This window comes from Liolophura sinensis, chromosome 1 (genome assembly GCF_032854445.1).
Source record: "Liolophura sinensis isolate JHLJ2023 chromosome 1, CUHK_Ljap_v2, whole genome shotgun sequence".
Lineage (NCBI taxonomy): Eukaryota > Metazoa > Mollusca > Polyplacophora > Chitonida > Chitonidae > Liolophura > Liolophura sinensis.
In genome coordinates, this window is record NC_088295.1 from 72,003,265 (window position 1) to 72,075,353 (window position 72,089).

Sequence of the window (72,089 nt, forward strand, 5' to 3'; positions counted from 1 at the left end):
CAAGTAAAAGGACAATGTTTTGCTCCAAATAGTATTTTGACAGGGGCTGACAGTGCAGTACCGGACAAAACTGTCTTGTAAATAACATTGTAATCCTGTTCCGACTTTCCAGGCCTGTCATACCAGTGGAAATTTCTTAAGCAAGGCATTAAGCATGAGTGATATAGATAACTGAACATTTTTTGTGACAGTTCCTCCGCCATTGACCTCCACGTCTAATCGAACACGACGAGACAGTGAGATTTCTAACAACTCAGAAGTGTTTGACGAGGAGAAGACTTCACACAAAGCTCCGGATACTGTCTCCCCGGACACAAGAACATCTCCACACCGGGACGACACAAAAGTTGTCCCTGCGCCACCACCTAAAGAAAATATCTGGGAGAAGAGGAAGGTGGAGAAGTCACCGACAAGTCAACAGTCTGAGGCCCCCGCCAATCATCCCCCTCCCAAACAGGCTGAAGTCAGGCGTACTCCGGTAAGATATTTCACTTCCATCACAGGTTATCTTCACAAATGTTACATTGAAAGGAGAATACTTTAAGGATGTTTTTTTCACAGAATTTCTTGTTCCTAAATATGTACACAAATTAATTGATTAATTAAAGGCCTAATATTGTTAAGGAAAGCTGATCTCTGACTTGTATGTTACTGTTCTTTTGGGGTAGTAATTAACTCTTGGGGTAGTAATTAACCAAAGTAAAGAGTGTTAGCTTACATGTAAATATTTGTTTCAATAAATAAGCATGTCCTAGAGTTTTACTTGTTTGAGTAAGTAGCAGTTTTGTTTACTCAGGTGAGAAAAGCTGAGGTGTCAATAGCTTCCCCTCCAACAGAAAACCCCTGGAGAAAGAGGCATTCGGATCACGATGGTAGGTGTGATGGTCGCGCAAACTGTTATACTCTCCTCAACACCAGTAAGGTGAATAAGGCTTTGATGTATTACAACAGGCTATTGGCACTTATCCTATTTGTTGTTACAGGATTGCTCAGGTAATAAGAAGGGAATTATAAGTCTTTCCTGCCTGTCAATTGTCAGTCTTACAAAAGTATGTCCTCAAACACGAGGACATTGTTGTTAATTATTTAGACAGCAAGACTGAAAATGAAGGTGATGGCTTAGCCAGGCCGTTTGTGATTGAGTTAGACTGATAGGTTATACTGCTTGCTCTGTGTGAACAGATGATGGAGAGCGGCGCTCAGGTCCTTGGGGGAAGCCAGCAGGGCGCGGTGAAGGATCGGAGAGAGGGGGACGCGGTAGTTTCTCCTCTCGTGGACGAGGGTCGGCCCATAAGTAAGCCACTTTCACTTTCACTTTCTCAGTATTTCTTAGGGATGATTTTTGTGTCGTCTTAATGGTTTTTTGAAGTGCTGTGCTTAAGATTCATAGGGCCATGCCAGAGCTTTTTGGCAAAAACCCCACATTTCACAATGAAATCAGTTTTTTTTATGTCTATTAAAAATAGCTAAAATTATTGCCTTTCAAAAAATAGTGGGCTCTTACCAGTATTATTTGTATCGTTAAACTTAAAATGAGTCATTGGGAAAGTTATAAAGCAGTTCACATTTTAAATTTCACGATCTTCATTATTTTGAATAGTAACACATGTACAGGTGAGGTGGATCTTTGTGCTAGATAATTATTTGGCTATTTCGGATTTGCGCTGATTTTTTGGGGCCAAAAACTGCAGTATAGTCTCTTTGGGCTCATTTGATAGAGTTTTAAAATGAGAGATATATGTTGCATAGTTACGTTGAAATACTTCAGAATAGAATATAGTAAAAGGAATACATGTCAATGTATATAATCAAAATGATATATTAAATATGTAGAATATTTGCAAAAGCGATGTTGTATGCAAGCACAGTCTTTTTGTTCTTCAGGTAGGCCATCATGTTTTCTCCATTCCAGTTAGTCATGCTTACTCTTAGTCATGCACACTAATGTATTTCTATCAATTTCCCTTTCAGACCCCAGAGAGAGAAACATGTTCCAAAATCTATAGAAGAGATGCCAAAATATGAAGAAAATGTGAAAAAGGTTAGTGTTTATTACCGTACTGTGATAATGAAAAACATTGCAGCAGAGATAGAATTGCTGTCTCAGACTGTCATAAAAGGACATCCAGCTTCCAGCTTCCCCATATAATGGGGATCGGGATGAGTAAGGTGCTCGGCTTGTAAAACAGGAGGCAAGGTTCAAACCCAACCTAGGACAGGGAGTTCATGGAGTAGGTTGGCTTGCTCAGTCATGTGTTTGTTGTCCGGTAACAATAATCATGTCCTGTGCCACTGGGCTTCCAAAACTGACAGCCAGTGGAGAAGTGAAAAATTCTTGAGTATGGCCTTAAACAACAATGAAGTAAATGTAACCTACATGTATAAAATTCTGGTTCAAATCCTGTTCCTGCTAACTTTTGTGTGACACTGGTATTTGAGTGGTGTTATACTTTTTTGTGGTGATTTTTCTGTTCCTACACAAGTACTAAACCTAAACATCAATTTTAAAGCTTGAAAAGAATTGTTACACAGCAATTGGACTTGAAAACATTTTGTTTTAAATATTTTTTCTGCACTTCTCAAAACGATTTTTGTTTATTTGTTTCAGGATTGGAGTGACAAAAATAAGTTCTCTTTTCTTGGGGAGGATGAAGTTGGTCAGGAAGAGGACGATTAAGCATTACATTTTGTGGTGTTATTTCGCGCTCTGTCTGTCCCACTACTAGAGGGGCAGATAACCCCAGCTGTGCGCCATAAGAAAAAAACCAGCAGAGGTGGTTTATCATCTTTGTAAAGTATTGTTAAAAATTCAAGAGCTGTATTTGATGGGGTTTTATGATCCCTTTAGTTTAAGGCCATGCACTGGACAGGTATTCAACATCTGGGATATTCTGGTTAAAATGGAGGATGTCCCTGTCTGTAACTAAGGATTTATTATAAGCTATTTGTGACTGTTCATTTGTTCCCTCTGTGTGCCGATTTGGCGATGTTAGGCGTGGCAGGTACAAAATCAAGGTAGTCAGTTCCTGTAATAAGAATGCGTATAATCGAGTGCTTGACTGTGTTATCAAGGCAAGGGAGGTAACTCTGTGTGTCATTCTTCTAGGCTTTCTCTGTCTGTAGTACTTGAAGGGAACTACGTGTACATGTGCAGAGTGGATGTTGCAGAGGCCTAGTCACAATCATCACAAACCTTTGCACAGTTGTAAATTATGTTAACTTAGGAAGATGATACCACAGATAGGATGGGTGGGGTCCATTGTAGTTACGGCTTGGCAGACTGGTTTAAAGCAGAATTGTTTGGTATTGTTTTGTGCCAGTGTATGAATACCTTTGTAATTTTTTTTTGCCTCCATGAAGGGTTCACATCAGGTAACGTCTACTCCTGTCCATCCTTAGCCCTGTCTATTTGGACACTGTTCAAAAACATGTAATTAATTGCCTTCATCAACCGACACCAAAAATGTGGATACCTGGTCATAGACTCATTATTGAACAGAAATTCTGAACCATATTATATTAAAGCATTTATTGAAGTGAACATATTTTCCATGTTGGAACAGATAGCAGTTGTGTCCCTTTGAGGACCTTTCCAAGTTGACACGTTCACTGTATGGATAGTTTTTTTTGTTGGAAATGCGTAATTATGAGGAGATTTATTGCTGTACAGGTGAACTCAACTTATAATGGATCATGTTTGTCCTAGTGAATGCTAATATCTAGATCATAATAGACACCTGTTCCAGTAGATGTCTACTAACTGGACATTTGTCCAGATTAGTACATATTGAGAGTACCTGGAGACGTATTGTTCTTGGTACAGATGTATATTTGGCAGTACTGACTGACAACTGTGTGTAGAAGTAGTCTCACTCTGTGTTCATAACTCTCTCTCTCTCACTCTCTCTCTCTGTCTTCACCTGTGCTGTCTATTTTTGGATACCTGATCTCTGTAAATAACTTTGTTGCTCCTCACCTGTAAGGTCATGTGTGTGGGAGTGAGGTCGTTTGGGCAGGTGTGCCACTCAACTCACCTGACACATGCATAAAGACCAGGTGTGTGAGAAAGGCGATGCCCACACCTGTCATTTTCTTGGGCAGTGGTAATACTGTAAACCTGTCTACCTTTAATAAGTTGATGGCAATTTTTGGGGTAATAGCTTAATCTTGTTGATTATTGCTTTTTGTAATAATAACTTAAATCATCAATGTCATTAAATCCATGTTAGGACAAATTCTCTGTATATAATAACTATTTTACATAAAATTCTGTGACTTTACTGCGGTGTTTGTTTTATTTTATCTCAGTTTGTTCACGTATATATGTATTATGCGGATGAGCCCATTTTCATAAAGCTTTTGTATATTTATTTGTTGATTACTTAACACAATACTAATAAATTAACTGCTTATACGGTGGCAATTTAGAATTATCTGTGGAGGAAAGTGGAGTGCCCAGCATAAACCACTGACTGTTGGCAAGTTACTGATGGACTAACAGATATGCATACCATATTGGTCGAACATAAGTGTTAGTATACGGTTAATAGGCTATTCGCGTTGTCTTCCTTATAGTTCAGAGAAGATTACTTTGCCTTCTAATAATAATATATGAATCTGTACCACATGTGGGAAAGGTCTGCCAGCAGCATATGGATTTTAGTCGGGCTCTGCCAGGTGCTCTCGCACAATAATGCTGGATGCCATAGTATAAGGGAAATGTATGACGTAAAATGCCGATCAAACAAAAGAAGTATGTGTGAAAGTATCAGTTATTCGCCGAAGGATATTGATTTAATATGTACACTCTGGGATCCTCCATCTTTGACTGCCCTTGTGAAAGTGAGAACTTTATGAGGATGCTGTGGATTTATGTACTTGGTTGGTGTTTGAAGTTTTACTCAACAGCATTTTAACTTGTATCCCAGTGGCCAGCATTATGGTGGGAGGAAAACCCACAACCATCTGCAGGTGTGATAATGATATTTATTAAACCCCTATGAAATACATAAATATTCAAAGGCATAAAACTGACTGGTACACTGGCTATGCTCGACATCTGCATGATCATGTATCAGAGGTTGCAAGGCCTCCATTGTAGTTCTTCGAGCTTACCTTGACAAAGACAAAGCTTTTCCATAAAGACTTGAAGTCTTTTCCAGTACTGAATCTTTGTGCTGGTCTTCTTGTCTTAGGCATCAAATTACTGGAATGATAGTATAAATTGTGATTTATTATTAATCGAGTATTGTAACTGTTGCTTTCTTAACAGCTGATTGGCGAAGGGTTATTCATAAACCTGACAACCATATATCCTTGAGCATTGTTGAATATATTTGACAATAGACAACAATCAAAGAGGCTTTAAATAAATGAAATAAATGTTCATCGGCCTTGTACAGTGCCAGACAATAAATTTTCAGATATTGGCGTTGACATGCTAGTTTGATTGTGGAGCATTTTCACACAACTTAAAAGCCATCTCTTTCTGTTTCCACTTGGTTTACAAATGCGTGCTGTCAGCTGCATCAGGCAAGGGCAACTACTCATACCAAGTTGTTTTGACCGGTGTTTACTTTCTGGTTGCCTCCCTTAGTTAGATCATATCAGCCAATCGCTGTGTCCGTTTTATCATACTACAAACGAAGGCGTCTTATTGGCTTGTGTCTCAGTTGCGAGCCAATTTTGAAAGTCGACCACTTCCCGTTCACCGACAACATTGAATTATCTTTGATTAAATCGTGAAAATGGCTCCTAAAAAAGGAGAAAAGGATCAACACATACAGGTTTCTGTTCGCTGCAGGTAAGTATGATCACGTTAGTCCTATTGTCTACCGTAAGATTAAATCCGGACGTGAAATGATTCGCATTCGGTGATGATTCACTCTGTGAATGAGGCCAGTGCTTGGGTGAAACAGAAATCCAGAAGTATTTCTGACAGTGACACGGATGAAATTTGAAAGGGGCAAGGAGTTAAAGTACGGTTGATTACGATATCCCATAACGTCAGAAAATGAGTTTGCCTCCGAAATTAAATAAACCTATGTCCAGGGAAATGGTCAATCGTTATTTACATGTACTTTGTCGGTTTGTGACATCCACCTTCAGCTGACGTCGCTGCATGCCATGATTGTCGTTATCTCTCCTGCTTTTCATTCATATGGAAGCCAAACACGTAGGATCCGTTATATAAGGCATTCATAAGGCATTGGTTTAGGCGCCAGTCTTTCCAAACATGTATTAATTAAGATTGCTTAAAAAAAAGTCATTTTCCATCCAAAACTGCTTCTCCTTCTAGTCAGTTCGTATTTTATTCAAATCGCTTAGCCCCAAACTCCTTACAAAGTTGACATGTGCGATACATGTTGGCTATATTGTTAGTGTAAGGTATTCATGTTTAATTTGTTCAAGTTCAGCTGTGAATCACTGTGTGTGCATCCCTTCAAGTTTCTGTTTGCAGGAACTAAATTGTAGAAGTAAAAGTCCACGTCAGCTTGCTTTCATTCATTAATCTAGACTAAATACTGTTTAATACATGTACATGTATAATTGCATTTAATGATGTATATTTTCAGACCTTTAAACAATACTGAGAAACGGCAGAGTTCTTACTCAGTGGTGGAAACAATCCCGGATAAACGAGAAGTGGTGGTGAAAGAGAAGATTGGCATTAACCCACACACCAAGACTTTCAGCTTTGACCATGTGTTTGCAGCTCATACCCCACAGATTGAGGTGTACAAAGGAATTGTCACTCCTATTATAGAGGAGGTGCTCATGGGTTATAACTGCACTATTTTTGCGTAAGTTAATTGCTTGGCATTCTATTTACTCTTGACTCATTTAGTTAGACTGACTTTATATTAAAATATTACCATATGTAAACCATTCCTGTGTTTAAAATGTTCTGGACTGGTTACCAACTTTAGCAGAGGCTGCATAACTGAATGACTCTCATGTGTGTACAGCTATGGCCAGACAGGAACTGGGAAGACATTCACAATGGAAGGGGAGAGAACTGAAGATGCCACCATCTCGTGGGAAGAGGACCCGCTCTGCGGTATCATCCCCAGGGCCATGCACAACATCTTTGAGAGGCTGCAAGCATCAGTGAGTTATTCCTATGGAATGTCTTATTGTTAGTTGTATGTTTTTGAACAGGTTTGAATCCATTTCTATGGATTTATATTTTGTAAGACAGAATCTTTTGTCTATTTTGTATTATGTGGAATATTTTTTTCTGTTGTAGTATATGAAATCTTCTGTCTGTTGTAGGATGTGAAATATTTTGTCTGTTGTAGGATGATTAAGCTTTTATCTGTTGTAGGATATGAAATCTTCTGTCTGTTGTAAGACGAAGAATCTTTTATCTGGTTTAGGATGTGGAATATTTTGCCTTTTGCAAGATGAAGAATATTTTGTCTGTTGTAGGTTGTGGAATATTTTGTCTGTTGTAGGTTGTGGAATATTTTGTCTGTTGTAGGATGTGGAGTATTTTGTCTGTTGTAAGTTATATAAAGGTGGAGAGTGTTTTTTGTGTTTGTAGGACATGGAATATTCTCAAAGTTTACAGGACATGAAATATTTTCTTTGTTTATAGGTTGTGAAATATTTTTTCAGTTTCTAGGACATGAAATATTCCCTCTGTTTATAAGATGTGAAATATTCTGTCCGTTTACAGGATATGAATTATTCTGTATGTTTATAGGATGGGGGATATTCTCTCTGTTTATGGACATGAACTATTCTCTCTGATTAAAGGAAGTGGAATATTCTGTGCGGGTATCATTCCTTGAGCTGTACAATGAGGAGCTGTTTGATCTGCTGGGTAGTGGTAATGATACGCTAAGACTCAAGATCTATGAAGATGGAACCAAAAAGGTAAGACTGAGAGAAAATAGTCAGTAAGTCGTCCTACATGTATGGACAGAAAAATCGGATCTCAAAACGTGATTTCAACACCCCAACATATATCAGATACCATTATGCTAGGATCAGTGCAATGTCGAAGCTGTTGTTAAATCCCGTGGAAATAAAACCAGCAGACAAATGTTGTCCTCTAACAGTTGTGTGATATGGTTACTTACATGTATATGTACATTTCAACATGTCTGGAACCAGCCTGAAAAAAAAAAAAACTCACATTTTAAATGTTTGCAGATATGCATGTATAAATTATTGCAATTTTGTGCATGCTTTGGGGGTTTAATTATCAGAAAACACTTATTTGTGCCATTTATTTGATTTATAGGGGAATTTGATAGACAATTTGTGTACATGTACAGGCTTTAAAGTTTATGCAGAGGGAACATTTAACATTATCAAATTACATGATGAGCAGTGTTAGTTTTATCAATCATGTTCTTCCACTGGCTGTTGTCTGTTGGGCAGGGCTCGGTGGTGATCCAGGGTCTGGAGGAAATCGTGGTCAACAACAAGAATGATGTATACCAGATTCTGGAGAGAGGCTCAGCAAAGAGACAGACAGCTGCTACTCTGATGAATGCTTCTTCCAGGTCTGTCTACCACTTATATCTCACTGGAAAACTTATGCGCATTTCATGTAGATGTTTGTTTATTTTTGTTGTTTATATATTGATGGAGTAATCATCGAAGCATCTATCATTAAATTCGGAAATGGAAGTGATAGGGTTGATACCTAGATCTGCATGTTTACATGTTGAGAAATTTAACATTATCTAACATAAGAATTTGAATCAAATTGTTTCAAGGTGACACAAGTATGATTGTATTTAATGGCCTTGATCTCATATATTTATGACTTGCATTTGAATTTACCAGTGCCCCTAGATATTTGTGTAAGCATAGATTATACACAAAATTATTAGCGTTTTGTTTGGGCCTTGGTTCATTGCAGTCGGTCCCACACTGTATTTTCTGCTATCATCCACACCAAGGAGAACTCAATAGATGGAGAAGAACTGCTGAAGACAGGCAAACTCAACCTGGTGAGTACCTGTGGGCCTGCACACATCAAATCCCCACATTTGACCCAATGGGGATTTCATGCAAAAACATTCCATATTTACATCCTTTTTTATTTGAGGGTGAATTTTGCTAAAACGTGCATTGTAGTGGTTTTTGAACAGTACAGATCAGAGCAAGGATTTAGCCAGCCATACGTCTCCCCTTCTGTGCAACGGGCAAACCAGGCGTGTGATAATGAGACGGGCAGAGTGGATTTGAGACGGGAGCCAAATTATTTTCCAGCTAAATAGTTATATGTTGAGATGGTCTACAAATCAGTAAAACATGAAATGTCAACACCTTGTTATTCTGTCGTGATTCCCTGTCAGGCAAAATTTTAAAATCACTTAGCCGAACACTACCACAGTTTAAGAAAGCCTACCGAGCCGAAATGTTTTAAAATCCACCCGATCAACGTGACCTAGTTATTCAACCAGAGCCGGTATTGGCTGGACGAGGAGTAGTCTCTCTTCGCTAAAGTACGAAGTGCGACGAAGTTGTCTTAAATCTCATTCCCTGGATAAAAGATTATTTCTGTAAACTTTTGGCGTGTTAAAATATATTTTAAATCTACCGAAAGATTTAATACTTTAGGAATTTCCCATCATTAGTACATTCAAGACCTGATCCACGCAGCCGGTACGTATAGGAAACATCGAACCACTTGGAGTCGGCCTAAGTACATAAGCGCTGAAATTGGAAGATGTCAAAATGTGGCTCTGATATATCTAGCAAGATAACTTTTTTCTTCAACAAAGCTTCAACTCGTGCTAGTGTACACTCAGACACCGAACAGGATTCTGATTTGGAGCTTGATGTTGAACTCCAGGCATACGCTGGTGCTGACACTGACAGCGATGACTTCATTGGACATGTTGGAAGTGGACCAACGAGTCAGTGTAGGTAACGGCCCAAAGTGACGAAAAAAAAGGTGTACTGAAGCAAAAACGTTTTCTGCAGGTTGAACGAAAACGTTCGCATGGCTAAGTTACTGTCAGGCTTACAACACACTGAAATTGAAAGTATGCAGTCAGAGTGGGCAAGTGGATTGAGGGCACGAGAAATTTCAGGCCTGGTTTACTTTCAGTTTTGTTGATGTTGGCCCCCTGTATAAATTCCACGTAAGTATCATTGGCAGTGGCCAGTGCGACCAAAAACCACGTCCAACTTAAAGTCACCATATTTGTTTAGTGTAATTCCTTTTTATTTAAACCATCAATCTAACTATCAGGCTCCATGATCATGCTAAAAAATACATGTACTAAGCCACTGATGCAGAGGCGAACAAGGCTTTAATGACATTCGCCTATTATGCAAAGACAACTTTCATACTACATATATCTGTAATAAAAGAACCTTAGTCACATGAACATGTAAAATTTTCAGAGGAAATAACAAAAATGATGACAGCATGAAGAACAGTGGTTTGACTAAATTTTGTCCACTATAGACCTCTGAACGCCTCTAGTTTGCATCTCCGGCCCCTCTACCCCAGCCTATTGGTCCTGGGTCACTCAAGTGAGACACCCTCACCTAATACCCTGGCTAAACCCCTGGATCAGAGTACACAATATTAGACATGGAAAACTTTCCTGGGAAACTGAATGGTTCCCAACACTAGCTTTCCAGACTCCAAGCTGAATGATCACTCAATCCAAATGATTTGAGAGTCCTCAGGCTAGCCACAATCCAGTTGAGTATTCACAGTGGAAGCATTGTCCGAACACTGGATGGTCCCCACAATGTTCCTCAGAAACTGGATGATCCCCAGGACTAGTTTAGCGCAACACCAATGGTCTTCACTATCCAGATTATATAATTTATATCCTTGTAATATATAATTTACATTATGTTGATAAAATAATGACTTGGTGTAACTTTGTTACAATGTTGTAGGTTGATTTGGCTGGCAGTGAGAATATTGGTCGTTCAGGTGCTGTTGACAAGCGGGCCAGAGAGGCAGGTAAGTCAGCTAATGCCGGTGTTCATAATGTGGTACTGACAAGGCCTAGCTCATGAGCCAAGACATGAACAAAATCTTTACTTTCATGAACAAAATCTTTGTTCATGACATGATACTGACAAGGAAATGTACATAAACCTAGAAATGTCCCAAATCTTTGTTCATGACATGATACTGACAAGGAAATGTACATAAACCTAGAAATGTCCCAAATCTTTGTTCATGACATGATACTGACAAGGAAATGTACATAAACCTAGAAATGTCCCAAATCTTTGTTCATGACACAATACTGACAAGGAAATGTACATAAACCTAGAAATGACCCAAATCTTTGTTCATGATGTGGTACTGACAAGGAAATGTACAGGAAACTAAAAATGACCAAAATCTGACTAATGCGTAAATCCTGTTTTTGTAAAGGAATTTTTATTTGTAACAAGCCTGTCTACAGGTATATTCTTACTGAATTGTTTGATACTCATAATGTGTGATATTGGCTTTCAGGTAACATTAACCAAAGTTTGCTGACACTGGGTCGTGTGATCACCGCCCTCGTTGAACACGCCCCTCACATTCCATACAGGTAAGTTGTGGATTGAGAAGTGTGGAGATTAATGTATTCTAAATGTGTCATGAGTAAACTGTGCAGAAAACTTTCACCAGGACACGTACAGTATACAGTTCTTGTGTTTATGGTCATTCTGTAACCTACAAAGGAATGTATTTTTTTTAATGTTTGGGACATCTGGTCTGCCAATATACATGTAATTGTAACAGGAATACACATTTTCTCTTGCTTCACATGGCTAGTCCATTTTTTTGTTTTACTTCTCGAAAAAACTGAAAGAGAAATGTAATTTTTTTCTTTCTGCACTAATCATATCTGGCGTATAATTAGAAGAATTTACAGTATCATTACTATTGACCTTGATTACAGTATTTACTCCTAAATGTTGTGCTCCCCTCTGCAGAGAGAGTAAGTTGACCAGACTGCTGCAAGACTCGCTGGGAGGCAAGACTAAAACTTCCATCATTGCCACAATATCCCCAGCAGCCTGTAACCTGGAGGTAGGACACAGTATCAAGGCATTCACTATCTTTTTGAGCAGAAGGCTACCCTGGAAAAGTAGATGGCTACCGGGCAGATAATTAAATGAAGTGAAATAAGAGCTTTGGTCAAAATACATGCAGGTGGCTACATGCTCAATTTCTTACAAAAGTAGCCAGCGGCAGGTAGCTAGCAACTGCCTTCTAGTAACCCCATGAGTATATGAATATGTACTGAACCATAAAACACTTAAATACTGTGTTTTCTTGTACATAAGCAGAGGAAAAGTTTTGAGAAAGTTGCGACAGGTGAATGGGCTGTACCATCTTGTGATGTTCTTGTTTACAATAATGACTTTAATCTTTCATCTCGCTACCTTGCTTTCTTCTGTTGTTTTCTGCAGGAAACTTTGAGCACTCTGGACTATGCTCACAGAGCAAAGAACATAGAAAATAAACCAGAAATCAACCAGAAACTAACCAAGAAAGCCCTACTAAAGGTATGGGAGGATTTGAAACTTCCTTAACTTATTCATCCTAAATACATTGTGTAATTGAATTGCATTGACTACAGAGATAGGTTTGTAAATAACTCAGATGTCTTTACTGTTATTCCCACCATGGGCCTGGTTATAGATCACCACATAGAACTACTGTGCTTTCCCTGAAAAGTTTGCCCCAAAAGTGCATTTTTAGTCACAAATAAAGGTCATAAAATATTAAATATGGGGCTGAAACTTTCCAAAACAAATCTCACAGCGCCTTTCTGTGTTCAACAGAAAACTCTGAAAAGCTTACTGCTGTGGCTGAGCCTGCTTGTCACAACATTGTGTATCTTCACTAATAGATTGTGGCATCGTGGTTTGGTCATTTTGAGATTATAATTATTGTATACAGATATGTCATAAATTGAGCAGGATAAAGAATGTGTTTCAGAGTGAGAATGAGTTTTATTATAATACCTGCGGTCGCCTTTGATCTAAACATATATGTATAAGTTGTACGCCTGTATAAATCCTGTATCTGCAGGAGTATACTGGAGAGATTGAGAAGTTGAAGAAAGACTTACAAGCTGCTCGGGAGAAGAATGGCATCTATATAGCCGAGGAAAACTACACGTACGTATTTCAGTTTGTCTTCATTATAAAAGGAATGATAAAAAAAAAACAAATAAGACTTGAATTGACAAGCCAACTCTGTCAAGATAACAGCCTCCAGCTCTGGGCAGAATTTCTTATGAGGTACTGTTTTAGTTTTAATGAGATTGGCTTCAAAAACATTGAACGAAAAATTTGTAGACATGACTATATGAGGAGTTTTAACACGTGGTATTCACCAATAAGCTGGACTGCACTGCTACTGTGAGGAATATGGAATGGGTTGTAACTTGATGTAGTTGAAACCTGCAATGTGAGGAGTATGGAAGTGTGTCAGTAAAAATTACAGTTGTTGGTACCTGCACTGTCAGGAGCATGGGAGTGTCCATAAAATTACAGTTGTTGGTACCTGCACTGTCAGGAGCATGGGAGTGTGTCAGTAAAATGACAGTTGTTGGTACCTGCAGTGTCAGGAGCGTGGGAGTGTGTCAGTAAAATTACATTTGTTGGTACCTGCAGTGTCAGGAGCGTGGGAGTGTGTCAGTAAAATTACAGTTGTTGGTACCTGCACTGTCAGGAGCATGGGAGTGTGTCAGTAAAATGACAGTTGTTGGTACCTGCAGTGTCAGGAGCATGGGAGTGTGTCAGTAAAATTACAGTTGTTGGTACCTGCAGTGTCAGGAGCATGGGAGTGTGTCAGTAAAATGACAGTTGTTGGTACCTGCAGTGTCAGGAGCGTGGGAGTGTGTCAGTAAAATTACAGTTGTTGGTACCTGCAGTGTCAGGAGCGTGGTAGTGTGTCAGTAAAATTACAGTTGTTGGTACCTGCAGTGCCAGGAGCATGGGAGTGTGTCAGTAAAATTACAGTTGTTGGTACCTGCAGTGTCAGGAGCATGGGAGTGTGTCAGTAAAATTACATTTGTTGGTACCTGCAGTGTCAGGAGCATGGGAGTGTGTCATTAAAATTACAGTTGTTGGTACCTGCAGTGTCAGGAGCATGGGAGTGTGTCAGTAAAATTACATTTGTTGGTACCTGCAGTGTCAGGAGCATGGGAGTGTGTCAGTAAAATTACAGTTGTTGGTACCTGCAAAGGGAGGGGTATGGGAGTGTGTCAGTAAAAAATTAGTTGTTGATACCTGGGCTGTCGTTGAAACCTACTCATTGAGAAGTCAAGTGTAGAAGTGTGTCAGAAAATAACATATGAGTGGATGGCCAAAGCTGTCCACCATGACATGCTGTTTGGTGAAAGGTATTAACAACTTTTATGATATGTAGCAATAAGATGTTTTATATTGAACTTCTAACCCCCTGATCTAACTGCATTGGTTACAGTGCCATGCAAACGACCATAGCCCAGCAGACAGACAGCATCAAAGAGCTGGAGGATAGGATTTTGGTCATGACAGAAGAAATGGTCAAGGTGAGTACCCCCTGGTTTGTACCACAACACACCCCAGTGTCTCATGTACCCTTTGTTTAAACAGCTTTCTACTTATATCAGGGTTCGCATGGGTCCTTGAAAACCTTGACAGTACTTGAATTTTATTTTGGTATTTCAAGGACTGGAAAGTGCTTGAATTTGACCATTTTTATGTGGAGGTCCTTGAAAGTACTTGATTTTGTTTGTGTCACGTGAAGAAAGTTATTCTGTGGTAAGGATCTGTGAATCAACTGGCAACGGGCATGCACCTAAAGTGGTCATAGTTTTGCACCACTATAGACTTCCTTTTCTCCGCCAGAGGGCACTAAGATCGCCATGTTTTGATTTGACGGTAAGAACTTATGCTGTAGTACTTGAGAGTGATTTGGTCTTGAAAAAAAAACATTAGAGATGCCATACAATTGTCGTTTTAGTGATGAATGGCTGCAGTTCCCAGATTTCAAGGACTGGCTTGTGCGCGATGCCAGCAGTGTCAGTCAGGCACACTGCCGATTGTGTCTCCGAAGTATAGATGTTTCCAGTATGGGCAAGTCCGCCCTGGACTAGTTGTGACTGACTGTGGTGCTGTTTACAAACACGTGCGTTGTGCGGAAATATTTTAAGCTGCGCTTTTTATTCTGACAGACAGTGGAAAATTTATAAGAATCCATTATGGGTTGTCTGATTATCATTGGTGTCTGCACCAACTGAAGGTTATGGCACCCACACAAGGCTGTGTACCGGTCGAAAACTGGCTATACCATGCTTTTGACCTAAAAAAGTATTCAAGCAGCACCTGTTGTCGCAGTTAGTAGGCGAAAGCGGAGATTGTGACTGTCGTTTGAGATACTTGAATTTATATTTTACACCCCCAAAGCCGTAATGGCTTTGATATTAATTGTCACAAAAGCTGTTTTTGTGTCAAACTTTAGCTTCAGCTAAGCAACTGTATATATCAGTTGTTAAGTTTGTTGGACAGTCAGTAAAATTGTGATATTCTATCTTTTATCTATCTATCATCAGCCATTCATGTATCGGGAGGCCTGGGGGCAAGATATTGAATCCTATGCAGGAACTGTGCCTGTTATGAGTTTTGCACTTGTTGTTTTCCTTTTTTTTTAGTTAATTTTTTTTTTTGGATGGTCTTAATTCTGTGTCCTTTACCAGATAAACGATCTGTTTACGGAGACCAAAGATGACTTGGTCAACACCAAAAACCAGCTGGACTCCACCACGAAAACCCTGGAGGAAACAATAACCGTACTAGATGAGACAAAGACAGACCTTCAGTTAACAACGCAAGACAGAGATGAACAGCGCCATCTGGTGGAGCATCATGTGGAGACAGAAGGTTCACTGTATACTGAAGCCAGTCAGGTGAGATTGTATGTCGATATAGCAGTCATTGTAAATTGATTGCTTTCTCTTTACACTCTGGCTTTCAATCCATGATCAATTTGTTTTATCCATGTGTTAAAGTTCTCTTTTGTGGCAGGATAATAAAATCAATAATTCGTCATTTTATACATATATATATATATATATATATATATATTTAATCCATAGAAATAGACAACTTTGCATATTCTACTGTAATTTTCCCATTGTTTTTTTTATTTTATTAAACTTTAGAACTCAAGGTGAAATCAGAAATTTGAATATGTATGTTCTTACTTAGTCCCTCAAATGTTGTGTATGTTAAATGGCAAATTTTGAAGATGATCCATGTAGGTAAACATGCAGAAAGGTTGAGGAATTACAGTAGGACAAAAGGTAATTGGCTATCGCCACATGAAACATGGCAGTCAGACATATCATAACTTTGCCACAGTGTACAAATTGTGCTCTTTTTTATCATCTGTATATCCTTGTGTGTCGCACCAGCTATTACAAACAGCAGACCTGTCCACCGCGGACGTGTTTGGACTTCACGACAAGCTGGACAGGAAGAGGAAGGTCGAGTCGCAGAACGAGGAGTGTAAGGAGACGTTCCAGGAGCAGTTCTCACGAGAAATGACCAGGATAAAGGACAGTGTCCAGAAGTTTGAGGAGACAAGGCATCTGTCCATCACTCAGACGCGACAACAGCTTAGTAAGATTGCAAACAAAACCATCTTTTTTTCCTAGCATCATTGAAATGTTTAACGTGGAAGGCAATGCCTCTGTTTGTAACTGGTATTCCACATGGAGAAAACACTGCAAGGCTAACTTACATGCATGCACATAACAGTGTAATAGAACATGTGGTTGATAACGAACAAAAACGGGCACTTTGCTGTTTGCACTGTATAGCCAATTTTAAAATTTGAAATACTTCAAAAACTGTAGATGAATTTGGCGAAGACATGTGAGGGAATGATTGTTGTTTGCTCGTCAAGGCCGGTGGATTACTGAGGGCATTCTTGTTTTCTCCTTCAAGCAAACTGACTGCCATCAAGTGAAAAATCTTCAAGAAAAACACAAAACCCCAATGAAATAAGTATTTATAATGGTTAGGTCAGGCGGTTCAAGTCAGTCTGCATCAGTTAAATTCTATAACAGCTCACATTACAGTTCTAATTTATTGTACACACCTTGTGTTATTTTCCATATCAGGTGGCATGTTGGAAAAGAAAAGAGGAGAAGTTGGTAAATTGAAAGAAGAGTTATCATCGCTGAATTCTGTTGTGGAAGAAAAACTATCAGATCTTGACTGTCACCTGAAGACTAGTCAACAGGAGAGTACCAGCGATGTACAAGATATTGTCAAAAATGTCTCATCAATCAAGGTAAGCCTATGACATGATTTTGAAATGAATGAGAGTGAAATGTTGAGAATCTTCATAAATCTGTGAACAACTTGTAAACAGCAGCCCTGTCATTTGGTAGAGAGTTCATCTCCAGTTTCTGCTGAAGTTTTTGACTGATCCTGCTAAAGGTAAATAAAACCTAAATTTATAATTCCATGTCTGGATGCAATTGGTTTCTGTTTCCAGGAGAAAGAGCAGGAGTCCTTAACCCAGTTTGAGAGGACTGTTTTCAGAAGGATGATGTCTGCTGTTGAAGATATACTTCAGTCCACACAGACCTCACTACAGCAATTCAGTGAGCAGATTAACACACAGGTAAGATTTGAGTCCGCACAGACCTCACTACAGCACTTCAGTGAGCAGATTAACATACAGGTAAGATTTGAGTCCGCACAGACCTCACTACAGCAGTTCAGTGAGCAAATTAGCACACAGGTAAGATTTGAGTCTGCACAGGCCTCACTACAACAGTGCAGTGAGCAGATTAACACATGGGTAAGGTTTGAGTCCACACAGACCTCATTACAATAATTTAGTGAGCAGATTAACATACAGGTGAGATTTGAGTCAACACAAACCTCACTACAACAGTTCAGTGAGCAAATTAACTCACAGTTAAGGTTTGAGTCCACTCAGACCTCATTACAACAGTTCAGAGAGGGGATGAACACACAGGTAAGGTTTGAGTTCACAAACCTCACTACAGCAGTTCAGTGATCAGATTAATACACAGGTAAAGGTTGACGCCACACAGACCTCATTACAACAGTTCAGAGAGGAGATGAACACACAGGTAAGGTCTGAGTTCACAAACCTCACTACAGCAGTTTAGTGAGCAGATTAACACACAGGTAAGATTTGGGTCAACACAAACCTCACTACAACAGTTCAGTGGGCAGATTAACACACAGGTAAGATTTGAGTTCGAACAGACCTCACTACAACAGTACAGTGAGCAGATTAACACACAGGTAAGGTTTGAGTCCACACACACCTCGCTACAATAGTTCAGTGAGCAAATTAACTCACAGTTAAGGTTTGAGTCCACTCAGACCTCATTACAACAGTTCAGAGAGGAGATGAACACACAGGTAAGGTTTTAGTTCACAAACCTCACTACAGCAGTTCAGTGATCAGATTAATACACAGGTAAAGGTTGACGCCACACAGACCTCACTACAACAGCACAGTGAGCAGATTAACACACAGGTAAGGTTTGAATCCACACAGACCTCATTACAATAATTCAGTGAGCAGATTAACACACAGGTAAGATTTGAGTCCACACACACCTCACTACAGCAGTTCAGTGATCAGATTAATACACAGGTAAAGGTTGACTCCACACAGACCTCACTACAACAGTTCAGTAAGCAGATTAACACACAGGTAAATCTATAGTCCAAGACTGACAACAAGCCTCTGAAGGTTTTGAGTTAGAATGCCCACCTGGACATGTCTGCGTAGGTAGGTAATGTAAGACGTTTACTGAAATGCAACTTTTAGGGGTTAGAATTTATGCAAGTGTAAATTTGTGTAGAATTACCAGTTGAGTAAACACATAGGCATTCACATATTTCTGTCAAGTTCCAGTAGGAAAGTGCTGTGGATTTTCTTTATCAGTTATGATAGCTGCCTATCACAGTTATGTTCTATCTGTAGTTTTATTACTGTATTCAGTGGTACTATTATGCTCCTGAGGAAAGTGTGAGCCACAGCATATTTGTCTGAAAATACAACTGCCTCTTTCATGGCTCACGTTTAGCAAGTTTTACTTTTCTGTTTTACAGCTGTCAAGCCTCGATGCCCAGGAGCATGCCCACTCTAATGAGTTATGGGGGGACCTGGATGGCATAGTGTCCTCATTAGAGCGTTACATTAGTGCCACTGACAATCAGGTGTCAGAGATGAGTGCTCAGCGGGTTAAGGCTCGGGAGGAGGGATGTCGTCTAGACCAGGTACGTTAGTCCCTCACCTTAATGGAAGGGCAGGAAATGTCTCCTCACATGTAGTTAAAGATGTAATCTTACGATCTTTGGTCTTTGTTTTTTAAATGTACGGCTACAGTGCCAAGAGTAATCAAATTAAAACAGTAAAAATGATTTAAAATGTGTGTATCAGAACAAACTGTTTCTCTCATAAGTGAAATGCTGTTTCTAAAAAATGGGTAAAAAATTTTGTCCTGATGAATGTCTGAGACAAACTCGCTAATCTTAAGTTTGAAAGCGTAATCTCTTTAACAGCTTGTCAGTGAAAAGTTATCAGAGTTGCAAGGCTTGATACAACAGAAACAGGAGCATTTTACAAGCTACAGCAAACAGGTGGGTAGATAATTCACAGATATATGTAATACCTCTGACTGAAACTCTACTACAGCTGTGTAGAACCCTAATCATTTGTTCATATTCCTAAGGGACACACAAGGAGGAAGGATTTCTAATCAAGTCTTGGGTTTTTAGACAGAATGAAGCAAATTGAGTAACTTACATAGGGATGAATTTCAAGTCATTTAAATACACTCATTTCAGCAGATTCTGTATATGCTTAATCCATTTATATAATTTTGTATTCGTTAATAATATTTTGTATATGACTTTTGTGCATTGCTGTTCAAATACAAAAACCCAGTTGACTGTCCAGTTGTTGAAATAATCTCTGAGAGGACTAAGATAATAATGTCCATAAAATGAGTTGTCAAAATGTTCATCTGGTTGTTACATTGCAGGAAGAGGAACTTACCTCTAGAATCAGAGGAGATTTGTCTACTGTCCGATCAGTAAGAGAGTAAGTATAAGATCTGGTGCCAGGCACATGGACAATGTATGTGGTACTGGCGGACTTACTGTACTGTGATCACCCATGCTAACATGCACCATAACTCGTTTGATTATGTGGGCCCTTACCAGAGCAGATTCCAGCTCGTTTGGTTTACCTCGCAAAGAGTGACCTATTTCACCAGATAGGGCAACACTGTAAACTTCTGTATTTCAGTGATGGTGTCAGGAGCACGATTACACACTGAAGCTACGTAATTATACACCGCTCACCAAAGGGATATAATCACCCTGTATGTCTGTCTGTAGACCTGATTTTGTCCATGCAACTCTTCCTAACCATTTCCAGGAAAATCCCGCATACGTCTTCCCTGTCATATAAAAATGTGCATGCTTAAGTTTAATGGCGCTCGGGTAATTATTTTCATTATTACTGTCGTTTGTGTACGTAGTGCAGTAATGGATTTTCTTGTACACAGATTTTGTCCATGCAACTCCTGCTAAAGTATTGCACCAATTTCTCTGAAATTTTGTGTATATTTTTTATATCAAACGAACATTTTCATGCTTAATAATAATGAAAGTCTGATTATTATTTTAATTTTCATTTTGTTTCCTTTATTCTTGGAAATGTTGGGGGATGGAAGGGGGTATTCAGACATCTGGATTCTGTTTTTTCTTTTGTGGAGTTAAATCCTACATTTTGCAATAAGCTTGAAAAAATATATTCTTGTAAAATTAAAGTAAAAAAGATAAAGATAATAAGTCTAATTCAGTTCTGACAGTCAGTGACAGGAATGTGTCAGATTTAAGTACATGGACAATTTGACCTTGGTTGTACTTATATTCTGGTGCTTTGCAGTCTATTCCTCCTTCACATGTATGTACTTGAATGATCATGAGCAGAACAAACCCTGAAGAACAAATAGTATTATTCATAACAAATTTGTAGATTCCACTTGTACATCCATGCATTCACTGTATTAGAATTTATGTGATTTTGTTGATGTCGCGTCCTGCAGTGAAGTACAGAGTTGCCACAGCAAGTTAGTGTCTCATGAGGAGTCATTTACGTCCTGTACAGCGGCACAGCGAGAGTCCTCACAGGGATGGGTGACCAAGGTATGTCCTAGATTTTGGTGTGCATTTATTATTTGCACAAATTCTGCAATAGTTGATTTTGATTTTTCACTGGCTAGAAAATTAATAAAACAAAAATTCAGAGATGTATTATTTTTCCCGACATAACTGTCATTCTAAGTATCTCTACATTTTTTGAACAGCTACCGACCAGCAACTTGATTGCATTTGTAATGGTGGCATATGCAAACATAACTGAACTGTGAATAGTAGGCTATTATTGAGAGCCATTCTTCTTTGAACTTTCCAAAATTTCTTTCTGAATGTTTGTTCCATCGTTATGCAAGTCAGAATATCACAAAGTGTTCTCTTATGCCTTATGTCTTACAGTTAAACGAGAATTTGAGTAGCTGCAGCCAATCAGGGAAGGATGTTGTGGGAGAGTGTACAGCATTCACAGAGAAATGTAGACAGGTGAGTACAGAGTAACCAGGGGCAACTGTCAGTCACCTGTGAAGGGAAGCGGCCTAGCTATTGCGGAATCCAGCAGTGTTTCACAGCAACAAACACTTAAAACGTGCCATTGTCACAGTCTACTTACATCTGTGTATGTTTCACTTTACCTGTATGTGGGCAAAATGGTAAAAGTGGAAAAAATTTCATCCATGTAGAAAATAGTGTTAGAAATGTTAAAAACATCAACATCAAACAGTGGTATTACAGTTGGAAACTAAGAACAACTTGCTTTTGTTTTCTAATATTGACAGCCAAATTAATACACTGTTCATCTAAGCTGGCACAATTTCCATGCACATCTGTGTTGATAATTTTCTTATTGTCAAGATTATGTTCATATTAAGGCTTTTGTGGGAAAATTGAGCTGTTTATAGTGTATAAGGAGCTGACTAAAAGGCAATCTGATCACAAAGAGTTGTGTGTTGTTTGCAGGCATGGTCTGACCATTGTACAGAGGTGTGTGAGAAGCTAACAGCACACAGTACCTCCCTCATCACACATCTCAATATCAGTAACCAGAAGACACAGGTAATTCGTGGAGTTATTCAAGTATCACTTGGTAGTGCCCCATGTACATGTAATACTTCGGTTCTTTGCACAAGTTATCTTACAATTTATCTCAAAATATGTTGCAATTCTTTTGAGACGTCGTGCTATACAACCTTTATGAAATGACCATAAATTTCGTCCATGACTAGATTTCCCATTTTTCCTGCTTCTCAGCGTTCTGCTGATTTTAGACAGGTGTTTTCGGGTTTGTTTGGAACATGGGATGATATTTTACTGGAAAATTGTAAGTTTCAGCACTGAAAATAATATTTTGTGAAATTTATTTAACTCTGAAAATGCTTTTTGTTGGAAATTTTAGGTGATTTAGGGTACTTCTTACATTCACGAACTTGGCCACCATGGCCAGAGTGAAATAGTCCAAGTCAAAAATCAGTTAGTGGGCGATTGGCTTTTGCAAGACAAAGGTTCAACTAAGAAGAAAATCAAAGTCATATAGCAGTGTTCCTATTGTAGTATATACATTAGTGTGTGCCTTCTAACACAGGTTCTTCAGCACCAGGTGTCTGACCACCTTGATCGCTTGACCACAGATGCTGTAGAGATGTCTGAACAGTTTACTGCTGACATTGGTCAGTTGGATGGTCAGTGTTCAGCTACAGCCACAGAGGTGACCAGCTTCTGTGAGATGACCAGGAGAGACCTGTCCAAACAGGAGACTGGACTCACAGACTTCTTGACAAGTCAGCTACAGAAGGATATACCTACAGGTGGGTTAGGTGACGTCAAAGCAATGTCAAAGTAACAAGGTTGGGAAGAATTTTTGATAAATCACTTTTCTGAATCATTTTTTTAAGTACAGTATTTCACCGACAGTTTGGTATTTAACAATGAATTTTCAGAAACACGTAAAAGTGTTTCAATGATATTTTTGGTGAAAATAATGAAGTTTGGCTTAAATTAAAAAAGAAATTAATCAAACTTCACAAAAAGGTCTTATAGGGTTGATGTATCAGAGTCAAGCAAAATATGTCACTTTGTTGAAAAATGGTATGCATTTAACAGTGTTAAGTGTTAGAAATTTAAAAATATTTTTATTTTACATGCATGTTTATGGTCTTGTCATAAAAATTTGTCCATGACTTCAGTTACTCCACATGATGTAGCAGTTTGAATTTAATGTTGGTACATCCTGCCACATCCTATACTGTATCTGATTTTAGGGTTATGTCCACCGAGTTAAAGGAAGTTCTTCTCTTGCCCATGACATGCCAGTCGGTATATTAAGATGCGAGTTTCAAGGTTTCATACCATCCAGACCTGCAGATGGTCATGGGTTTCCCCCGGGCCCTGCCCAGTTTCCTCCCACCAAAATGGTGGCCGCTGTAGCATAAGTAAAATATTCTTGAGTATGATGTAAAATACCCATCAAATAAATGAATAAATCATACCATCCAAAATTATTAGTAATCACTCACGGATTAAAAACTAACTCACCCTAATTTCTCAACCTTTTAGCATGACAGAGCAGCTTTGAATCTCAGTGCAATTAATTTGATTTTGGACACAAAACTACATTGGTTGGATTGGCTAATTTCAGGGCATCATAAAAAGTATAATTTTAACAGTCCACACAGAATAATGCCTTCAGAATATACTTGAATATACACCTTGCAGATATGCGAAAAGATTGAATTACAGATATAGAGGCCTGTGGGTGAGACATGGGCATTTCTAGTGTGTGTAATTTTCAGCTGGTCACACATGTAGTTTGGGTTCAATCCTGGCCTTGGGTAGTGACTTTATAATTCACTGCTTCCATTGTTTATGTTGGTGTGATTAAGTGCTTGACAGCACATAAGGGCCATGAAACAATCTTTGACCTTATTTTATTCTTTTCCACCAATATGGTGTTTGTTTGTTTACCAAAGGTAGGAAAGTTTATCACTAATTTGCCAAGTGTAGGTGCTTCACTCAGCTTTGAAGATTTCCTCCACTCATAATACGGACTGCTGTCGTGTGTGTTAAAAAGTCTTGTGTATTGCCTTAAACACCAGTGAAATTAATAAATAAGCCTGTGTTGTTACATTTAGCTAACCCTGTGTTGGCACATTTAGCTAAGCCTGTGTTGTCACATTTAGCTAAGCCTGTGTTGTCGCATTAACTAAGCCAGTGTTGTCGCATTTAGCTAAGCCTGTGTTGTCACATTTAGCTAAGACTGTGTTGTCACATTTAGCTAAGCCTGTGTTGTCACATTTAGCTAAGCCTGTGTTGTCGCATTAACTAAGCCAGTGTTGTCGCATTTAGCTAAGCCTGTGTTGTTGCATTTAGCTAAGCCTGCGTTGTCACATTTAGCTAAGCCTGTGTTGTCACATTTAGCTAAGACTGTGTTGTCACATTTAGCTAAGAATGTGGTAAGAGCTTGTGTTTTTCTCTCGTACTTCAGGTTTGACCCCCCAGCGACGAGAGTTTGCTTATCCACAGAACCTTAGCAAGACGGAGCCTCACGAGATTTTAATACAGAGATACCGAAAACAGAGAGAACAAGAGATGGACCTGATTGCTGTGACCTTGTTTGAGGATGCAGAAAACAGTGGCCAATCAGAGGTCTGTATTCAAAATACATGTATACTTGAGATGTGGTCTCACCCGCCGACAGCTTTGGCTGAAGGCTTGTTATAGTCATACATGTGTATGGTACCCGAATATCTTGGAAGGAAATTCATGTATCTTTGTTGATGGCACAGTGACTCAGGAACCTCTCGCCCATGTGACTGGCTTTCGAGTCAAGTCCATGCTTGTTTCCTCTCCAGTCATACATGGGATGGCCAGGCAGTAACCTGCAGATGGTTGTGGGTTTCCTCCCAACAGAATGCAGGCCGCTGTCGTATAAGTGAAATATTCTTGAGTATGGCATGAAATGCCAATCAAATAAGTAAATCTTTGTAAAAATTTGGTATTCACTTCATTAATAGGAAGCCTAAAATTAATGTTGTCAGTCAATATTTTACTGCTTCTTGTCTTTGTATGGGGTCAGAATTCATGTTTGATTTGCTAGGGTTATATCTTCAAATCTACTTAACCGGCCCGGATAGCACAGTTGGTAGAGCGTCCGCTTCGGGACCGGTAGATCCAGGATCAATTCTTGATCGAGTCACACCTAAGACTTTAAAAGAGGAAGTTGTAACTTCCTCGCTTGGCGTTCGGCATGAAGGGGATAGTGCTGGTTGACCCGTATCAGTATAATGGCTCGGGCGGGGCGGCTTACTTGCCTTCGGTAAGTCGTCTCAGTGAAGCAGCACTAAATAAAAGAGCGGCGGAAATCCGTCCTGCAACAAGGAGGCACATTACACGTACATGCACCCTAATGATTCCTTCGTCGTCATATGACTGAAAAATTGTTGAGTACGACGTTAAACCCCAAGCACTCACTCAGTCACTCAAATCTACTTGAATATAAAATTAAACACCAATCAAATCAATCAATGGTTTACCTACACCTGAAATATACTAAATAACCATTGTTTTATGTGTACAGACAGAGTCACATGTAGAAGAAAAGGCGACACCAGAGGACCTCCCCAGTGTGGAGCTAATGCTGCCTCCTAGAGTATCACCAGACAATAGTGACAGTGTGAGTGAGGCAGGAAGCGAGTCCTCTGTCAAATCGGGGAGATCCTACAAGGAAAACAAGGTCAGCCTTTGTCAAAACCCTCTGTACTTGCTTTAGTGTACAAAATTAAGCTTTCCCTTCAAATCTGGGGGGCCTCTGAGGCCGAGGGGGTTAGCACGGTTCGAAGTCCTGCTCATGCTGGCTTTACGTGGGAAGGTCTACTACCAACGTGCAGATGGCCGTGGATTCCCCCTGTGCTCTGCCAGCTTTCCTCCCACCATAATGCTGGCTGCCCTTGAATAAGTGAAATATTCTTGAGTAAGTTGTAAAACCCCAGTCAAATAAATAAATAAATCAATTTAAATCTGAGCCAGAAGTATGATACAGTGTGTTGTAAGTTCAGAGAAAGCTTTGTGTTTCCAGATCCTGATGATTGCTATATGCAAGCAGAAGTAAACAGTGGCATTTTATTAGATATGGTATTAAAATGACAGTAAGACACAAATGTATTTGAATACAGGAGCTGCATCCAATTCCACAAAGCCATTTCTGGCTTAATGAATCAAAATCAGAACTATGGTTTTGCTAACTTATTTTTGGGCCATTTACACTAATGACCTCTGCTTAAATATTATCTTTATGTATCAAAATTTCATGTTCCAGCACCATAAACTCAGTAATACTATTGTGCTACCGTTTTAAATTTTGGCATAAGTAGAATTGTCTATTCTGAGTTTGTTGTGGGTTGAATTTCTCATGCCATGAAGAATAGACAGGCAGTTTTGTCCACGAACTTCAGGCTGCTTACCTGTCTGCAACAAAAACTTTATAGATTATTTTGTTTTTTTCCATTCATTTTAAATTTAATTCATTTTAGAGTTCTAATTAATGTAACCTTTAACAGTAGTGTTTCATCTTGATTTCTAACATGATATGGCTTTAATCATTCATTCAAATACTGATGTATCTTGTCAGATTATTATCAGTTAACCTTGGAACATCAGTATAATAAGCACATGCTGCTTTATATTTACAGATCTCTTCACGGAGTTCTCGTTCAAAGAAAATCCCAAAACCAGCCCAGAAAACTCCAGTTAACAACAATGGCAAGACAAGACTTCCTCTTCGTACAGCAAACACACCACAAAACTCGTAGCAAGGGGAGTCTACATCAAGATACTGTACTTCTCACACCACAGAGGTTTTAGCAGTTTGAGTCAGCATCAAGATACTTCCCACATCAAAGAACTCGCAGCAGTCAAGTTGACATCAAGATATTATGCATCACAGAACTTGTAGGAAGAGGAGTTGACATCAATATACCATACATCATTCATTTCATATTTTTCACACCTAAAATTTTAATATGTATTCCCAAACTCTTCTTTATATATATATGAGGACTGTACATGGGAAAATCAAGCCTTTGTAAATTGCAATGGTTATTTTATTCCTGTAAATCTTTATGGAAGTAGTTATTTTGCAGTTTTAGGCCTTCTAAGTAAAACCCATTTTAATACAGAATTGATATTGTGTTTGAGCATGCAGATGATGTATTTGTAATGTAATCTATATGGAGATAATAAATTTCTCCTATCTACATGTGGTGTATGTTGTGATCTCTATAACTTGTAATGATGTTGCAAGTTCGATTCCAGCTACATCTACTTTGGCAGGAGCTGAAGATGAAGTGCAACGCTTTAAATTTTTGCTTTTTCATCAGACATCTCCCATTACGTAATAAGACTGTGGACGTTTTCTTTGCTAAAATAGATCATTAACTATCTTTCTACTTGTCTGGTGTAACATTGTGTGGAAAATATTCATCCCTGGCTTATATCTTTGTCTATAGAATGTTGCAACGTCATTCATGTTTTAAACAAATGCTGTTCTTTATTTGTGGTGATTGGTCATCAACGGCTGATGAATGAACCGGGGTCACATTGACATCATGACATTACACAATACAAGGGAAACAAGCCATGGTGTTTTCAGCAAAGAAGTAGAATAGACTATCCCATTTTGTCCTGTTCAGTACAAACTAGAAAAAAATGTTTCTAGTTTCAGATCAAAAACCTTTAGTTGAGGCGTCGCCACGTTTACTCTAGCTCTCTAATGTCGAAGGTGGTTTCCGTCAAAGCAGTAGCCCATGGCAGATGAAGTTGTGGACTTCGGTGATGAATGCCCAGGTGATAAATAACTTTCTCGGAAATATGGCAGGATATTCCTTCCATAGTTTGAACTGTTGATACAGGAAGTCATCTTTATCATTTTAACCTGTAGATACACGGCCGGGGTATTCCTACTTCAGGTCCTTGCCTCCGGAGAGGTTGTGCTGGTGATTTTGACCCCTGTTAAAATGTTTACAAAATTACGATATGATTGTTGTACAGTTAGATTCATGCTCTTTTCTGAAACAAATGGAAATAAATGTAAGCACCACTCTAGGCTATCGCTGAACTTTATGCTTCAGTTCTGTGGTGGTAGCTTCCAAGATGAGAGCAGTGCTGACCTAATCATTGCAGGTGTCAGAGAAAGCACCTTCGAAAACACCTAACTAAATCGTTGGAAACCATCTCAAAATAATGTCTTATGCAGTAATTGTGTGTTACATGTCACTTCATGGAGTGAATGGGTCATGGCTACATCACAGCCGCGCAATCTGATAGTAATGCGTTTGATTGGAGTGAGTGCTTGGGGTTTAACGTCGTACTTGACAACTTTTCAGTTCTATAATGACAAAGGAATCCTTAGAGTGCATGTAATGTGCCTCCTTGTTGCAGGAATGATTTCCATCGCTCTTTGATCTGGTGCTGCTTCACTGAAACGCCTTATCCAAGGCAAGTAAGCCTTTCCGCCCGAGCCATCATACTGATATGGGTCAACTTCCTCTTTTAAGGTCTTAGTTGTGATTTGACCCAGGATTGACCCTGGATCTACCACTCCCAATGCAGATGCTCCACCAGCTGTGCTATCGGGGCCGGTTCGTTAGATTGGATGAATTCCTCAAGATGTTTGCCTTGATTCACACCAGTCATTTGTGGAGGAGTCATTTGGTTCCAGATGCTATTTAGGGAAATCTCATTAAAATAATAAAGTATGATACTTTTTAGGCAGCTTGAGAATCCTGTTTTCCAGTGAAATATGTTTTGACCTGTAAATGCTGGTTCACAGTACATCTGCATTACCCTAATTCAGCCTTGTCAATCACCTATGCAACCAATATTATGAAATTTTCAGAGAACTGATGCGTAGAGTAAAAAATTCGCAGTTTTGTGACCCTTGTATCTCAGAATGACACCAACAAATCGTTTTTAGCATGATTTTCGTAACTGTATACATAAATTCCACTGACAAAAGTGCCTTAGTGGTTGAAGATTCCATTGAGAGAAATGTCATGCAGTTTTCAACACAACAGCCTTTTTCGTATACACATGTAGTATAATTTTCCGTTTGAGTGGTAAAGCAAATTTTTGCATGTTAATAGGCACATTTAAATGAAATTTATTCAACTTTGATCTTCTGATTATGACAATTATTTATGTTAGGTGGTTTTTCCAACATCAAATGTTATTTGTTCAGGCAAATGTCCCTTAAATATGAATAAAAAATCCAGGTGAACATGTGAAGAGGTTGAAAAAATACGGTACCGGCTTGTCAGTTACTTATCAGGTTATGTGGAGCGTGAATGAATTTACAAACGGGATCTCTTCCATACCAATGGCTAACATTAGTATACAAGTGTATGTTAGAAGAAAGCAAGAATATAAAAGATAAATATTTTAAACTTTGATGTATGCTTTGCTTTTCCTTGTATACTGAGTGAGCTTACGAGGCTTTGCTTTGTACAACCTGATAGAGTACGATCCTAAAACATTTACATGCTGAATTTCATGGATGAGTTCTTATTTGTTGTACAATGTCATACTCATACAGTTTAATATGAGGAGGAAACTGGAGTGCCGGGGATGAACTTATTGTCAAAGACACTGATTAACTTTCCCATGTGACGTGCAAATATAAACACCATATTGTAGAACAAGTAGTCTCCCAAATTTGCCGACACAAACATTGTCAATTGCTTACTGTCACCAGGAGATGAGGAGTGAGTGAGTGCTTGGGGTTTAACGTCGTACTCAACAATTTTTCAGTCATATGACGAAGGAATCCTTAGGGTGCATGTATGTGTAATGTGCCTCCTTGATGCAGGACGGATTTCCACCGCTCTTTTATTTAGTGTTGCTTCACTGAGACGACTTACCGAAGGCAAGTAATCCACCCCGCCCTAGCCATTATACTGATATGGGTCAACCAGTCGTTGCAATGTTTTAGGAAGTTACAACTTCCTCTTTTCAAGTCTTAGGTGTGACTCGATCCTGGATCTACCGGTCCCGAAGCGGACGCTCTACCAACTGTGCTATCCGGGCAGGTCCCAAGAGACGAGGATATAGTTCATGTAATATGAAATAATTCAAAATGATAGGAATGACGTCAACACGTGTCTATCCAATAACCTGCACATCTCGCTCCAAAACAACTATCATGACTGATACACTGCACCTCCCGTCTTTGTGACTCAAATATCAACCAAAAAGGTTTCCAGTGCCATGTTCACGAAATGGAATGTTCTCAAAGAATCTAAAAAACAACAATGTTACAATGTATATTGTAATTTTTTTTATTGACAAAAGCGCCAGTATAACTTGTAATTTTGTAATTAGTTTCATAGCACTTAATTACGGTCTTTGACCACTTATGGCACAGTTCAGTGCAGTACACATGTACACAGGGTCGAGCCCTCTTGCTGAAGTACAGGTAGCCCACAGCTCAAACACAGGAGAGTCCTCACACTAATACCCACACCTGGTCCTAACACACCTGTCCCAGAGAAGTTGTAATGGCTCAAGCTGGACATGGTCATTCTGATCAATTTCATTCAGCACTGGTTATCCCAAGAAATAAATACTGTCCAGAAATCCCTGTGTACACCAGTCTTTCTGGTAGTCCTCTGGATTCCAATCAAAACTGCAACACAATCACCCAAAGTCAACTTTATACTTAAAACAGTGGACAAGTCAATCACAACACAATCACTCACCTCATATTTAGGCAGAAAATCTGTCACTATCTCTACAGTTCTATAAGACTTAGCAATTAAACAATTTAGTACAATTAGTTGAACTGTCTGCGTCTTACGTATTTATTTTATTCAGCTTTAATAAACGCACAGCCCTTTGCCAGTTACATCGTAACTGATAAACCTTCTGGCGTAAGGTCACAGCTAAACCACTACTCCTGTGGAATGTCTCTTGACTGTATCCAATAATAAACAGGCTATAACCAACTGATCAATTCCACTGTCTACACCTGTGATTTTCATCAGGCTGGACACTTAGCACCCTAGTGGGTGGAATCTACTACTGCTTCTTTCACAATACAGCTGAAGCATTGTCGATTTGGCCTTAAGCCAGAATGGGAGACTCAAGGAGCAGCTACACAGAAGGTCTAAATGACAGTACAACGCCTCGTCTTCTGTGACTTTGGAGTGCGTGTGCTTCATATATGTTTTATGAGCACATATACATTGATAATTGAGACCTACTAAAAGAAAGGACAAATGAGTTAACAGCTCTGGACTGTCTTGATACAGATGGGAAGGAGTTGTACCACTTGCCCATTGTTCACATTACACATCTATACATGTACTTACCATGTCCGCTCCTCCTCTGATGTCATCTATCTTGAGAATCATGCGAGTGAGCTGTACGGCTAACATGATCTGAGCCCTCTTTGATGACAAGGTTTCCAGTACATTCTGACTCTTCATGTCTGCAACAGGCAAAACAAACCTTCAATAGCCTGGCACACTAGACAGGGCTACCATAGAAGGATTCCTTTACTTTCTTGTTATAAATTGACTAGGATGTGAAACAGTCTGATTTTATCACAGAACAACAATGGACACGTTTTACCTAAAGTGCTGTAGTGTATGAAGCCAATTTAACGGAAGATCTTGACATCTTGGCAAACTGAAGATCTTGGCATCTTGGCAAACTGAAGATTTCTATCTTGTTCACATCTTTGACCTATTTCACAATTAAAAGTGCCTAACAATACTCTTTTTAATCTGCTAAATGCAAAGCATTAATCCATTTAAGCAATACACAATGGATTTGTCAACAAACTATCAACCTTGGTCTGAGCCTTTTTCTTTTCTTTGATCAGATTAACAAGTCACAAAACAACCCTCAAACTTGTGTTGACATGACATTAGTCCCATCTGATAACATGCATCTCCTTCTAATGCGACAATTTCACACTGCATGAATTTCACTCTGAGCTGTATATTTAGAGATCACTCACCAGCACTTCCTTTGTTCAGGCAGTCAATTCCTAGTTTGGGGTTGTTTTCTTTGACCTGACGAGACTTGATGTCAGCCAGCGTGTGGATAGGAGGTAAGCCACTGTTCTCAGCTAGTGCCAGAGGGATGGCCTCCAGGGCTTCAGAGAATGACCTCATGGCATACTGCTCCAAGGTGGAGATCTGCAGGAGAGAATTTAAAACTATCGTGTAAGTAATCTTATTTGCACTGATGAAAGAAGGAAATTTTAAAAAGTCATATACAGTATCTTGGAGAGCACAAGTACCAGAAAACTGAAAATACGGTCTTTCGAGTGGCACTTAGAAACTTGCGGCCAAATTGTGTTACAAAACAAGCCAGCTCTCTGGTGAATAGAGACATCTGTATTTCTTGATGGTTCGGTTTCTTACACCAATAAGGTAGTAAGCTTTAATGGACAAAAAGAAATAGTACATGTACATATCTGGGATTCACATGCGAATCCTGCAGAGCAAAGTAAAACAAAACATCTGCTATGTCAAGGCAATATATGCAGAGAAAAAGCAAAGTATAATCAACCACCAACATGCAGCCCATAGTAATTTTATCAAGATTTTAAGACGTATTTAACATTTGTAACAGTAACTAGGAATTTGGGTGGCAAAAAATATGATGAACAGCCAGCCAGCACTTGCTAACTAATAGCATTTACCTATGCATCTGCAAGTACTTTCAAGTGCCCAACCTCCAATATGATAGCCTTGTTCGCTTTAAGTGTCTAGATATGCTACAGAGCTACACTGTGAAAGCACTTGGGACTTAGTAACCAATTGATTTGATGTATTTTCTTCCATGTAACTAACGTACTTCTGAAACATCCTTACATTCACTAAACTTGTAGCTATTCTTTCAGTGCCAAAGTCTGGTAATATCAGACTTAACAATGATTAGAAAGCCTAATTTTCTCTTGCACAAAATCCTGGCCCATAAAATGAATGAAATCACATATGGGAATCCTGAAGTGCTTACGTGTACCCTTGTACCCAGACTTTTACATTGTCTTCCAACACTTGACTGTTTCTGGGTAGAGCGGGGTATTCAGAATTGTCACAACATTTTGACATTTGTATCAGGCTGGTATGGCTTAACTCAGAACTTCCTCCTTCGGAGGCAAGACATTTCAACTTGGCTAAGGTAGTATGGTTATGGAAACTGATTTTATATGAGTTTCTTATTTATGCCATGCCATACTCGAATGTTGTTTATTTATACACTGACAAGCAGTGCTGTGGGTGAAGGAAACTGGAGTGCTCAGAGTAAACCAGCAAGCTTGGCTAGTTACAAACTTGCCCATCGGTCACCTATACTATACTGGTGGAAAGCAAATAGTCCACAGCAAACTTTAAACAACTTATGGATGGATCCAACACATCTGATGTCCCACCACCCCTTCTCGTGACATTACTTTTCATTCCATTCCTGGTGAGGGCACTTGTCACAGGACGTCCATGCGTGGAACATCGGGTTGATCTATACGATACATTACTGTTTATGATTGGTCAATTGCGTGCTCTTAGTTGATAATTCAGAAAAACTGATTGCCACCAAGACGTCTAGAACATCAGACAGAGGGATATCTAATTTCCCTGTCCACGAATGGGATATATCCAACTTCACTTCACACCCGACGATTGGAAGACCAGCACTTTACCTACTGTCACGACCCACTCCCATTATGGAGAGTTTATTTAATTTGATTAATGCCATATTCAAGAATTTTTCACATACACGATCGACATTGTGGAAGAAAGCGGTGTGTCTGAGGTAAACAAGACAACCACCAAAATCATGCTCACTTATGTATCTATTCAAATGCAATTTCACAACCTATTACCCTTTTTTTCTTGTCACATCTTTGGGGTACTAGTCCATGTATAAATGTTGCAGACCCTTCTAGAGTTCTCTTTATGCGACATTTTCCTTTCACTTAACTAAAAATACTTCTGATACACACCTAATTTAACACCTACACCTGTAGCTTTCCTTTCAGTGCCAGAGTCTGGAAAAAAACTGACCCGACAATGATTAGGAAGCTATTTTCTATAGCACAAAATCCTGGCCCACAAAATGAATTGAAATCACTTGTGGGAATCCTGTAGTGCTTTTGTGTAAACTTTCAATAGTCTCATCATTTATTACCAGTAGTCAGCCAGTGAACAGGTAAGCTCAGCTGCCACGCCCTCATAGACCACCCTGTTGTCCCTCACATTGTTTCTGATGACATCCCCCCCATTCACCTGGTATGCAGCCTTACTGACAGCCAGTGAGCAGGTAAGCTCAGCTGCCTTGCCCCCACAGACCACCCTGTTGTCTCTCACAATGTTTCTGATGACATCCCCCCCATTCACCTTGACTGCAGCCTTACTGACAGCCAGTGATCAGGTAAGCTCAGCTGGCCCACAACCACTATGTTTTTGATGATATCCCCCCACTCACCTTGTCTGCAGCCTTACTGACAGCCAGTGAGCAGGTAAGCTCAGCTGCCCCACCCTCACAGACCACCCTGTTGTCCCTCACTATGTTCCTGATGACATCCCCCCCATTCACCTGGTATGCAGCCTTACTCACAGCCAGTGAGCAGGTAAGCTCAGCTGCCCCACCCCCATAGACCACCCTGTTGTCCCTCACTATGTTCCTGATGATATCCCCCACTCACCTTGTCTGCAGCCTTACTGACAGCCAGTGAGCAGGTAAGCTCAGCTGCCCCGCCCCCATAGACCACCCTGTTGTCCCTCACTATGTTCCTGATGATATCCCCCACTCACCTTGTCTGCAGCCTTACTCACAGCCAGTGAGCAGGTAAGCTCAGCTGCCCCACCCCCATAGACCACCCTGTTGTCCCTCACTATGTTCCTGATGATATCCCCCACTCACCTTGTCTGCAGCCTTACTGACAGCCAGTGAGCAGGTAAGCTCAGCTGCCCCGCCCCCATAGACCACCCTGTTGTCCCTCACTATGTTCCTGATAACACAGATCGCATCATGTATACTTCGCTTAGCCTCCTCCACAATCTGAAAATCAGAAATGAAAGACCATTTTAAAAGGCGTATATAAATTAATTGTTTAGATATTCTGTAAATCATTGCCAAAAAGAGTATCTGGTTGCCGAGTATTCACTTGGCTTTAGGTTTTTCCAGGATTGGCCTACTGAATGTCTGATTGGTGTTGCACTAGTGTACTTGAACATTTTTCACATACACCAGCAATCGGAGTCATGGGTGGAGAAAACCAGTTTGCCCCGAGTAAACCACCAGATGTTGACACTAAAAGGGTAAAGACCAGATTGCCTTCACATCAGCTCAATGTGTTATATCCCATATAGGCAAAAGGAAAGTAGTCTCCACAGAACCTCATGCTCCTTCACCTCGGCTCAATGTATTATATCCCATATAGGCAAGAGGAAATTGGTCTCCACAGAACCTCATGCTCCTTCACCTCGGCTCAATGTGTTATATCCCATATAGGCAAAAGGAAAGTAGTCTCCACAGAACCTCATGCTCCTTCACCTCGGCTCAATGTGTTATATCCCATATAGGCAAAAGGAAAGTAGTCTCCACAGAACCTCATGCTCCTTCACCTCGGCTCAATGTGTTATATCCCATATAGGCAAGAGGAAATTGGTCTCCACAGAACCTCATGCTCCTTCACCTCGGCTCAATGTGTTATATCCCATATAGGCAAGAGGAAATTGGTCTCCACGGAACCTCATGCTCCTTCACCTCGGCTCAATGTATCATATCCCATATAGGCAAGAGGAAAGTGGTCTCCACAGACCCTCATGCTCCTTCACCTCTGCTCAATGTATTATATCCCATATAGGCAAGAGGAAAGTGGTCTCCACAGAACCTCATGCGAGACCATCTGAAATGTCCTACTGGATTCTTTATTGTCATCAAAGCCATGAGGATCTAGGCAGGGATAGTATCAATACATCCTAGGAGACAACAATCTTACAACATCCCACCCAATAATGAATGCACATTCACACGACTCACCATTTTGTTTCCTCCCCGGATGAACACAGTGACAGCCCTGGAATTCTTGCACTCCTCGATGACCAGCATTTTGTCCTTCGTCGTACCAAAGGTTAGTTCTCTCACAATACCAGCTTTTCCTAATTTCTCAGCTGTCAACTCTTCAAATCTTGGTACAATACGACCTCCTGTTGCTATGGCAATCAACTAAATACAAAATAAAAGTAGTTTAGGCCAGGAAAAACAAGGTGGAGACAGCTTTTCCATGAATCTTGGCTCAAGCCAGAGAGTACTCAAGACTTGATGAATGATCCGACATTATCAAAATGCTGTAGCTGAAAGAAAGGTTAAATCCCCAACAAAGAAATGATGCATTTCTATGTGTTATCAATACAATAAAATTAAGTAAATTAATACAGTAACCTGGCCAAACTAGTCAGGGATGATTACACTCAAGGCAACTGTTGTGAGCTCACCTCTATTTCTGGTCCCCCAACCCACCGTACTGCAGGCAGCTCTCTCTGCAACAGTAAGTGGTTGGCCTCATCGTCAAATCCCCACTGACAGATGACTAGGTTAGCCCCAGTCTCCTTCACCTGTTCAATTGCAGAAGAGAAAAACGTCTTCACTTGGTACCACAGGAATAACTGACAACACTGTATGCTGAAGCACTGTTTGTTATTAAGATTTACAATACTGGAAGTGTATTAAGACACTATGAAATACATAAATATCACGAAAGAAATGCTAGAATGAAAACAAAACCTAAAATAACAGTAGTGAAATGTTGACCCTCCTTCGTAGAGCCTATTCACGCGAGCTGACAGACTAAGATTGAGAGGTCATTAATTTAGCATGATTCTGGCCTTACTAGTAAATCAGGTGTCACTGTAAGGAATTCGGTCATGCAACAGTACAATAAAACTCATCGGCAAAAGATAACTCCTATACTTTGCGCAAAATTACAACTAACGCAAACACTTAAAATATTTGAAGAACTCAAAATACAAATGGCACGTCTGTACAATTGTAGAGACACATTGCAGTTATATTAAAGTAAAAGAAAGTTAATATATGAATTAAGTAGTTGTCTATATAGTCGTATAGACTACTGAAAACTATGCGTAAAAATACTTTCATTCATTTTTTCAGATTTTTTTAAGAGTGTTGAGGGTCATTCAGATATTTAAATACGATGAGCCATATTAATGGTATCTAGAAACTCTGATGTCACATTCCTGATGTTCACCAGAAGAAAGGAATTTTATGGAGTATTATTTCACTAATCCTTTACATATAGGTAAAGAGAGTTATTCTAACATTCAGTGTTGGAATTAGAGTTGGAAAAACTTCATGTGAGGTCAGAGTTCCTAAACTCTGATAGTATGGCCCATACAGCCCACCTTAGAATTCAAATGATTTCACGCCTTTAACTCTCTTCACAAAAATCTAAAAAAATAAATTAAAGTATATTTACGCATAGTTTTAAGTGGTCTATTTAGCCTGCTTTGATGTTCAGAGGTCTCTATCTTCAAGTGCCTAACATATCATTGAAAACAACACTGCTGCTAGAAATTTGCTGAATTTATTATAAACCACTCTTACCTGACGAATCATACTTTCAAATTTTTCTGTTTCATATTCCCTAAGCTTCTTGTAATCTTCTACACTGGTGATATCCAGCTTGTGCTTTGTTTTGGGTTTTGGTGGTTCAAATGGACAGGTCAATATGGCTAGCTTTGCATCTTTCACTTGCTGTGAACAGAAAAACATGCACTGCTCAGAACATTGCATCATGAAATCAAATCCAGAGTAAGACAAAGAGAAACACTATTGGGTTTCTTTAACAGTTTGGTATATACTACAACGAAGCTAACATAAGTGCTATTGGAATGAAATAAGCTTTATTCATGGTGATGTTTTCGTCTAGTATTTGTACAGTGAACATAACGGTTGGCAAATGCCGTTTGCTGAAAGCTTTTCTGGGATGTAAATTCTTTGATGGAATTACAAAAGATCACTAAAACCTGGCTGCCTTGATGTTTTCCCAATATAGTACATCAATACTGAGCTTTAGTAAAGTTAGACTGTTTACTGATCCCAGAGGTAGTGCTTTACCTTAGGCATTTGTGGATGGCTCATGTCTTTGTCTACGACCACCCCCTTGACTAACATGGTATCTTCCAGCTTGCCTCCTACTTTACCCTCCACCTTGATCAGCTCAAAATCCACATCTTTCCTCTCCAGATCTGCCACACACAGTATCGCATTGACAGCAATCTCTGCCATTTGCCGGTGACACCGGTTTATACTGCAATTAAATAGCTTTATTGATTACATGGATAACAACTATTCAATATTTATTCACTTACAGCACAACATTCAGGTTTATGGGTGAAACAACCAGGTAGAGCTTGAGAAAGTCTGGGGAAAATCAAGAGGTCTTAACCCATATTTTAATTTTATAAACTGATCTGAAAAGCTCAGGATACATGTTCTATAACTGGTAAAGACATTTTGAGATATTTTAAAATCCCATAATAAAAATACATGTACATACATACAACAGACAACCAGCTCCGGCAAACTCAAATGTGTATATTCTATGTAAAATAGGGACTAATTTCATTTAAGATCTACAACTTGAAATGACTGATGTCCTGTTTTTCTATGGTCAATCGCAACTGTTGTAACATAACCTTTATACTGCATATTCTTTTATCAGTTCTCACAATTTCATGCTCCAAAAACAAATTTTGCATAATGTCATAGCTGCTGTTGTGTAGGAAAGGAGGTAATTTATAGGACGCCTATTTAGATTTTACGCGAAACAAATTTAATGGCATTAGGATCTAATGACCAACCCCAACATCTTGTCATTAACATATAGTACCGGTGTCTAAAGACACCTGACAGAATGCTCTAACCGAAGTCAACAGTCTCCTTGTCCCATGTCTGGCTTGGGGTTTTCCAGTCTTTCTTTACAACAATCCCATTCATACCATAAAAGCACTTCAACAAAAGCTACATGTAACAGAATACACAGGTCTTACATCTTTGAGCCCAGAGTGGTCATTGCTAGCTGGATAAGTGGTTCTGTGTTCTTCTGATCAATGGCAAAGGTTTCGCTCACAGTTCCCAGGTGATCAATAGCAACCTTTGCTGCCATTTCATATCCGTCTGCTATTCTGATTGGATGAATTCCTCTGTCCAATAGCTTCTCTGCTTGTTCTAGCAATGCTCCAGCCAGCACTACAACAGTTATCAGAATCATTTGTATGCGAAGGTATTTTGTTCAAGAAAACAAGCACAAAGTTCGTATTCAGCTGTAATAAATCCAATTCAAGATTTTAAAGATTTGACTTTTATGTATTTTAGTCACCCTAAAAAAATTTCATTTATATGATGACGGTCTTGGCAGAACAGCAGAGGAAATCACTGTGCATCACCAGGTACCATCCAAGTTTCATATCAGATGCAAGGCCAAAACCATGCCAACAGGAAGGTAATAATGACTGCTCTCCATTCACAGTACACTGTGTACATTTTAACCATACACAGTAACAGAACTTTATGATAACCTTGGCTATCTGGCACGAGATTTTGTTCGACTCCATTTGTAGCCATATTCTGAAAGTGATATTTTGGATTCCAAAGACAAAAGAGAAATGCATCTTAAATTTCAACTTACCAACAACACCTGTGGTCCCATCCCCAATTTCATCATCCTGTGACTTTGAGAGCTGGACCATGAGTTTAGCTATCTGATGGTCCACATCCATCTGATTCAGTATGGTGGCTCCATCATTGGTGATGGTTAGTTCCCCATCTGGACTCACCATCATCTTATCCAGACCCTTAGGCCCTAATGATGTCTTTAGAACGTCTGACACTATCTTAGCAGCTAGAATGTGAGACTAAACAAAAAAAAAACAAACAAAAAAAACATGTTGCAACTATAATATTTCAAATTTAGCTAATGTGTTATAATTCAGTTATAATGTACCCTCTGTACCAGTATCCGTCTGTGTATTAGTGTTACGTATTAAAAAAACATGTTAAGAGTTTTCAGCAGTCCCTTTCAGTTTTTTAATGCTCTGACTTGTCCAGTTTGGCTATGGTTTCTACATAGTTTTAGTTATAAATTAACCAGAGGCCTCTTGCACAATGCGATCATTGCTTAAGTTCATCATAATTACCATGGCAACATATGTTTTTAATATGTGTCGCCATGGTAGTTAAAGTCAACTCAACCTATGATTGCTTTGTGCAAGAAGCTGAAGAAAACTGGTCTTGACAGCCAATGAGCAAATGATTTAATTTATTAGGAAAATACACTCATTCCTTTAATTTTTGGGACAGATATTACCAGTGCTGAAAGCAGAATATTATATTTTTTCCCAGCTTTTTGGAAAAGTAAAGTTATGAGTATGTTGTTCAGTAGATAATCTAACCATGTGAGCAAAAAGAAACTAAAAATACTCCTGCTACAATTACATGTATACTGGCTAAAAAGAGCAGACTAGGTGTCCCACAAATCAGAACAAATAGGTAAATACAATAATGTTTTAAACTGAAGCCAGGCAATGTTCTTTCTGGCATGGAGGCAGATATTGAGTCGACTAAGTGCACTTTTTTTTTTTTTTTTTAAGATGAGGTTGCTGTCACATGGTACAGTGATGTCAATTTTTTGAAGAGCCTGTTTTTCACTAGGACCATTTGAGAAGGGGCTCAATGACAAATAAAAGCATCAACATAGACTTTACAACTGCTGAAACAACTTCGTTGTTGGAGTTTCACGTTAGCTGTGAAACATTAAACCTGGATACAGATTTTTCGCTCATACATGTGTGCTCTGTGAATTTCTGCATGTGTACTGTGTGAATTTCTGCAAATCTGCCTAGTGTGTCTTAGCTGGCGACGGCTATTTCGCAGGTGATCTTTCCGCTCCTAAATTCACTTATATAAATTTCACATAAATTCTGACGTCATCTTTGCCCCAGTCACATACTATTGCTTTCATTGGTTAAAATTGAATGGGGAGATGTTCAATGTGCACATGGGGCCTCCGTGGCTCAGTTGGTTAGCGCGCTAGCTCAGCGGAATGACCCAGGAGTCTCTCACCAATGCAGTCGCTGTGAGTTCAAGTCCAGCTCATGCTGGCTTCCTCTCCGGCCGTACGTGGGAAGGTCTGACTGTCGTGAGGGATGGTCGTGGGTTTCCGAAAGGCTCTGCCTGGTTTCCACCCACCATAATGCAGGTCGCCGTCGTATAAGTGAAACATTCTTGAGTACGGCGTAAAACACCAATCAAATAAATAAATCAATGTGCACACAAAGAAAAACAGTGTAAATAAGATGTTTATCATTCTAGAAACATGACATTTTATATGACATTGTTGCACTGTATAATTCGCGAAATATACCTTTTTTGAAAGGATTTACTTAACTTGTGAAATGCCCTGGATTCGAACTTCCATCAGACAGCATGTCGGGTTCGTACCTGGTTGCTTATACCACAACACCCCTCAGGATGTGTTAGAATGTTTTTTTTTAAGACGCCTTCAAGACAGACGAACATTGTAAGGCTTGAATTTGCATGTGCATGTGTCATATTCTGTCTTGTGAACTATATCTCTGGAAGTTCGCATCCAGAGCATTTCACAACAAGTTAAGTAAATCCTTTAAAAAAAGTATAAGTTGCCAAGCAATGTCATATAAATGAAAGAAACTAGAATAATGAACACCTTATTTATGCTGTTTTTCTTTCTATGCAAATTGAACATCTGCCCAGTCAATTTAAACCAATCAAAACTCAGTAAGCATGTGTCCATGGGGAAAAAATGACGTCAGAATGCACGTGGAAATCAACACGTAAATATAACCCTAGTCCTTACAACTCCTCCAAAGGGTCTCCTCCATATTTGGCCAGCCTGAATGAATTAACGTAAGGATTGACGTAGAAAGTACGTGTAAATATAACCTAGACTTCACAAGTGCCATATTATTCGCCAGAAAAAAGACTCCAAACCAATTATTAAGGTGAAAATGACATAGAATGATATCAGCTGCCCATCCTCCTTGTGGAATGTGTTCGTCGATGAACTATGCAACATTAACTGAGTGAGTGATTGAGTGACGAAGGAATCCTTAAAAAGCATGTACTGTGCCTCCTTGTTGCAGGATGGATTTCCAGAGGCAAGTAAGCCGCCCCATATCTATACGGGTCAACCAATTGTTGCACTATCCCCTTCATGCCAAGCATCTTAGGTGTGACTTGACCCAGGATCTACTGCTCCCGGAGTGGACGCTCTACCAATTCTGCTATCGGGGCCGGTCGCAATATTAATTGACTTATTTATTTATTTCACTGGTGTTTTACGCCGTACTCAAGAATATTTCTCTTATACAACGGCGGCCAGCATTATGGTGGCAGGGTAACCGGACAGAGCCCAGGGAAATCACGGCCATCTCACGTTGCTGGATGACCTTCCCACGTAGAGCCGGAGAGCAACATTAACTGAACGTTGTTTCTCCGTGAGTCATTCCTAATTTCACGGTGTTTGTATGCATGTTGTTGTTGTTGTATTATTATACCTTATGAGCTTCGATGCCAGAAAGCCGGCTCTTTTTCTCTTGGTCTTTGATGATAATAAACGGTCTTCCATATTCATCAAAGGCTATTGTGCCTTGACTAGTCATCGTTGCGGATGTCCAGCTGATGTCCTGTAACGATGATCGTGGATTTCAAAACATGTACACTCACGCCTCAGAAACTGCCCTAAACCAGCATGGACGCCTGATCCCGCGATATTCAGCGAGAGTTGTCAGGACATAAACAGTAAGCACGTGACTAGCCTAGCAACGCTCGGAAGCACATGTCGGCTTGTCTTGACATACACACACAAAAGGCAACAAGCAGAAAAGCAAACCTATGCGAACCTTTGTGTTGACAAGACAGCCGATAAGTGTAGATCACAACCGGAAGAAAACATGGCGTTCTTCGGGCTCACACATTTAGGGCACCAAAACATCTTAAGGGAAGCGACGATTGAAGCGAAACTACAGCGGGGTCATACCACTCTGGGGTTTACAGCCCTGCCCCCACTGACAGCTAGTAACACCCGGCAGAGATCGATCGTACCCATAAACCAGACGTCAGGCTACGGCCCCGGCCATCAGGGATCGTACGTAGAGTACACGAAAATGAGGACGAAGCATATTAGAAATCACACAGGTGAGAAACTGCTCCTTTAATAAAGCCTTTATGATACCGGTACGTACCGGAATAGTGTTGATTCCAATCGAAATAGGCCTGCCAAGGTATCTGTCATAAAATAAAGGGACTTTCGGTAGCCCAGCCTCTGTGATAATATATCATCCAGGCCAGCTATGTGTATATGTAACATTATCAAGCACTTTCATGTGTGTAGGCCTACACATGCCTGCGTATTTCGTGTCATTAAATTAGTCTAGTGGCCTATGACCCACCGGTATCGGTCTTTATGAAACTTCCTATAATATGTAAAACACCTCCGTCAGCTGTGGTAAAACGCGTATACATTCGCGTCCTAAGGACACAGTGGTCTAATGCACAATTTCTTGCTATTCCGTGCATAATGCGTTCCAAGTACCCGACTTCCATCTACCCTGCCAAGCAGACAATGACTGGGAAACATAACCTCATTGGTACATGTAATAACATAATAATATATTAACATCTTATTTATTTTACACAAAAGTAACCCTGTCTACAAAACACATTTATATAAGCAGGTTTAACAAGAAGCTGCGTAACTCAATCTAATTATAAATAATACATTTGAACCCTGTATATGCACATACATAGATACTGAAATGACGAAATCACATACTTTTTGATCAAAGTAAGACGCTCCAGGGTTTGACAGTTTCAGCCAAGTATTCTGCTTAACCGGAAACTAGTAGGCCTATATGCCTATATAAACTTCAGTTTGACTTGACACGGATCGATGTGTATAGAAATTAACAAGCTGATCGATATTCTTACTGGATTATACCTAAAACTTACTTATGGGTCTAAATGATCTTAAACCGATAATACCGAAAATCCTTGCAAGGATATGCATGTATGTGTCGATATACAGGCTGTGTTAGGCCTTAGCTAACTCGATAGTTACACTGGTATATACGCCTCTAAAGGTATGAAGACGATGTCGTATTTTGTTAAGTTTATGCAGATCTTCAGACAACTCTTGTGGTGTTAACTTCTGTAAAATCTATTTGTTGACGTCTTATGTATACAGGTTCACACAATGCCTGATATACTGAAAATTTATTTGAATGGTGCCTTAGTCGTCGTACTCAAGAATTTTCGACTTATATCACTAGGCGGTTAGGTGTACGGTGGAGGGATACCGGAGCGCCCAGTGTAAACCACTGCCCTTAGGCAGTTACCTGGCAATTCTCCTGACTGACCAATGTACATGTACTTAGCCTTGTGTATAAGTATGGTAGCTATCGTTATGGTATGTAAGCCTAGATACGTCAGTCATATCGCCACGTGCAGGTTCCGTGTGGATGTTCGTGGACTGGCCACTCTGACAACCATCAGCAGTAAATGGAATGTTTATTCTCTGAATATGTATCCTGTTTGTCAGCCAAAAGCCTTTGACTCATGCATGTTCATATATGGTTTCTCGATGTAGGCCTACATGTACATGTGCATGCACAGATCTTCTGACTACAACAATGCATTATAGGCTTTGTAAAAAAATTCTTTGTTCATCTCTGTGTATAGGCCTATAAACTGCTTTTTTATGTCCTTTTACGCAGTAAAGGTGAGAGGATTGATGTTTTCTTTCACCAGGTTCAAATCGGTTAAAGTTGGTGTCACTACTGCAACGCAGTGTTGTAGTCCATTTAGAGCATTCCAGCGGTGTAGAGCAAATATTAAAGCGTTTGAAATAAAATTTAAACTATAATAACAGCGTGAATGCACTTACATTCATTGGCGTCAGGTGCCGGACAGTCAAAGCAATCACATTGTCAATGTCATAAACCTGGCTTTTACCACTGAGCTATGCAGCAGTGGTAAGCTTGTTGATACTTTGAGGCAACAAGTGAGCACATATATTTGTGTATCTCTAGTGTGTATAGTTTGATATTTGACACATTTTCGTATTTTCTTTTATTTGAAGATTACTTTTGATTAATGGTATATATCTATTTTTTATATCACAAAACGACATGAGGGCGCGTCTTCAAATCTGGACTGATACCTTGGAAATTGATTTCTGACTTAAAACCCCGTCACAATATTTAGTGTTTAGTATTTAAAATTTTAACTGAATCAAATATACGTTTTAACTTTTGTGGAATCGGCCGTGCTCCCGACTGCGCAAATTGGAAGATTTGTCAGGTACCGGGTATATGTGCTTATGAAGACGTTGTATTTAAATCTAAATAAAATCCAAGTTACTCAACCCAGAAGTCTTCCTGAATATTCTGACTAAATCTCCAGAATTTATGTTTATTTTTATGTTGTATTTATTGGGTTTTAGATCCGATGTCCATCTACAGATATCCGTTGACCACGAGTCAGAACTACGGTTGGCTTAGAATGGATAGATCTCTGAGGGAAAAACTACCTTGGACCCATGTGGCTCGTTACCCACAAGTCAACAGTGAAATGACAAGGTATGTCTGTATATCCGCATTTGTTCCGGCTGCAATGTACTACTCCTACATGGTTGTGCATGTGCACTGACGATGGATAGGGACAACATTCACAGACATCGACCAATGTCCAAGTTTTCGTACTCGTAAATATTGTTTCGGGTTGATGACATTGTTTATGCTATATGATGCCATAAAAGTTACATATAAGTTATTTACAACGTTTGTAAAAGTGTTTGGGATAATATGAATTTAACCTATTACCTCATACAGCTATGTAGGTCTATATTAATGGGGTTGTTAGGCAGGATGTTATTATAACGGAACTTGCTACTTTTCAAGTGTGTCGTAAATTAGGATAAAGTGCCCGTCATGATTATACGCGTACCTGCATGGCATAAATGTCATCTTTATGTTAAAATTCAGCAACCTACTCTTGTGTCAAGGTTATTCCTGTGACTCGCATATAAACAAGATTTAACTCTGAACTTTTGTGTAATAATAATAATAATAATAATAATAGCCCTGGTTTCAGGGAACGTTGATACATTGCCGTTATTTTGCTGATTATTTTGTTATGACATACATTTTAATAACTTTTAAAAAAGTTTTTATGTTTAGAAACGTATATCAAGATGATATCATATAGGATGTACATGTGTGTGCATATGGATGTTGAATATCATACATTAGAAGTAAGTATGATCCCAGTGCATTGCCTTGTGACGCGTGGGCACGTCCCAAGAAGTACACGTGGCACATCAGTATTGGAGAATACTTGCTGGAGTGGGCTTCCTCGTCAGTTGTAGCTCTTTCTTATAGGCCTACCAGACAGGCAACATGATAAATTATCCACGTTGCACATGCATTCTAAGCTTTCCTTAGTTCGTCAAGGACACACCACTCACTGCTACAACAATATTAATCATACTGGTACAGTTAGGTAGGCATGCATGGGATATCTCTACCTGGTTGTGCCATTGTTGCACAATTGTTGTACCATTAAATACTACCACTAAGATTTGTCGTCCAGCATTAATGTGCATGGCAAACAATGCAAGTTAGTCATCGCCTCAAGGATGCCCAGACTTCCACCGGTTGCTGATTTAAGTTGATACTCAAGCAGATTTATGCATGTATTATATGCTTTTCACATTCACCGGTTTGTGATTTTGTTTATTTGTGTGTATTCATGGGGTAGCTTCCAAAATGTTTTTGGCCATACGATGTACAATAATAGGACCCCTTTGTAAAAGTGCAGATCCAACGGCGCCATGATTACACTGTGACGTTACCTCATTATAGCGCATCATGCCGATGATACCAAACACCTTAAGTCTTACGCTGTCAAAAACGAAGGACTGATCGCCCTTTATCAAGACGGAAATATCTGAACGAGACCCAACATCGAAATATAAGCTTATATATAATTCAGTAATCGTCTCATTGGATGAGAGCAAACGACCAGACCCTTTGGCTGTTTGGCAAGTCTTCTTTGAACACCTGAACGCCTACTCTCCTTGGGACCGTAGTTGTAGGTCTACTTAACCTCTGCTGAAAAGCCTGCACATCTGGCATACGCTGACGTAAACATAGCTATCTAAGATAATCCTGGCCCACCAATGTGAACTACCGTACTATCTCTTGGCGGGAAATCGTAAACAGTAAATGACAGCTGACATTAGGAGACATCTATAGCTTGCGACAATGATGCGAAAATCATTCAAATCAAAAGAAAATATTCTGTCGATTTCAAGGTATGAGGTAAAATCTGTTTAGCGCAACTAGTTTCAAAAGTGAACAATCCTGTTGTGGTTGTCCCGAGGTGTGATTTGACGATGGAAAGCCAGGTCTCAAAAGGAGCTCCCGAAGGCTTTCCGTCTTGTCTTCCCGTGTCGTTGTTGTTTCAAAAGGAGATTGTATATATCTGCAGGCCATGTTCTGTGCAATTGAATAAATTAGGAAACGCTGTGTCGAAGGAGGAAACCTGCATGTGAGAGAGCAAGAACATTTGCAAGGACATTAAAGAGCAATTGGAAACAAGGTAGCGGAGAGTGGCTCGAATGTCCGTCGATCGGCAGTCCATCTCCCCGTATGTTTGTCTGCTGATGTAATTACATATAGGCTACTACAAATAGTAGATGACACAATGGCATCACAAAAGTTTAACATGCCACGTATGTATCTTATATCAGTGACAAGTTGATCTTGATTTATTTTAAAATGTCGATTGATGGAATATGGCCTTTTTAACATATACTCATTTGTTGTGAACAAAACACAACAGATGAGTTCCTTAGTGTTAGAGCAATGCATTTATACATCTACATGTACGTGCAGGTGTGACTTCTGTTTTTATGTCGTAATCCAAATGTTACCTGACTAAGTAAAACCATTTCATCTCGAGATCAGATATATGTGGCGGTGTTTATTGTTTATCTAACATTCCCACCGTGTTAAAGCAGATATTTGATTTAAAGTCATTTGTGAAAATATATATTTCTTCAAATAACCTTACGGAAATTTGTCATAAGGAGGTTATGTCTAAAGCTTTCATCAGAGCCCTTACTCCCAGTACATACTGATGGACATAAAACATTGTGTACATTCCCCTTCTGTCATCCTGTGTGGGACCTTGGCACAGGTTGTGGATCTGTGTTCAGGTGCTGAACTCTTACTTCCCATCTGGTACGAATGCGTGCATCAGTGTTTTCAAATATTGATGAAGATTAACCATCAAGCTCGTTTCCTCAGCATTCTTTAGTATGGATTACAACTTGTAAAACGAAGTTTCTGTATGAATTATTTCTTGAACAGGTTCCGACACGCCAATCCCTTGTACTGGTAACTGTTGATGGTAATGGTTTTTACGTAGAGCGAATAGGTCATACCTAGAGCCTATGTAGTTTCATGCTTCATTGTAGATTTATAGGTAGGCCAATAGTTGCATTATTGGTAACTTTAGCTGTCTTTGCTGTAGACAGTGTACGATGTATTTAATATAACTGTTAAAATGTGAAACATTGTCAGGTTAAGCTTAATTTTGTCGACTCCATTTAATATAATACATGTATGTGTATAATAGATTAACACAACTTAAATTTTTCGTGGAATGTCTTTGATTATTACGCTTTTAACATGTTTATTATGCTATTAACATGTTTTCAAGTTAAGGATATGTGGTTCAAGTTACCAAAGAGTATGTGGTTCAATTTAACAAGAGTATGTTGTTCAAGTTACGAAGAATACGTTGTTCAAGCTATCCAGAGTATTGTGGCGAGTATGAGTTCTCTCATCTACAGAAAGCAAAAGAGTTTTACATGGTAAAAATCTGCTAATTACCATTTAAAGTTTGCTGTATCGCTAGGCCGGCTTGTTGGTGGTATTCTGTTATTACTTCTCCATAAACCTGACCGCTGTCATATAAATGAAATATTCTTGAGTATAACGTTATGATCACAATCAAATAAATAAATAAATAAATGATAACGAAAATCGTTACTTATTCCATTTGCAAGGGGTTATCAGTCTGATTCTGTTATGTACCGGCATTATCGACTTCATGAAACCCTGTTCAGAATTACCGAAATCTTTCCAGATATACCAAAAATAATCGCTGGATGTCGGAGAACCCTTTGTGAGTTAGAAATGACATCAAATGGGTGTAGAAATTAATAAATCAGATATTCAGCCGAGGAGAGCATTGTAGTGCTGAGGAGAGTATTGTAGTGCTGAGGAGAGTATTGTAGTGCTGAGGAGAGTATTATGGTGCTGAACAGTTTATTCTTTTGTTTTTCAGATTTGTGGATGAAATGGCAACGACCAACCGGGAATTCCGACTGTTTTGAGCTGCCTATATTTACGATCACTTCCTTTGTACTGCCTCCCTGGTTTGTCCGGCCTTCCAGAGTCTTTTGTCTACCAGCACATCAACTTCGTCTTGCCAGTGTGTCTGGATGCATGCGCCGTGCAAAACAAATATTTATATTCTTTATGTCAGATTGTCCATTCTTGCTCCTGTTGATGAAAGAGACCAATACCACAGTATTAAGCCAGAAGGTTGTAGCACGTGTTTGTAAAACGTTACCTCTATAGCGGTGTTAAGACATAATAACTGTACACATTAATTTATGAGGTGACCCACTTTTGAATGGAAAGTTATGAAACCGTTTATTAGCCTGATGTTACGGTGACGTTATGGCTGACTGATTCACCCTGAGGCAAGATAAAGCTCCTTTGTTTCTTTCGATATACTTTCAAAGAAGCCCAATGAAACTTGTCATCTCGCGGGAACCGAATTAATAATACACGGTTAAAAAATAAGAAAACAAATAATTATATGGAAGAAAAAATTGCTGGATGCAAATGGGGCAGCGTAGAATGTCACACGAGTCTTGCAAAGATGTGTATTTTGTTTATACTGTATTAAATATGTGAGTAAAGAGGCTCTTTACACCCAAGATTAGTGCAGAGCTTTTTGTCTCCCATATAATTAATCCATCGTGTCGTATGTAGACGTAGCTCTGAGACTGGGAGATCATGTTCCCATCTTTACTCTTACATTAGTTGCATTCCTGGAATCTGAAGATGAGAAGAATGAAACATATCTGGGATCTGTTTTAGACAGTACCTTTTTATTGCCTATTATTTAATCGATTTGTGTTGAGCATGATGGTGAAAAATGTTTCACTTAGACAGCAGCGTCCAGGGTTTATGGGTGTAAAGGAAACGAGAGTGCCCAGAGTAAACCATCTGACAGATCCCCTGACTTTCAGCTGAAGCCGAATCACATTTTTCCTTGTTACCGCAGTCCAAATACGTGCTCTACTCGACGGCTTAATTACCAGGAAAGCACAAAGACTCTACCAGCTGCGCAGTGCCAAAACTATACCAGCTGTACAGTGCCAAAACTATACCAGCTGTACAGCGCCAAAACTTATCAGCTGTACACATCTTTATCCCGAAACTAATCCGTTTTTTATTTCAGTTTGATTAGTGGGCTATATTTATGTTCCATATAAAAAATATTTCACTTCTACCGCATTTCGACATGTTTTTGACGGTCTTCCTGACATAAAGCCGTAAATAGTATACTGGGTCGAAAACATGTCGGATTGGGGAGGAACCATGTCATTGAATCGGTGGTCTAAGCACAGGCCAGCGCAGTGTGAACGCTACATGGGTTGGTAGAAAGCCCCTAGGTATGTTATGTTATGCTATGCTATGCTATGCTATGCTACGTTACCCTACACTATACTATGCTACCTTGCGCTAAGTTGTACAATATACTATACTATATATAGGCTAATGCCTGTAGCCTATTTTATAAGTCACCTGGTTAGTGCATGCATGCTTTTGCATTAATATATGGCCAATACACGAGTAATGCCTCCACGTCTCCATCGAGAGATGCAGGTCATACTATATACATGTGTGTCAGTATGAACACCATTTGTCATTTACATGTATTCGGTGTATATTACAACGGACAGCATTAAAACATGTTTAGGTAATCCCAAGGAAGAGACATGATAGAGGGCGCTGTTTGTGGTTAATGTTCTATATATGATACCGGCATAAAAATGTTACCGATGTCTGTAAGCACCAATATTCCAACGGCTACCGACCGATACATACAGTCTTATTTGCCCCTTCGGCAAAGCCGTTAGCTTTTTATTCCTCACATAGGGTACACAAAGATGGTGATAAAGTGTCTTATCACAAGGAAAAGGGAAGCGTCCTGTCATAGCAAAGTACGAGAGAATACTAACAGTAGAAATGTGAAATTCTGACTGCAGCATGGGGGCACCAGAAAAGAAGAAATAATAAACATCTTGATGAAGTGAGTGATGAATTATTGTTTACATGTGCGAAAAGTTACTCAACGCAGAACAGAATTATTTTTACTTAACATTGATCAAGGGAGAAAACTTTGCAATGAAAAAACAACGCGCCAAGTGAATAGTAGTTATCGTTCTTAGCCCGTGGACATCTGTTTTTGTTTCGAACAACAAAAAATTTAGAAAATACAAAAAAAACGAGAGCCATTTGGTTCCTACTCGACCTACATCTCAACAATTCCATCGCTGATCAACTTTACATTCGATGCACGTCTAAACTGCTATATTATACATTAGTCTCATCTGTATGGCGCACTCTATGTATATTGAGGAAATTCACAAATAATATATAGGAGAGGTCCACAAAAAGTGCATATGTAAACCCATGCACCATGCCATGTTCGATAATCCCCAAGGATTACCTCTACTTGTCCCTATCTTACAAAACAGTGAAGTATACTGTAACATAACAAACAGTAACAAACAATATACCACACCATACTATACCATGCAGTATACTATGCTATAGTTATACTATACTATACTATAGGCCTACTGACGTACTTCACTGGTGTAGTGTAGTGTAGTATAGTATGTGGCGCGCCACGGCGTGGGGCAGTATAATGTAGTACACAGGCTACACACCTAGAGCACATTAATCTGCAGTACGTGCCGGCCTGGGTCTCCACCGTTCCGTTCTAGCCAGCACGGCCGTGATAATCGGCATGGGCATGGGCATGGCATGGCATGGCGTGTCATTGCAGGGCAGTGCATATAGTATGGTATGGTATAGTATATAGTATAGTATATAGTATGGAGTAGTATAGTATAGTGTATAGCACATATTATATGGTATAGTATAGTATAGTATAGTATTTTATTTATTTGATTGGTGTTTAACGTCGTACTCAAGAATACTTCTTGCAGGCAAACCTTCCCATGTACTGCCGGAGAGGAAGCCAACATGAGCTGGACTTGAACTCACAGCGATCGCATTGGTGAGAGGCTCCTGGGTCATTACGCTGCGCTAGCGCGCTAACCAACCGAGCCACGGAGGCTCCTAGTGTAGCATAGTATATAGTATAGTACAGTATAGTGTGGCGATTTTGCTAGAGACAGTATATTATTTCATATAATTGCATGGGAGGTTAGGGGTTAATTTTCTGCCTTGTCCATAACGTAGACACAGGTTTTACCTGTAGAATGTAAATTTTTATGGGTTAGAGATATCCTTAAATTAAATTAGAATTTTTGTGGAATATTTTGAAATATATATATTTTTTTTGTAACATATAGAGACAGGATATTTTGTGGACTCATGAGAGCAAGTTGTTTTTGGCGCCTTAATATAACTTTTGAAGGACACAGTTTCCGTGGACCCCTGTCCTTTCCAACGTAAGAATTTTAATACTTGATGACTTAATTAGAACACCATATTTCACGTATAATACACTGACATGTTGAAGGAGTTTCTCTCCAAGCTTGGTGATCAGATATTGTTTGACTAGGTTGCTAACAACATTTTTTTTTTTTAGCGACCTTAAGTTTGGCGAAACATCCGCCATTGTTAATATTTTGAAGTGACAAATTCGAGTAGAGTTTCCATTACTTTTGGACATATTCTTGCTGTAACAAACCACGTACGGCATCTTTCCAGTTAAAACAACATTAGTACTCACTGACTGTGGCATGATTTTGGCATAAAACGTCCTTTATACCAAGTTTAAGACACTAAATCATTTTTTTTGGTTGTTGTTGTTGCTTCGCCGCGCACGATCGTCGTTCACGGTGAACTGCCGCTAGACGAGGTTGTCTACTTTACGACATCCTTTAGTGTTAAACTCATATTGAAGAGTTTCAAAAGGGGCATTAACTTGTATTTGCGAAAGTAAATAGTTTCACTCCACAGGCGCATCTTCTTTCTACCTACAAGTTGTTGTTCATCTTTCGATTATTAAGAAAAAAGAAAAAAAAATGTGCCATGACATTAGATACGCATGTACATGTATAGTATTTCTATACACAGATGTTGTTACTTTGGTATTAGCCAATCAGTGCTCTGAGTACCATCCTTGGTACTCATGAATATTTATGAGCGCAGACTATAAATACTGGGCAAATTCCCACTTTTAGTCCCAGATGATCTCGGACCACCGTCGTGTTAACATCTAAATTTCCACCTAGTTAGCTTTCTAAGGCAGGTATTTTACATGTATATAAGCAGTGTAAAGTGGTAGCTAGATAAGTTGTCAGCACTGAAGTGGGATTTCAGCTTTAGAGCATACCTAGAGACAGTGGGACTGCTAGTTCCAAATTGTGACACAAGTGTTCCCAGGCTGTGGGACTGACTTTCCCAGGCTGTGAGACTGATATTCCCAACCATGATTGAGACAGTATATCTCAATAGTTTGTACCTGGGATTTTCTGGACCAAAATTTTATAATTCCCAAGTATGAGCTGAAACATTTATACTGGGAGAATTTGTGCATAAGTGCCCCTGAGCAATAGTGGGACTGGGAATCCCAGTTTCGGCACAGTGAGACGCCGAGTCCCAGAATTTGGAACTCGTTTTCCCAAGTTATTACTGGACCAATTCTGGAACTGTTACTCCCAGAGAAGACCTGAAAGTATTATTTACGGATAATGTCCCCACACATGGCTGACAGATTGTCTACATAACACCAGTAGGACATACCACTATCACAGCATCACTAGGTTTAATACCTCCCTGAGATATCCCTAACACAGTTATCTGAACCATCTGAAGTACAGATGTTGTGCTTGTACACAGTACCGGCACTTTTACATATATATATATATTAACATACTCCTGTCACTCTATTTTAATAAAACTGTTGCTGCTGTTTGTTGAACCTTAAAAATCGGACTTTTCTTGGTTATTCGAAGTTCAGAGCTAACTAGTGGTTTTCCCAAACATACTACTGAATGACACGGACTGACCGAGCTGACATTCAAAAGAATCCATAGTAGCGAACGTCTCCAGCAGTATACAGATATTGTTCCAGAGTTCGACACTGGGTGTTTCACGTTACCAATATTGTGCTTTCCCCTGTAGTAAATGGTGTGATTTGGAACTGGGATATCTGTATCGTTAAGAAGATATATATATAAAAACAAATCGCTACAATAGTAATGGATAGTATGGTGTAGTATAGTATAATATATGATATAGTATATGCCATGCGATGACATGCAGGGCATCGCAAGGTAGGGCAGGGCAAGGCAGGGCAGGGCAGGGCAGGGCAGGACAGGGCATATTGCACAGTACAGTACCGTACAGTACACTGGTGTAGTGTAGTGTAGTACATCCCCGGCCGTGCGTGGGAAGGTCTGCCAACAACCTGCGGATGGTCGTGGGTTTGCTCGGTTTTCTCCCACCATAATGCTGGCCACCTTCATATAAGTGAAAAATTCTTTGGTCGTTCAATGCATCGCTTTGCTCAAGTCCACTGTTCGCTTGAGCGAAGAGGAGATTTTAGAGAGAATTCCCATCACTTTATGGCGGAAGGCTGTCCTGCTTCTCCAACACGTCAAACAAAATCCTTCCATGGAGTGGACGGACCCCAGAGAACTAACGGTCCATGGAAAGGCTGTCCCCGGCAGTAACATGTTCGACTTGGTCATCGACGCTTTGCGCAAAAGACAACACTTCCAACCCACGGGTCGGGAGGACTTCGCCCGCGGGCTGAGAGCCATTAATATCCTGCTAGACCCTGCGGTACACAACCGAACATGGTGGAGCGACAGCGAGCGATCGATGGCGTGAGTGGGTGCCAGGAAAGATGGACACACCGCCCCAGCCGAAAAGATTTTCCACACCACGCTCTCTGCCCGCCTGGTCTCGGCTACCCACCAACACCACCCATACCACTACTGCCACCGCCACACAAGACCGACCCAGGGGGCGACAACAGCGGTGACCCGGACTGCGTAGCCCATGTATTTGAGTGGCGACAGGGAATCTTGGTTGGTAGAAATACAGTACCCCCGCACCTAGAAAAGCGTTCGGAAAGACGAAATGTTGTATGTCAGACTCCAAAGACGACCCGCACCGCGTTAATCACAAGTTAACCTAAGTGATTACCCCTGGCCCAATGTGCTCGCCATGGCCCTGACAGGATTGTTGACCGACACGATGTTCGCCATGCTTAGGTTTCACGCCGGTGATTTGAGGTTAGGTTTCGATGATGTGCGGCGGAAATACACCATACATTTTCAGAAACAGTTGGGTTTAAGCCAGCGTCTGCAACAGCTCTTGAATTTGCCGTAGATACACGTCGGTACCGAAGATTTACAAGCGTCCACACCAACGCTGTGCGTGTACACGGACATAGTCGAACCACGTGTGGTAGAAGACAGGCTCACGCCACTGCTACGGCCAGCACATCTTGAAGGCCTTCCAAAACGTGGAATACATCCCCGTGCGACGGGGATCGTCGACGGCGATGGAGAAGCGTTTGAGGCCTGCAAGAGTGTAGGTCCGACCAACCTGCGGCAGCATTCGCTGTGGCAACAGGTCGACGTCTCCCTGAACGACAAACGCATCACCGCTTCCAACAACATGTACTGCGCCTACCTGGAGACGTTGTTGTCTTACGACGCAGAGGCCAACAACACCTTGCTCTCCGCCGCTTTGTGGTACACGGACGCGTTCGGGGCGATTGACAGGATGAAGGAAAGCAACAGCGGGTTTAAAAACGACTGCATCTCACAGCGAAAAGTCGGTCGGTAGACATGATTGGGCGCCTTCACTGAGACAGTTTCTGCAACGCCGACAACTGCTCAACAACGTGACCGTCTGCATCCGACTCACCCCGTCCAAGGACGTGTTTGTCTTTATGTCCGGTGAGGACAATCCTAACACCCGATTCGAGGAGGTGTTGGTCTTTGTGCGCAAAGACAGCGATGTTCAACTGTGGCATTTGAAAGCTTTGGACAAAACCCCTGCCTAGTACCCCATCCGCCGCGTGCTGACCAAGTATTTCTCCTTGTCCAAATGCCACACACTCATCAACAAGCAAAATCTGTTTCTGGGAAGTTTACCGACGCGTTTGTGGTGCGATGCGTGAGAAACACGGCTTTTGACGGGAGATACGATGAAAACCCTTTCCATTTACAGCAGCTTCCACACAAACTTCGTCGCCTTGCATGTCGGAGAACAGGAATTTTGTCGAACGTACGTGAACCCCTTTACCAACACGGGGAAAGTTTTCCACGACTAGGGGAACAACATCCTTCGCACTACGTTCGCCAAAGTCAGCACACTGTTTTGTTTCCACTTGACACCCAGCCTACACAACGGTCACCAGGTGAACCTGGTCCAGAAAGGCGATTTGCGTCTGGAGATGCGTTTGCCAAACCACTGCCGGAAACCGTAAACGTGGTGTGCTACACCGAGATCGAAAATATCATAGAAGCAGATAAAAGCCGAAACGTTCTCTGTGCCAGTTAAACACCACGGGCACGGCGTAACTGCGATGGTCCCCACAGGCGGCGCGTTGTTCCGGGCTGTGCTTGGGGATGTCCACATTTGGGACCAACTCCGTCGCCGAGTGACTGACGTACCGTGGGCCTCACTTATCGACACGGACACGTGCCTCTGTCCCGGGCAACTCTGCGTTGCCGTTTTTATTGACGTGTGCCCGAACCCACCTCGTCTCCTGGGAGAATACTTTCATTCTTACGGAGTGCGACCCCTCCACACTCATATCGCCGCTTCGCTCAGCAGGGAGAACACATTACTGGACGTGGAATGAACGGCGGCTGCAGAGTCTGGATGCGGATGTGTGCGGGCAGTATTGCCCGTATTAACGGGCTCGAGGACGTCCCTTGGACGCTATTGTACGACATGTCGTGCACGACATAACGATTTGATGGTGTCCGACTGGGTGGACCGCCAGCCCACGTTTTTATCACTCAACCAGCCATTTAGTGGTAATAACTTACCGTGTTTTCGTGTTCGATGTGTATTAACCCCGTGGAGACCAAACAATGAGATGGTACTCGCATAGTGTGTGTGACCTCTATTTATTTTGCCTTCACGGCAACACATAAGATCATGATATAACAGTCGGTGGCCGTCATGGCAAATTTCCAAGTAAGTGGTGCTCATACCGTCCTCCAGTACTTTATTCTTCCCGTAAAAATAAGTGAAAGCGTCTTTGGGCTCTGTGTAGGAATATATGCAGTTCTCGGCATACGCATACCTCGGTTCCCTTCAGTCGCGCTTTGATGGTTGCGCAACACAGAGAGGTATTCGTCCATGTCCACACCGCGAGCATTAATGCAGGAGAGCTTGTCTTTGCTGTTCGACTCCCCTCTGTAACCATAGCATGTACTGGAACACAAACTTATGATAACCTCACTGCGCCACTCAACTTTGAAGAGCCCCGGAGTGCGTTTTAATCAAAGCTTGAAAAACTCCAACATATGGAGTTTGGCGTACTGCTACACGGTACATCCTCTTTGCAACGGTAAGTTTTAACGAATGGTCCTCTTGCTGCTGACCACTTAGAAGGTGTTTTCATCGATTTGGTCGACGGTACACTCCCAAGTAAACTGCGGGCCTTCGCCAGGCCACAGATTTTCACATCTACGACTCGGTCTTGGTTTGTCACGGTTTTGCCGTAGCCGGAATTTCCCAACAATAGCACACTTCGTACGAGTAGGATTGGGCGTAACGAACCAGGTCCTTGATATAGCTGAAATAGCTAAATCCAGTAAAAGTTCTGCATGGGGACGAGTCACCCTAGTTCAGTGACTTGCAAGAGACTAGCACTAACATCCATCCATATACATAACAAGGTCATCTGTATGCATCGAATACACAGCACAGTCTGTGTGTATATATCATGTAGCAATGGCACGGCTACGTCCATATACCTATACCTCGAAAATTTATTCCAGTCTGAAATGATGTTTTAGCCAGAGATAGCTAGCTCGCTGTCAACTTTTTGCTAAGTTTGGTTTAAAAAGATACATTTAATGGACAATGAATAATAAAGTTTAACAACTGGGATGGACAGTCAGAGTAAAAGTGCCACTGAGTTTAAATGTCAACTAACTTTGGACCAAAGGTCAGTGGGGAGGCTTTCAAGTTCGAAGTCTTTTTATCGTTGAAGGTAAATGAATTCCTACTCTATACAACATAGTTATTTAAAATAGACAAACGATGAAGAAAATTGAGGGGCTTAGGGAAAGTGGTGTCAATGGTGCTATTTTCTTGCAACACGGCGAGTGAGTGAGTGCTTGGGGTTTAACGTCGTATTCAACAATTTTTCAGTCATATGGCGACGAAGGAATCATTAGGGTGCATGTACGTGTAATGTGCCTCCTTGTTGCAGGACGGATTTCCAACGCTCTTTTATTTAGTGCGGCTTCACTGAGACGATTTACTGAAGGCAAGTATGCCGCCCCGCCCGAGCCATTATACTGATACGGGTCAACCAGTCGTTGCACTATCCCCTTCATGCTGAACGCCAAGCGAGGAAATTACAACTTCCTCTTTTAAAGTCTTAGGTGTGACTCGATCAAGGATTGGTTCTGGATCTACCGGTCCCGAGGCGGGCGCTCTACCAACTGTGCTATCCGGTCAACAACACGGCGAGGTAGGTGATCGGTAAATTAATGTAAAAAATTGCCAAACTTTGCCAAGCGTAAAAACTTTTTTGACAACTCTTTTGATGTGGTAAAACTTTTTTACCTTTAGCGAGATAATTAAGTATCTGATCTTAAAGTCTCCCGGGGCCTCCGTGGCCGACGTGGTTAGCACGCCAGCACCGTGCAATAACTCAGGAGCCTCTCACCAGTGTGGTCGCTGAGAATTCAGCTCTTGCTGGCTTCCTCTCTGGCCGTACGTGGGAAGGTCTTCCAGCAATATGCTAATGGTCATGGGTTTCCCCAGGGCTCTGCCCGGTTTCCTCCCACCATAATGCTGGCCGTCGTCGTATAAGTGAAATATTCTTGAGTACGGCGTAAAACACCAGTCAAATAAAGAAATAAATAAAATTCTCCCTGCTTCAGTCGTTGCTTTAGCGGTTATATGATCAGTTGTCAGTTACTACATTGTCGTCCCTGTTTCAGCGGTTTTGTGATCAGATGTTAATTACCACATCGTCGTCGATGCTTCAGTATGTATGTGATCAGATGCGGGTTTCCACACTGTCGTCGCTGCTTCAGGGGTTATTGTTTTCGATGTTTCAGCGGTTATGTCAGCACGTGTCAGCTACCACATTGCTATCTATGTTTCAACGGTTATGTGTGATCAGATGTCAGTTACCACACTGTCGTCACTGCTTCAGCGGTTATGTGATCAGATGCCAGTTACCACACTGTCGTCGCTGCTTCAGCGGTTATGTGATCAGGTGTCAGTTACCACATTGTCGTCACTGCTTCAGTGGTTATGTGTGATCAGAGATCAGTTACCATATTGTCGTCGCTGCTTCAGCGGTTATGTATTATCAGATGCTCCTTACCACATTGTCGTCGCTGTCAGCGGTTATGTGTGATCAGAGATCAGTTACCACATTGTTGTCGTTGGTTCAGCTGTTATGTGATCAGATGTCAGTTACCACATTGTCGTCGCTCTTTTAGTGATTATGTGTGATCAGAAATCAGTTACCACATTGTCGTCGCTACTTCAGCGGTTGTGTGTGATCAGATGTCAGTTACCACATTGTTGTCGTTGTTTCAGCTGTTATGTGATCAGATGTCAGTTACCACATTGTCGTCGCTGCTTCAGCGGTTGTGTGTGATCAGATGTCAGTTACCACATTGTTGTCGTTGTTTCAGCTGTTATGTGATCAGATGTCAGTTACCACATTGTCGTCGCTCTTTCAGTGATTATGTGTGATCAGAGATCAGTTACCACATTGTCTTCGCTGCGTCAGCGGTTATGCGATCAGATGTCAGTTACCACACAGTCGTCAGTGCTTCAGTGGTTATGTGTGATCGGATGCCATTTTACCAATGTTTTTGTCGCTGTTTCAGCAGTTATGTGTGACCGGTTAGATCCATTCTTGAAAGAAGTGTCACCAAATAATAAAGACATCATCATGGCTGCTGTACATGTTAAAGTTTATTCAGTGACAGTGAAACAAGGGAAAAGTGACCAGGGGTGGGTACCTCATTGAGCCTGTATAATGACAGAACAATTTAATAAGCTCTCTGCAGAAACACTGCACTTCGAACTCAGAACCTATCAGTATACCCAATGTATCAATACAACTTTATCGGGAGCTATTGAAAGCAATTAATCACACAAAGTCAATCACCTGAGTACAACATAGTGGTTACCCGAAAAAGCCATTCACATACATTATTGCGCAGTATTTTGGTATACTGTAGAACGAATGACAAGGATTATCAGAAACTTAATTCACTTATAACCTTATTAACTTACAGCCAAAATATCATTTTAAAAATGAAAAGATGGACAATAACTAGTAGGTAAAAGGAGATGAACCTATAGAGTAAAAATATTTACTTTCGCAAGTACGAGTTAATGCCCCTATTGAAACTCTTCAATATGAGTTTAACACTAAAGGATGTCGTAAAGTAGACAACCTCGTCAAACAGCAGTTCAGCGTGAACTACGATCGTGTGCGAAACAAAAAATGATTTAGTGTCCTAAACTTGGTACAAGGGACGTTTTATGCCAAAATCATGCCACAGTCAGTGAGCACTAATGTTGTTTTAACTGGAAAGATGCTGTACGTAGTTTGTGACAACAAGAATCTGTCCAAAACTAATGGAAACTCTATTCGAATTTCTCACTTCTAAATATTTACAATGGCGGATATTTCGCCAAACTTAAGGTCACTAGAAAAATGTTGTTTGCAACCTAGCCAAACTATATCTGATCACCCAACTTGGAGAGAAACTCCTTCAACATGTCAATGTATTATACGTGAAATATGACCATGTAATTAAATCATCAAATATTAAAATTCTTACGTTGGAAAGGACTAGCAAAATTACCTCACTGCTCATCATGCAGACTGATCACAGCATCAGAGGCAGGCAGAATAATGTTTGTTACAGCTATAAGACAACAAAACTGACATCTTTAGTGACATCTCACAGTTACACATATTTTTACAGTGTAACGGTATTTTTACAGTGTACTAAGCAACATTACATGAAACTATATGTGACTAGTTCCCTCTTTACAGCAAAACTAGTACAACCAGCAATGGCAATAAAGTCAGCAAATAAAGAAAGGTTTATTTCACTATTACCATAAGACAATAAAGCAAATGCGGGGTGTGGACTATTGACATCGTTCAGATTCCCTGCAGTCACAGCAACGATAGCGTGTTCAAACACCCCAGCGGTTCTAGACCAGATGTAAATTTAACAAATCTTTTCTTGTCAGTAATATACTATAACGTGTTTAGCTCATACTTTACAGTTACATAATTCTTTGATCTACGCATTCATGGCATCTTACAAGATTTCCCGCCATCAACAACACCTTTACAACGGCGAACAAGTTCCGAACTACATTATCGCTCTCTCACACTACACTTTGTCAATGAAATCCGATAATGGCTCGCACCTTGAACAATTCCTTTCAAACACCACAATGGTGTTTAGAACCAGAAAACTGGAAACATTAAGAAAAAAAACCAAATAAAACAACACACCTTCAAACAGCAATCTGCATCGTTGAACTTTGCTGCATCAGCATCTCTATCTTCCATGCGCAGAGCTAAGAAGTGGAAATAACTCAACATTATCATTGTGTTGTGATCAGATGTCATTTACCACAGTGTCGTCGCTGCTTCAGCTGTTATGTGTGATCAGATGCCAACTATCACATTGTCGTCACTGCTTCTGCAGTTATGTGATCAGATGCCAATTACCACAGTGTCGTCGCTGCTTCGGCGGTTATGTGTGATCAGATGTCAGTTACCACATTGTTGTCGTTGTTTCAGCTGTTATGTGATCAGATGTCAGTTACCACATTGTCGTCGCTGCTTCTGCAGTTATGTGATCAGATGTCAGTTACCACAGTGTCGTCGCTGCTTCGGCGGTTATGTGTGATCAGATGCTCGTTACCACATTGTTGTCGTTGTTTCAGCTGTTATGTGATCAGATGTCAGTTACCACATTGTCGTCGCTGCTTCTGCAGTTATGTGATCAGATGTCAGTTACCACAGTGTCGTCGCTGCTTCGGCGGTTATGTGTGATCAGATGCTCGTTACCACATTGTCGTCGCTGCTTCTGCAGTTATGTGATCAGATGTCAGTTACCACAGTGTCGTCGCTGCTTCGGCGGTTATGTGTGATCAGATGCTCGTTACCACATTGTCGTCGCTGCTTCTGCAGTTATGTGATCAGATGTCAGTTACCACAGTGTCGTCGCTGCTTCGGCGGTTATGTGTGATCAGATGCTCGTTACCACATTGTCCTCGCTGCTTCAATGGTTATGCGTAATTAGATGCCACATTACCAATTTATTTTTGTCACTGTTTCAGCGATTATGTGTGATCAGTTTTGTGTAGTTGAAATTTCATGTATAAATTCTTCAAGTTTAGAAACGGAACGATACGGGAACTCTCGGAGTAAATGGTTTTAATCATGGGCTGTTTGGAAACTTTCGCATGCAGGGATGCATGCGGTTTCACAGGTTAAACAAAACAAGGCTTTAACCTGTTTATGACAAGGCATAAATTTAATTTAATGAAAATTATTGCCTAGAGGAGCAAGAGGACATCATACACCTATAAAAAATATGCTAGGAACAAACATGTAAAAATATACCCTGAAGATAGATTTTATTTGAATCAAAAACATCTCCAGATATTTGTACATTAATCATAAGTTCCCATGTTAATCTCAAGGACTAATTAAAGGTTAATTAAAAATAGCCTACAGACACTATGATGCGAGACGCCCGTTGCCTTCAGGTGAGTCAGCACACTATATGTATCCACTTTCATAAAGGTCGTACACGTAGATTTTCTTCGTAAATGAAAATGGTCTCGGCTGAAGCGTCATAAAGAAACGTCATATACGCAAAATATGAAGATTTGTTGAAGTACTTTCCCTCATGTATTTACTAATTTGCTAATACATTCTATATATCCTAGGAAGAGTGTAAAATTACTATGGCATAAGGATTATAGTTTTGAACATACGAATATTTCTGAGAGAAAAAAAAACAACATTTTCAAATGCTAGTTGTTCAATGTTCTAATGGTTGGTTGTGCTTGGCATATTCTATGAAAGTATGCATCGTACAGCTGCCATAAGTAATAATGCTGGGTTGAAACAGATCTACGTGGCCCTTGTGGTAATAGGGCACGGCGTCAACTTGCCACAATCAGTATGAACGACATTGGCGAGTAACAATCAAATAATACAGTATCAGCCAATGTGGTGCAACTCAACACGGTGTTGCGTGCAAACTTGTAACAAGTGCCTCTCAAAAGAATGTATCCTCAAGAGATATACTCTTCTATTCTTGAAAACACACACATCTTGCCACTTCTCTGTATTGTATTGCCCGGCTATGTTTGATACTAAGAACCGCAGTCAATAATTTTGATCACATCAAGCGAGACGTTTTAATAATTGCTTGGCGTCATAGTCAGCTTTAAGTACTTGTTATCTACTGTTTGGGTTGTATTGTGTTTGTATTTGTACAAAGGACTGCACCATTACCAATAGAATGTCCCCCTTCACTCGGATGCTAATAGCCAGGATATTGGCCGCCCCTCTTCCCCTGTCATGAAACATCTCACAGAGCATATTACTTGCATATCATGGCCTATATTGTTAGGGAATGCTCCACCTTAGTGGGATATTAAATAGCGAACTTTGGGTCCGCTATAGTGCCGTGTACTGCAAAATCTGGCGATTGACCAGATTGGACATAGCCAGTAGCCAAATTTTTATACCCGTCTACAGAATCACGAATGGCTGCAGAATTAGGCTTTTAGTGAAGTCACAAATTTGTCAAAAGCTTTTTATCAGCACAACTGGGCAAAGGGGCGGCCACATCATACATGTAAGATCTATAGGTTACAGGGTATCATTCAGTGGAGTTCACTACATACGCAGGGGTGTGCAATCCCTTAAGTGACATTAAACTCATTTAACTCGTACATGGCGTGATGTTGTACAAATTGGAACGCATTATATGAGACTACATAGTACACCACCTAATGCCTTGAACTGACATCGACCTGACACTATGAGAGCACACTGAAAAGATTCTGCACTGTTTGGAATATCTCATTATCATTAGTATACACAGCACAGAAAGTCTACATCTGACAGCGTCATACACGTTCTAGGACCATGTAGACTTTGTACACTGTCGGGATGTCTTCGTTACACATTAGTATACACTGCAGAGAAAGTCTACATCTGGCAGCGCCATACACGTTCTAGGACCATGTAGACTTTGTACACCGTCGGGATGTCTTCGTTACACATTAGTATACACTGCAGAGAAAGTCTACATCTGGCAGCGCCATACAAATTCTAGGACCATGTAGACTTTGTACACCCTCGGGATGTCTTCGTTACACACTAGTGTACACTGCAGAGAAAGTCTAGATCTGGCAGCGCCATACAAGTTTTAGGATCATGTAGACCTTGTACACCCTCGGGATGTCTTTGTTGCACATTAGTGTACACTGCAGAGAAAGTCTACATCTGGCAGCGCTATACAAGTTCTAGGATCATGTAGACTTTGTACACCCTCGGGATGTCTTTGTTACACATTATTGTACACTGCAGAGAAAGTCTATTTCTGGCAGCGCTATACAAGTTCTAGGATCATGTAGACTTTGTACACCCACGGGATGTTTTTGTTACACATTAGTGTACACTGCAGAGAAAGTCTACATTTGGCAGCGCTATACAAGTTCTAGGACCATGTAGACTTTGTTCAGCTCGGGATATCTTTGTCTCTTTTTAGTGTAAGTTAGATAAAGTTTACAACTGGATCTACTGTGACGGTTCCCAGAGCTCTTGACTTGAATTTACACTAAGAAAGTTCATAACTAACACTGCTATGCAAATTTTAAGAGCCTGTAGCTGACGAGACTTTGCACAGTTCGGGATGTCTTTAACAAGGCACAAGGCAGAGAATATCCACAATTGTCTCTCTAACTGACGCAACCTTGCACGCAAATTAACTTTCTTCTGTACACGTCGAAGACATGTCAGAGCTGGCACCACAGTATACAAACCATGAGAGCCAGAATGTCAACTGACTTTGCATAACTCGGAAAACCTATCTCTCCCATCTCTCTACACAACAGAGAAAGGGAATAACTGAATCTGCTCTGCAAGTTTTGATAACCCATAACTGACGACACCTAACTCCCACAGCCCTTCAAAGATATCTCGTATCGGTACTCTGACATTCCTCTCCAGCATAACTTAAAGTTTAGCAGCTGTTACACCCTTTTGTAGATATCACTATCAACGTGGTCACCAAGCCGACTTCTGGTATCACAATAAAAAAATACGTACTGATATCACTGTGGACATATTTGAAGCCTTCGCAACACAAAACGAGCAACTGATACTTGATATTCTGATACTGTACAGCTTAAATGTTTGTGTGACACCATCTCACTGATGGGCATGGTTGAAGCGCTTTCACGTATCACAATACAAAACCGTGAAGATCGGTATTGAACATTTTACACATACGTGACCTAACTTTTAGCAGCTGTGACAGTCATTCATATCACAATATAAAAGTCTGCAAATCGACATGTAATATGGCTCATGAAGTATTAAAGTGAAACAAAAGTGTAAAAGAAATGCAGAAAACCTTACCAGCATTATGTTAGTTAGTCTTGTGTGAACGTTTTTACAAACATCATAATACACAACCGAAATTCACAAGCAGCAGAACAACAACAATAACAAACAAGAAACACACAACTATAGTCAGAGCCAGGACTTAGGTCAGGTTTCATCGCTAAAACAATTAGCAGTATCAGCAAATAAGTGAATCAATTAGTATGAGGCATACAAAATATTTCAGTTCCAATTAGTTCAATAGTATGCTCAGTTCCCTTATATTTATGAGAAAACAAATGAAAAGTTTCTACCTACAAACATAAATTTAAAAGAAAAGAAAAGAGTCATCATCATCAGCAGCAGCGGTTATACTGGCTTCATGGTCGACTGTAAAATTCAAATCATCAGCCGTCGTCGAAAAAAGGCATTTGATTATAAATACCATGAACTAGAATTTGTGTAACTCTCGGGTCACAAACTGACTAATGCATGATGAAAAATGGCATGGTTTAGCACATAATTTTTTTGCCGCCACATATGCTGTTTCGTTTCCGACAGTGCGTATTTACGATCTTGTATTCGGGTTTTAGTCTATACATGGCCGGTTTCATCTAGCATTGCACAAATCTCAAGCCGGACCAAAATAAGGTGTATATAGCTAATGGAAGTGGGAGTTATACATTTCTAGTTATTGGATATTATCGCCATTAAACACACTTAACTTACAGTTTGCAAATCCAGACCAAACATTAACTCATCTGAAGGAGAAAAAGTTTAAAAGATAAACATAAAAAATGTTAGCTGATTGGGTCACCTTTTATTTGATTCTTTACTTGTTTGAATGCCAGTGTCAAGAATTTTTACATATACCATTAGAGTTATTTTTATAGGTGTGTCATAAGGGAGTGCTAGGCGTAATCCACTGACCTTTGGCAAGGTACCTGCGAACTTTCGCACATGTGACATACAAATACGCAAACTGTACTTGTACAAACTGTACGGTGGGAGGCGGAGCCCAGGGAAATCCACGACCATCCGCAGGTTGCGACAGACCTTCCCTCGTATGGAGACTGTCACCAATAAGGCCTTGTAAGCAGTGAGAGCCTGGCTACCTTCCATACCATAAGTAACTCCCTACGTGTCCAATCTGCATATTTTATCGTTCTTTCCAGTTATTGAATCTGTTTTCTAATCATGATTACTGGAGATCTGACAGCTCGTAAAGGTTGGATTTGTGTGACGTATTTCGGAGGAGAGTACCGAGTGTTGGTGGAAAAAGTGCATAAAACCTGCCTCATTATCTAGAGATTGTAGTGCCATATTATACTCAGATTATTCTACCCCTTTTCAATATTTTTTACACTCAAAATAACAATATATACAAAGGTAGGTAATTATGAAAAAGTAAGAAATCTGGACACTAATCCTTAAAGTAAGGTTTTTGGTGGTTGAAACAGTAGGAAACGTCGCTGGAACCCAAAGATCATCGTGGCATTCAAAATAAAACGCAAGTTATTCAGTGAAGGCAAAAAAAAGATAGTTTCAGATGTATTTATGAGAGATCTGTCCACTGAATATGTCCTCATTTCTTAGGTTTTTTTTCATCTTAAGCTTATGTAATGAAGTGTGTCAAGAATGGTCATGAAGAAAGTGGCTAGGTTGTAAGGTTCCATGCATGTATGCCGGGCTCAAATCGCCGCAGTAAAAATCCAAAAAGAAAAAAAGGTAGCCCGTACATGGTTCAAATATAGCTGTATAAATGGCTAAGAAAAGAAAAGATTTAAAAGTTAATCACTGGTTGAGAGTAGAAACGCTGAAATTACGCACCATGGGAAGCGTGGTCATGACCGGCAGTCGTGTGACCTCCATGACCATGACCTGGTGATGACGTAGTCGTGATGACGCCATCAACACTCTCCAACAGCGGAAGAACAACGGTCCAGAAATGTGAACTGTCGGTGTCTGGGGCTTTATTAGCGTTCTCGGCAGTCATATTTACCATCAACTCCAGGTAAGTCGGGTTACTAGTATTGAAGGGGTGCCAGTGTATGGCATTATTCATCACAGGAATTCTGAAAGAATAAAGGTCATTAAGTTCTACATCAAGAGTAGCTAATTTCTACATCAAGTAAAAGGACTTCAAAATTATGCATCACAAAAGAAACATATGAACATTCAAAGTTTGGAAAAACTTATTGGAAAAACCGTTAGGACACATTAGGGAAAAAAGGTTTATAACAGTATACCTAACAGGAAACATAATCATGTGAAATTTTGATTAGCTACAACTTTGTAAAATATGTTTTTAATTATTTATTTGGTGTTTATCGCTGTACTCAAGATTTGTTTCATTACGTGAGGGCTATCATTCTTGTGGGAGACACTGGACAAATATGAATAAGCCACTGTCCTTCGCACGGTATCCGGCTAAAGCTATAGGGGAAGCGATGGCAGTTGGATTCGAACGCGTGCCCTCAAAGATCAATGACTTAGCACGAAACCAGAGTGTTAAGCTTCTAAGGCAGCGAAAGCTTGCTCCTTGAGAAAAAGAAGTTTAGTATACTATAATTTGTAGAATATTTTGCCCGTTATAACAGTGGTCTTTTCAGCCTAATTGCTCTTTGGCGGATACTAAAAATTAAGGGATCAAAAGTTGTGCCTAAACGTGTACGCTTTATGGTGAGTTAGTTTTTATAACTTGTATAGTTCGACTTTCTTATTTCTTCATTGGTCATTGCTCTTTGTGTGAGTTTCATAGAACGAATACTGAAATCCCTTAAACTGATCTCTCTGAAATCACATACCCTCTTTTGACAAAGTTGGCCCAAGCAGACATTATTGCCTGACTAAGATTCTCGGTCTTAGAATGATCTCCTGTGTGACCACCGGCGACTGCTGAATTGTGTCCTGCGTGATCAGCATCCATAGAATGATTCTTTTGTTCATCTTGGTTTGCACCCAAGACAAGTGGTAAGAGGCTACCGTACGGCACCATTCTTTCCTCTTCACTAGCTTGAGCTAGGTGAAAGTAGTAAACATTAGCATACTTGGCATGGTGCCTTGCCGAGATCAGAGCGTTTGCGTGGAGGTACTCGCTGAACATGCGCACTAAACTGTTGCTGTAGGTTTGTCCTGGAGCAGGATAGTATCTTCCTTCGATTGCGGCAGGCACGCCTCCGGTGCTGCGAAAAACTTCAGAGGAAATTTTCTTGACGGTACGAACGAAGTCTTTTTCAGTAAAGTTGGCTATGGTATCTGGTGAAATGAGATTGAAGACAATGGTCCCATCGTCTTTATTAGCGCCGAGAAGATAGTCTACTTTGGAAAAATGACCCTCCTTGAGTAAAACTAATGGATCCTTCTTCAAAAAATTACCGTCTACAGTGGGACCATATATCACAGAATAAGGAAACATGGCCCTAATGTGTGGTTGATGAGTTGTTAATTCACTTCCCGTTTTATTTTGGAGACACTGGAGCATCTTTTGCCCTGAACTGTCCATACAATATAAATGATTCTGAACCATTTCTTGCATTGGTGCGATGTTTCGTACGAAGTAAGGGTCTACTGTATATCCGCTCATTGATATAGCCCGGTTAAAAAGGGTCTGGGCGGGGTCATGTAATAGATGAAGGCCCACCATTGCCCCAGAGATTCCGTGACCTGCTATCGTAATGTTGGAAGTGTCTCCACCGAAATTGGCGATATTTTCCTTCACCCACGTCATTGAGAGTCTTTGGTCGTAGAGTCCATAATTGCCGGACAAAGCTTGTTTTTTGACGGACAGGAACCCTAAGATGCCCGTCCGGAAGCTGACAGTGATCACGATGATGTTTCCCCGTGCAGCCAGTATGGAGGCGTCGAACTGGTGGTCGTGGCCGGGAAACCAGATCAAGACAGGTAAGGTGGCTGTTTGATTATCAGGTACAAATACATTCAGATACAGACAATCTTCGTCTTCGTGTTCCACTGGCTTACTATGCCAATTTTTAGACATCGCCATATTGTGTGTAGCTATGTGGGCCCCACCGTGCTCCTCACCGTGCGCCCCACCGTGCGCCCCACCGTGCGCCCCGTCGTGCGCCCCGTCGTGCGCCCCGCCGTGCGCCCCGCCGTGCGCCCCATCGTGCGCCCCGCCGTGCGCCCCACCGTGCTCCCCACCGTGCTCGCCACCGTGCGGCCCACCGTGCGCCCCGTCGTGCCCCCCGTCGTGCGCCCCATCGTGCGCCCCATCGTGCGCCCCACCGTGCTCCCCACCGTGCTCGCCACCGTGCGCCCCGTCGTGCCCCCCGTCGTGCGCCCCGCCGTGCCCCCCGCCGTGCCCCCCGCCAGAATGATCCACTGGGGCATCCGGCTGTGTTTTGGGCTCGAACAAGTCAGATGGGAACCGGTGACAAAACGGCTTGTAATGTGTGGCGTTTATCACCCCACTCCGGGTTGCAGCCAATTCCGGATTTCGGAAACGTCTGGTACCTGTCGGTGGCAAGGCGTAGGGCACTCCAAGAAATCTTACCACGCTACCTTCCACCCCAGGAAGGCTTTTGCAGTAGCCATGGATCGGTCCCTCCTTCGTCATCACCTGTGACAGCCTATCCAGTCCGCATGTCAATGCCCGACCTCCATACCAGAGACAGATGAATAAAGCCAGACTGAAAACTCCACTGGCACCCATGGTGATCGGCTAGCAAGTCCCTCGTCAACGATTATCTGCAGAAAAGAACAGTGAAATTAGTGCCATTAACTAATATGTTTAATTATAAGCTGTACTTAACTACAAGTAAGACTAGTGTAGCTTGTTGTTCGTGAGCAGAGAAGCGGACGTAAATATATACATGTACATAGATAACCAGGCGTTCGGTTTAAATGCTTCTCACAAAAAGCCAAGGCGTGACAGTTTACTTTACCAAACTGAAATAGGGGTTAATATAACGGTACCTCAGACAGGTACGTGTGTCACGCCTGCCTTGTAATGAGCACATGTGGAACTCTCCTGTGCTAGAATTAGTTTTGGTGACATTACATATCAGAAAAGAGTCGAGGCGTACGTTTCGTTCCTGCTGTCTAAATACTGCTCAAACTTTTCAGCAACCAGACACCCACAATGTAAGTGTAATATTTACAGTTAGATATATGCATGTACATATAAACGGAATCATATACGGTGTTTAATTTGTTTTGAAAATAAGGAGCACGGTGATAGTTCCGGAGAGAACAAGAACGCCTGTGCATTTTCATGTGAACTCCGTGGAGCTTATTGACACTCAGTGAAACATAGTGAATACGCATTACATAACGCTTGTACGATTTCATTATCATCATGCCTGAACTTTCTCAATCCAGAATCTGTATGTTAAATTCAGTTTGTTGATTGTTTCTACCGACATTATTTTATGTTTATGTGTTTCAGTAATTTACCTGAGCATGGTTCAACAATAAAGACGACTTGTTGTAGAGCTGTGCGAGGCTATCTAATCTGTTAAAGCCCTCCGGGATCAGGTAGCACAACGTGTTCAGGTTAATAAAGGAGAAAACTGACGACATACGGTATGCCGGAAAGACGAGACGAGGCGCTCCCATGGGATCCACTAACCACAGAGAGATAGGGCGGGATGCTCATCACAAAATAT

At 40.5% G+C, this 72,089-nt stretch overlaps 4 protein-coding genes across 5 annotated transcripts in view; 3 read left to right on the plus strand and 1 right to left on the minus strand.

Moving 5' to 3' along the window:
- The window catches only part of LOC135471180 (eukaryotic translation initiation factor 4B-like), a 14,249-nt gene extending 9,979 nt beyond the window's left edge, over nucleotides 1–4,270 (plus strand). For both annotated transcript variants that reach the window (XM_064750283.1, XM_064750291.1), the window contains exons 12-16: nucleotides 192–478; nucleotides 797–872; nucleotides 1,183–1,294; nucleotides 1,972–2,041; nucleotides 2,609–4,270. In XM_064750283.1, the coding sequence (XP_064606353.1) occupies nucleotides 192–478; nucleotides 797–872; nucleotides 1,183–1,294; nucleotides 1,972–2,041; nucleotides 2,609–2,677 (614 nt within the window). In that variant the 3' untranslated portion in view covers nucleotides 2,678–4,270. The remainder of the gene's footprint in view (nucleotides 1–191; nucleotides 479–796; nucleotides 873–1,182; nucleotides 1,295–1,971; nucleotides 2,042–2,608) is intronic.
- A 1,413-nt stretch (nucleotides 4,271–5,683) lies between these two features.
- Nucleotides 5,684–27,342, plus strand: LOC135478051 (kinesin-like protein KIF11-A). The gene is made up of 26 exons (XM_064758318.1): nucleotides 5,684–5,803; nucleotides 6,576–6,803; nucleotides 6,969–7,110; nucleotides 7,762–7,881; nucleotides 8,392–8,516; nucleotides 8,879–8,969; nucleotides 10,885–10,951; nucleotides 11,459–11,537; nucleotides 11,926–12,022; nucleotides 12,406–12,501; nucleotides 13,031–13,119; nucleotides 14,432–14,519; nucleotides 15,687–15,896; nucleotides 16,404–16,611; nucleotides 17,115–17,287; nucleotides 17,495–17,623; nucleotides 19,099–19,266; nucleotides 19,552–19,629; nucleotides 20,034–20,092; nucleotides 21,105–21,204; nucleotides 21,553–21,636; nucleotides 22,111–22,206; nucleotides 22,733–22,955; nucleotides 24,632–24,792; nucleotides 25,724–25,879; nucleotides 26,835–27,342. Exons 1-26 carry the CDS (start codon nucleotides 5,748–5,750, stop codon nucleotides 26,952–26,954), a joined length of 3,243 nt encoding a protein of 1,080 aa, XP_064614388.1. The 5' UTR covers nucleotides 5,684–5,747; the 3' UTR covers nucleotides 26,955–27,342.
- A 3,118-nt stretch (nucleotides 27,343–30,460) lies between these two features.
- LOC135476814 (T-complex protein 1 subunit epsilon-like) lies at nucleotides 30,461–42,948 on the minus strand. Its single transcript, XM_064756949.1, has 11 exons — nucleotides 42,771–42,948; nucleotides 39,866–40,091; nucleotides 39,228–39,426; nucleotides 38,293–38,485; nucleotides 37,780–37,929; nucleotides 36,651–36,770; nucleotides 36,196–36,381; nucleotides 35,074–35,211; nucleotides 32,162–32,342; nucleotides 31,509–31,627; nucleotides 30,461–30,823 (listed from the first exon to the last, which is right to left on the minus strand). Exons 1-11 carry the CDS (start codon nucleotides 42,873–42,875, stop codon nucleotides 30,818–30,820), a joined length of 1,623 nt encoding a protein of 540 aa, XP_064613019.1. The 5' UTR covers nucleotides 42,876–42,948; the 3' UTR covers nucleotides 30,461–30,817.
- A 108-nt stretch (nucleotides 42,949–43,056) lies between these two features.
- On the plus strand, nucleotides 43,057–50,280 carry LOC135461699 (sperm microtubule inner protein 11-like). Its single transcript, XM_064738898.1, has 3 exons — nucleotides 43,057–43,410; nucleotides 45,716–45,851; nucleotides 49,630–50,280. Exons 1-3 carry the CDS (start codon nucleotides 43,167–43,169, stop codon nucleotides 49,676–49,678), a joined length of 429 nt encoding a protein of 142 aa, XP_064594968.1. The 5' UTR covers nucleotides 43,057–43,166; the 3' UTR covers nucleotides 49,679–50,280.
- Nucleotides 50,281–72,089: the final 21,809 nt, after the last annotated feature.

Excerpts from the sequence above, each read along its gene's own strand:
- LOC135478051 (XM_064758318.1), top strand. The coding sequence starts at position 5,748 with ATGGCTCCTAAAAAAGGAGAAAAGGATCAACACATACAGGTTTCTGTT. Across the intron at positions 11,538-11,925 it reads GCCCCTCACATTCCATACAG|AGAGAGTAAGTTGACCAGAC; the intron begins GTAAGTTGTGGA and ends TCCCCTCTGCAG. Across the intron at positions 21,205-21,552 it reads CACAGGGATGGGTGACCAAG|TTAAACGAGAATTTGAGTAG; the intron begins GTATGTCCTAGA and ends TATGTCTTACAG.
- LOC135476814 (XM_064756949.1), bottom strand. The coding sequence starts at position 42,875 with ATGACTAGTCAAGGCACAATAGCCTTTGATGAATATGGAAGACCGTTT. Across the intron at positions 37,930-38,292 it reads GCCATCCACAAATGCCTAAG|CAAGTGAAAGATGCAAAGCT; the intron begins GTAAAGCACTAC and ends TTCTGTTCACAG. Across the intron at positions 35,212-36,195 it reads TCCGGGGAGGAAACAAAATG|ATTGTGGAGGAGGCTAAGCG; the intron begins GTGAGTCGTGTG and ends TCTGATTTTCAG.
- LOC135461699 (XM_064738898.1), top strand. The coding sequence starts at position 43,167 with ATGGCGTTCTTCGGGCTCACACATTTAGGGCACCAAAACATCTTAAGG. Across the intron at positions 43,411-45,715 it reads GCATATTAGAAATCACACAG|ATCCGATGTCCATCTACAGA; the intron begins GTGAGAAACTGC and ends ATTGGGTTTTAG. Across the intron at positions 45,852-49,629 it reads GTCAACAGTGAAATGACAAG|ATTTGTGGATGAAATGGCAA; the intron begins GTATGTCTGTAT and ends TTTGTTTTTCAG.